The 72,089-nt window shown below is 37.4% G+C and overlaps 2 protein-coding genes across 4 annotated transcripts in view; one reads left to right on the forward strand and one right to left on the reverse strand.

The window, feature by feature from the left end:
* Positions 1–11,250: 11,250 nt before the first annotated feature.
* st8sia1 (ST8 alpha-N-acetyl-neuraminide alpha-2,8-sialyltransferase 1) lies at positions 11,251–29,071 on the reverse strand. Of its 2 annotated transcripts, NM_001327841.2 has the most exon segments (5): positions 11,251–14,039; positions 17,842–17,934; positions 23,555–23,664; positions 27,404–27,548; positions 28,524–29,071. In NM_001327841.2, coding segments are annotated over 5 exon segments (1,020 nt in total). In that variant the 5' UTR covers positions 28,703–29,071; the 3' UTR covers positions 11,251–13,546.
* A 39,030-nt stretch (positions 29,072–68,101) lies between these two features.
* tnni1d (troponin I, skeletal, slow d) overlaps positions 68,102–72,089 on the forward strand; it is a 4,295-nt gene continuing 307 nt past the window's right edge. Inside the window, 9 exon segments of one of the 2 annotated variants that reach the window (NM_001002629.1) lie at positions 68,129–68,138; positions 68,207–68,265; positions 68,547–68,550; positions 68,659–68,694; positions 68,802–68,843; positions 70,056–70,187; positions 70,284–70,373; positions 71,444–71,626; positions 71,734–72,089. The exon segment at positions 71,734–72,089 is cut by the window's right edge and continues 301 nt beyond it. In NM_001002629.1, coding sequence (NP_001002629.1) covers positions 68,258–68,265; positions 68,547–68,550; positions 68,659–68,694; positions 68,802–68,843; positions 70,056–70,187; positions 70,284–70,373; positions 71,444–71,626; positions 71,734–71,835 — 597 coding nt within the window. In that variant the 5' untranslated portion in view covers positions 68,129–68,138; positions 68,207–68,257 and the 3' untranslated portion in view covers positions 71,836–72,089. 2 annotated transcript variants of the gene reach the window in all.

Here is a 72,089-nt window from a genome sequence, read left to right on the forward strand (position 1 = left end):
CTCTTTTTTCCATATGCTTGCAGGGAGAGAGGAAAAACCTGTCATAGCATTTATATACTGCTATTCTCTGATGATTTAAGTATACCTTTTAGACACTGTATGTCTGTGAGAAACACGACTAGTGATGACTGAGAATGCACTAGTTACTAAAGTACCGAGGGGAGAACGGAAATGCTATGTTGAAAACTTCCACTATGGGGAATTTATTCAGAAAGCCAATCATCTGAAAGAGTATGTAAACGGGCAAATGAAATGCCAATGAGTTGGTAGTGTCAGCTTGCACAGCTGATGCTCGTTGGGCAATAAACCATCTCCAAGCTCATGGCCTTGTCTGTTTTTAGAGGTTCGAATCCTTCATCAGACAATGATAGCCCATACTGTGATGCAGCGGTGGACATCTGAGCCTTGGTGTCATCAAGTAAGACGGCGGCCATCTGAGGACTTCTCTTACGCACATGGTTTGCTAGAGCAAACCGCGATCTTAACTGTGCAACAGACATGCCACGATAGTGATGTCATGTACTGCTTGCGAGCACCGCATTAACATGCTGGAACGCCAGACTCCATCATCCGGGGACAGGAAACCACTGCATCCAGAAATGCAGAGTCGGAGTGACGTCTTAAAAAGCTGCTAGATCGTATTGCTCTTTTAGAAAATTTGCAACAATACAAACTGCTCTGGAGGACCGGACCCAAAGAATGCCAGGCAAGGGAGAAACCCAGCTCGACTATCTGCCGCTGGGTGTTACACACTCTGGACCTGAAGACCGCTCTCGTTCACTCTCTCTGTAGTACAGCTGAAGGAACAATCATTGATTCTCTCAGAAGCGAAACTGAAGTGAAAAGGATGCTCAGCTTAGCACGAGCTGTGCTTTTATTGCTAAATTGATTGGAACGTGAATCAGCTGTGGAAGCGAGGAGGAATCCGGGGGTGAGAATCGTGCATTACTTATTTGAGGACTGGGAGGAAGACGCGTGATTTCCGGGAGATTATCCCTCGTTTGCGGGCATTATGAGTCCCGCAAATGCATGAGACTCCCGGAACTTCCGGGAGACTTGGGATGTCTGAATATCAACATCTACTATGCACTGCTTTCTGTGTCTGGAGCTCAGAAGAGCGCGTGGCTGTGTGTGTATGTGTGGCTCTGCAGTGAGTACCACTTGTGGTTCTCTGTGTGTGTGTGTGTGTGCATTGTATTGTCTATTGGCCATTGCCGATGGACGATGGCATCGGGTATCGGCCCAACCCTTTTCCACATAGCACTGAAGTTCCCCTCCCGAAGAGGAACTAGTAATAACTGAGGTCCTGTGATGTTTGCGAGAGATAGTGATGTCCTGTGAGAGACTTGTCATAATTCATAAGAGTGTGATGTTTTTGAGAGACTAGTGATCGCTGTGAGACACAGATGTGATGACTGTGTTGGATGTGCTGAAGCTGTTTAAAGCAAGCGCATATGCACTTCAAACTTATTTTTACTGCTTAACCTTAAGAAATTTTGGTATCACTTTAATGTGATGGTCCCTTTAACACGTTTTGTTTAGATATTTTTTATTGATTTTCAGTTTTTCAAATTGGAAAGAACAACAATACAAACCCCATATCAATCCAACAGCGGTATAGCGCTCACATTAGCCAAAAATGAACAAATATACAATTGTACATGTAGGTTTAAATACAAATACAAAGAAATAAAAAATAAATAATAATAATAATAATAATAATAATAATAATAATAACAATAAACAAACAAACAAACAAATAAATAAATAAATAAATAAATTTAAAAAATAATAAAAATAATAATAATTATAATAAAAATAAAAAATCACATATAATCATACATACAGTACCATATGTTCAGCAAAATCAAATTGTTTGAGATTTTCAACAAAATCAATAAAAGGTTGCCACACCTTTAAAAATTTCCTCTCCGACCCTCTTAATGAAAACCTGATTTTTTCTAAAGAAAGACAAGACATAATTTCTCTAATCCACTGAGCATGAGTGGGAGGATGAGAATCCTTCCATTTTTGCAAAATAGGCCTATGTGCTAATAAAGTCGAAAAAGCAATGATTTTACACTTTAAAGAAGGCAACTGTATTTCCTCTGAAGTAACCCCAAACACTGCCACCTATGGATCTGTATCTAGCTTGTGCTGAAGAATCACAGATAACGTATCAAAGATTAACCTCCAGAAATGCTCTAAGTTGGGGCAAGTCCAAAACAAGTGAAACAATATGCCTTCAGCACAATTACATCTATCACACAAAGGACTAGTACCATGAAACATTTGGGCTAATTTAGTCTTAGAGTTATAAGCTCTGTGCACTACTTTAAATTGAATGAGGGAGTGCCGGGCACACAATGATGATGAGTGAATTTTTTTAAGAATATCATCCTACAGATCATTCGAAATTGAACCACAAAGATCCTCTTCCCAAGCACTCTCAATGTTATCTGTAAAGGAAGATGACTGGTTCAGAAGTAGATTATACAACATAGCCTTTAGCTAATATATTACAGAAAAAATAATCTAAATGATTTCCAGAGGGCAAAACAGGAATGTCAGGTATGAGGGATCTAACATAATCTCTTATTTGCAAGACTAAAGATCTTAACCAACGCATAATGTGATATCAACTGATCAAAAGATGCAAAGACTTTATCTATAAATAGTAAAGAGCATACATTCCCCTTATCGGACCAACTTCTGAAAGAACTGTCTTGCATTGCAGGGGGAAAAAAAAGATTACGAGCTATAGGGCTGAGAAGAGAAGAGCTATCAAAACCAAATGACCTCCTAAATTGAATCCAGATCCTTAGTAAATGTTTCACCACTGGGCAATCTGTAAACTTGTTAGAAATCAATTGCTGCTTGGCCGCAAGTAGAGCCGGAAGAGAAATTTGATTGTGAGCATGCATCTCCATATCTACCCATGATGGTTTAATAGGCTGCAGATGATAATGCCACCAATAAAGTGTATTAATCATATTAGCTGCCCAATAATAAAACTTAAAATTAGGCAAAGACATCCCACCCTCACACCTGGGCTTTTGAAGGTATACTTTCTTCAACCTAGGAGGTTTGCCATTCAAAATGAAATTAGAGATGACTGAATCTAAGTATTTAAAAAAAGAAAAAGGAATAAAAAAAGGCAGACTTTGAAAAAGATAGAGAAATTTTGGAAAGGCCGTCATCTTAATAGAATTAATGCACCCTATAGGTGATTACCTTAAAGATGACCACCTAGAGAGATCTCTGTTAGTTTGTTCCATGAGCAGTCCAAAGTTATGTTTAAACAGCTGTTTATACTGGCGGTAATACAAACACCAAGATAAGTAAAACATTTTTAACTATCTTCAGAGGTATATTAGAGTATTGCAACTGCTTATCTACCATGTTTATTGGGAAAAGTTCACTCTTTTGTAAATTAAGCTTATAGCCTGAGAGCCAACCAAAGTTCTTTAGCAAAATTAGAGCCGGGGGCAGGGAAATCTGTGGATTAGATATATAAAGCAGTAAATCGTCTGCATATAATGTTACCTTGTGCATGGTATCCCTTCGTGTAATCCCGGCAATTTGCTGACATTCACGTAGAGCGATTGCCAGTGGTTCGATGGCAAGAGCAAATAATAATGGACTTAATGGACAATCTTGCCTGGTTCCACACTGTAGATTAAATGAACGGGACTGCAACCCACTGATTAAGACTACAGCAGAAGGTGTATTATATAGTAATTTAATCCATGAGAGAAAGTTAGGGCCAAATCCAAATTTTTCTAAAACTAGAAAAAGGTAATTCCACTCTACTCTATCGAATGCTTTCTCAGCATCTAGAGAAACTACACATTCTGGAATAGAGAGGTGCTGAGAGTAAATTATATAAAGCAAGCTGTGAATATTAAAAAATGAATGGCGGTTTTTAATAAAGCCTGTCTGATCACGAGAGATTATGCTAGGGAACGCATTCTCCAATCTTGAGGCAATCACTTTTTCGAGATATTTAATGTCGCAATTAAGTAAAGATATGGGTCTATAAGACGCACAGTACAAAGGGTCCTTTTCCTTTTTAAGCAGCAAAGAAATACATGCCTGACTCAAAGTAGGAGGAAGAGCCCCTGACTTAAAGGAGTCAGAAAAGACAACTGTTAAGAGGGAGGCGAACTGCTTAGAAATTTTTTTGAAAAACTCTGATGCAAAACCATCAGGACCTGGTGATTTTCCAGATTGCATGACAGAAATAGCAGCTATCCACTCCTCCTGTGTAACTGGTGAAAATCTCACCATTATTTAGACGGATATCACTAATAATTTGCTTTGCCTTGAACCCACGCAGTTCGTTGGCCAATATCTTTCCAGATTTTTCCCCGCTCTCATAAAACACTCTTCTCAAAAGGGACTCTATCTCACAAGTTGAGAATGAATCCAACTCTGTCTTCAGTTTACAGCGTCTCTCATATACATCCAAGGTAGGTGAACTTGTGTATTGCATAGCTAATCGAAAAATTTCATCAGCTAAGGATATTTGTTTTTCTTTCAACTTTCTGTTCTTGGTGGCATTATATGAAATGATTTGGCCTCTGATATATGCTTTAAGAGCATACCAGACTATTATATTAGAAACATCTGGGGAAACAATAACGCTCAAAAAGTAGGAGATTTGGTCAGAAATAAATCCAACAAAATCATCATCTGCTAAATGTGAGTTAATAAACCGCCAGCTCCTTCTTAGAGAGGGCAAGTTTGAAAACTTTAAATCAAGAATAAGGAGGGCGTGATCTGAAATAATAATACTTTGGTATGAACTGTAACAAACCTCAGAGATCAGAGCATTGTCCAAAACAAAATAGTCAATTCGAGAATAAGAATGAAGAACATTTGAAAAAAAAAAAGCAGTATTCTCTTTTTTGCGGGTTTTAGAAAACGCCAAATATCGGAGAGTCCATTATCAGACAAAAAAACTGTTGAAGTATTTAGAAGATCTACTGGGAGTACATAACTTAGAGTGGTCTGAGATTGCGTCCAAACAGCAATTGAAATCACCCCCAAGAATAAGAGAATGAGAATTAAGATTAGGAAGGAGTGCAAGGGCATGTTTAAAAAAAGTGATATCATCAAAATTTGGGGCATAAAAATTTGCTACAATTAAATTCCTTTCACATAAAGTGTCTGTAACAATAATGTAACGTCCTTTTTTATCTGCTATGATGTTGTTTGGGGTAAAAGGCACGTTCTTGTCAATCAAAATTGCCACACCTCTCGCCTTAGCTTGAAATGATGAATGAAAAAAATGCAAATGAGTCTCTTGCAGAAAAGCAATCTCTGCTTTGTGCAGTCGAAGATGTGCAAGAATTTTATTTCTCTTCACTATGTTATTTAGGCCCTTGACGTTCCAGCTTACTAATCTCATCTCCCAACCCATAGTTACAAAAAAGCAGGCTGTAGATGAAATGTAGAAATAAAAAAAATAAAAGTAGAAAAGAAATAAATAAATGAAAACTAAAGACCCACATATAAACACTTAGCATAGAAAAGGCTACATATAAAATTATTAAATTATCATGGCACCATCATGAAACAACGTTCAAAAATCCCCAGTGCAATTTACACTCTTCCTTTATCTCTCCTTACCTTATATAAACTCAACCCTGTATTTCAGAAAGTCCTCCTTAAGGAACATGACATCTTTTATAATTATAACAGTGGCATAACCTTTCCACCCTATAAAAATCAGGTAAAACTATTTAAAAGTGTATAACGTTAATGTCCTCTACGAAGCATTACGGTGAGATCCTTAAAAGTTCTTGGCCACTTTTGCTCACCAGCTTTTGTTGATGGTTTGAAACCCAGATTGTACAGTTCTGCCATAACTCCGCGATACTGTGCGCCTTGCTCCACAACCTCAGGGCTGTAGTCATCGTAGATAGAGATCGGCTTGTCCTGATATTCTAGCGAGCCCCTTCGTTTCCGAGCTTCTCGCATCACAGCCTCTTTACCCTGATAGCGGTGAAGGCGAACTATCAAAACTCTTGGTTTTCCTCCTTGCTTCGTTTCAGCCACAAAAGTGTGGTGCACCCTGACGATCTTCGGTGGGGATGATAGGATTTGCTCGCCCATAACATCCACCAGGAATTGCGGGAAAAACACAGATGGTCGAGGGCCCTCGACGGATTCTGGCACTCCGGTAATTCTAATGTTATTGTGCCAACTTCGACCCTCCAAGTCCGACGTTTTAGCTTTTAGCTTAGCATAGCTCAGAACAGGCCACTTGTTAGCTCAGAACAGGCCACTTCTAGTGAGAGAATTCGCTCACTGAGAAGGTCAGCATTCAATTTTAGAGAAGTAATTTGCGTACCTTGATCGAGTACTGCTGTCTAAACTGAGTCCAGTTTCATTTCCAAAGACATCAAGGCGGCTTTAAACTCAATAGACAGGGCCTATGTTCTTCCAAAAGGCTAGTTAAGGCCGCCATGTTAAACTCTGCGTGTGCTGCGGTTCCATCGTCTTTAGGAGGGTCTTTTTTCCCATATTTGCTGGACTTTAATGTCAATTTTAGTCTTTTTAAGCCGTAAACATGTTCACTGTCAAGCACTAAGTAATAAACAAATAAATAAAGTGGTGGAGGATTGAAGGATTGAATGAAAAAAATGAGTCCACAGGGACCTCGAGACAGGCACGACTACTCCATTCATGCTCGCAACTGGAAGTCCCTTTAACACATTTTGTTGAATTTAAGTTGCATTGCATCTACATTGCTAACTAATTCTCAAAAGATTATAAGTAGACTGTTAGGTTGGGGTTAGTGTTAGTGTAAGTTGACATATACTTGCAAAGTTTCTTATTGTCAGTTAAATGTCTGTTAAAGGAGCAGTATCAGCAGATATAAAAAATAAAAAACACCTGCATACTTACTATGATATACTTTACAAAAAGTGTCATGTGAAAATATCTTTTTGAGATTATTTTACAAAATATAAATGGACCATTCGCTTCTCACATTTAAAAACAGACATGGTATCTTTACTATCAGAGTACTACATTGTCTTTTGTGATGTACTTTTCTTTCAATTTCACAAATTCAAGATCAGTGAGTGTAAACAGTTATTTGTTAATCTCCATGTTTTTGTTAAACAAATAGCCTCTGCCATTACAGCCATTGTAATTTAAACGCTCAGGACATCAGCTGTAATAGAAATGCATATGCAGATTAGAGACAGTATAATGTTTCTGCCTTTATCTGCCAAAGTAGCTCCATTATTACTTGAGAGAGCTCATTAGGAGAAATCCCAAAGGGCAATTTTCAATAGACTGGCCAAAAAGGATGTTTGGATTGTTAGGAGTTAGAATCACCTTTGTGTACTGCAAACATACCATGTTCACGTGCCTTTTAAAATAACTTAGAAAGACATAGGAGTTGGTTTACAGTACAGTTTGGAGGTTGTAGTAGTAGGGAGTAACTGCTGACACAACTGCATTATTATGAGTTGTGACTGTTTGCAATCATGAGACAGGATGTGCAGAGCACATAGCTAACATAATCCAGTTCGTATAGGTTTGTTGATATAATAGGAAACAGCGGTCATTTAGGTAATTAATCATTTTGGTGGCTGAAATTAATTTATGACTAAAAAAAGATAAAAGTATTGAGGAGGCATGATTTGGGAGGTCATCTTGTCAGAATGAAAGGCACACATATTATAATCGTGACTCAAAATGCAGAACATAGGAAAATTTTCTGCATGACTAATAAAGCTCACAATAAAAAAACTCCATGTGGGATAAAAGAAAGAGCAAACAGAGACAACTTCTAAAGCAGAAAAATTACTCTGTTCGGTACAGATTTCTGAAAGCTTCTAGATCAAGAGGCTTTGCCTTAGTCAGCTCCCTTGTTCACTAGTCACTCCACTAATCAGGGAGTCAGCCATTTGAAGGTCTGTCTCAATTGCAAAATTCTACCAATGTACTGAAATGTTCACTTAACGGATGTTCAAATTAGGAGTTACATGAACCAAATCAAACAAACTTAATGAAAAGTATGATACTTAAAAAAAAATAATAATAAAAATTAGTTTACATGATCTACGACTGACTGATTCACGACCTCGAGAGCTAGGGTACTGATTAAGACATACCCAACGTCACATAATATAACTTACAAGTTGATTGGCTGAGACACCATTGCCTGAAATTGAATCAGACCACTACTAACAGGGTGAGTAGCACAAAGTGTGTCATCACCTCCAGTCCTCAAAGGACTGGGCATTTTGAACTGACCCATCCCACACTGCAAAAAAAATGCTTTTCTTACTTATATGTTTTGTGTTTCTTCTAGTCCAAATATCTTAAAATTCCTAAATCTAGAAAAATTCTCTAGACAAGCAAAACATATTGTCTTGTTTTAAGAAATGATATGCTGAAATGAAATGAGTATTTTCCTTAAAACAAGCAAAATAATCTGCCAAATGGGGTGAGGAAAAATAATATTATGTCACCCAAGATGAAAAACAATATTATTTTGCTTACCCCATTGGCGGATTATTTTGCTTATTTCAAATAAAAATCCTTTAATTTTTACATATTATTTCTGAAAACAAGACACTATGATTTGCTTACCCAGTAAATGATTCTGAATTCTATGTTCATTCTGAGTCCAAATATCTAAGAACTTTTAGATATTTGGACTGGAATCAAGACCAAACATTTAGGTAACTCCAGCGCACAAGTTTAAATTATTCTCTTTTGTTGCACAAATTAGAAACAAATAAGTGTTTGCAAAGACTATAACAGTTGCAAAGACTTTAATAGGGGGGCAGTCACTATTGCAGTTCACTTTTGCATTTCAACAGCAATCTACACGTTTCTGTGTCAGATTTAGCAAAATTTTCATTCTGTAGGGCTCACAATCCCCTCAAAAGGTTAACCCTCCAGAGGGAGCTTAGAAGTGAGATAGTAGTGCAGGAGACATGAACACACTTAAGATGGCAGTCATGATTGTAATATGGAGGTGGATTTATGGACTATGAATGCAATAAAAGTTGCTTAGTTTGAAAGTGACTTCTATTTGACCTGTACCTAATAATTTTCTACTTATTGGCTAAAGAGAATGAAATTTTCACAAAATATTGCAGACAGTTGACTACTATGACCACCGCTTAAGGCTTAAATTCTCTTACATTCAGTAACTGATCAGTATTTGTTTTCACGTTGAGGGTCTCGGTATAAGTTATAGACAGGCTCTGTTTTGTAACTAAGCCTGATTCATAATCTTTTCTATAATGAAGCAGGAGTCTAACCTGAAATAATAAATGCTAAAAGGCGCTGTTTATACATTTTCAGTCCAAAATGTTATCCTATTAGGCATTTAGCCGGTTCGTTAACCCAACATTTTTGGGACAGACAATGCATAAATATGAAAATGGTTTACAAAGTGGAACCTTTTGAAAAAACCACCCTTGTCATGTATGTGTAAACACCCCAAAAACATTACTCTTTTAAAAAATATGACATTGTGTGCATACATGGTATGTATTGAGGAAGGTGTAAAAGGCAAACATGAACAAATACACAAGGGCAGACTACATAGTAGTGTTGCTGTTGCAGTGTTTGATAACGCTAAAATGTAAATTTTTTTTCACTTTACAAACAACAGTGGAGATGCATCTTACACACACGGCAAAGTCTACTGTACAGTCACATTACTTCCTTGTTTACTGTGCCAAATACTCGCCTGGCATATGTAATAGTCTTTTAGGTTGAAAATAAATTTTTGTAAACAGTTTTTTTTTTTTTTAATAAAAAAAAAACATTGTAATAAAAAATGAAACATTTTTTAAAACATAAGGGAAAAACATTTCGGATTTTAGCTATATTGTAATGTAAATGTAGCCTCAGATAAAACTCAGATTTACTTCTTACAGTAATTTGCCAATGAAAAAGTGCAATTTGAAAATTGATAAAAAAATGTAGACCTTTCTTTAGATTGTAATGCCACAATGCAGTGCCTACATTCTTTGGCCTGCTAAAATGTGTACTTTGAAAATATTAAATATTAATATTATTAAATATTCTTTTCCAGATGTCAAAAATGTAATTTGAGTAAAGCTACTTGTCTTAAATGCAGGGAATTTTACTTGAGAAGTCTCATAAAATTTTGCCAGTGCAGCTGTTTTTGAATACAAGATAAGTAAATGTGTATGTGCACCTTTTTGCACAGAGCTCACATGAATTGCACGACAGGATGCGGTTCCGAGAACTGAAACATAAATAAATAAGTAAAGCTCTAGTCACACCGCAATTTCCTTTTTTTTTTTTTTTTGAAAGAATAACCCCGCTCTTCACTTACTGATCTCTGCAACCCCCAAGTCCACCCCCTCTCCTGGTTCTTTACTTGCCAATCGCTCAGGTGGCCTGAAGTTCAAAAACTTTCCCAGGCAAAAATACAGTCCCAGTCCTGGCCTCACCTGACTCATTGCAAGCTAAACTTTCTGTGCCTACAACAGGATTCCGTGGCATATGGTGCAAGCCTATCATTCTCAAGCCTATGGCACCTAGACAGCAGCTGTACACAAGAACTTTGACCGGAGGAGAACTAGTCATGCTCAGCTGAGTCTGTTTTTTTCAAGGTTTTTTTCCCTTCACTTTTGTCAGTTGGTAAAGTTTGTTCCTCACCACTGGCTTACATGGTTTGGGACTTGTATAAACATATACGAACCTAAATCAAACCTATATTAAACCTTTATCAAAACCTATATTAAACATATATGTTTATATAGGTTTTTTCCTTGTGGTGCATCGTTGGATTTGCTTTTCAGTGTTTTGGCTTTCAGCAGTGACATTTACATTAAACTGAACTGGACTAAGCTGTCCAATATTTGTGAAACCAGGAATAAAGCACTTTCAATTTACTAAAACTTCATCCATGTTAAGCTGCAGTTAAAATGTTATAAAAATTGTTAATACATGTTAATACAAAAAAAAAAAAAAAATTAATTCAGCTTTTTTATGAATTAAACACCACTATCACAGGTTAAAATCTGTGAAAAATACATTAGGAAATGTAGTGAAGTAAAGTTTACTAGAATAAGCATATTTCAAATACTATATGACCTAGCCGAGGCTCGAACCAGAGACCTTCTTGCTGTAAGGCGAACGTGCTACCCACTGTGCCACCATGCAGCTCTAGAATTAAACAACTCCTTTAATTCAAATACAATTCACACGTTGCAAAAAAAGACTCGACAGAATGTCTTTATTGTTTAAAAGCAGTGTTTTGTTTATTTCTGACAATTTTTTCTTTCAACTTATTGACATAACCCATGTGGCATGTAAAAAATGCTCAAACTCGTTCCTGTTAGAGGATTTTGACATGCTCAAGTACAAACACCATCAACCAACTGCTTGAGCCTAGAAGACTGACATGATAGGACACAATTGCAGCAGAGTGGACTAAAACATACTTAAATACCTAAAATCCAAGCTCCTGTGAGCTTTGTCAATGATTTTAACAGTGACTAGTACAATTGAGGTAAGCTCAGTTTCAGTAGGGCACGCACCCTCATATGGCTCAAAGGGCAAAACATAAAATACATAACAGTTAATGAGTTTTTGCTCAAAAATCTGTTTAAAAAACAATTATATATCACAGTCGTGCATGCCTACTTACACAAATTACAACCTCACTCATCCACAATACTGAACAGCACAAAAAAAGTGCAAAAAAAGAAAGATCAGATCTTTAATCTACGCTAAAGATGTGGTCTTCTGGCAATTAAGCAATGTTAAAAAAATGACAGTAATGTACATTGGTCCTTCTACAACCGCATGCTTTATTGAAACTCCCATCAAGGATTTTAATTTCACATCGTAAATCAAAATAAATGAAAGTCTTTCTGTAGGGTTGCACATCAGTGTTGGTTTGAAAATACTTAATTCTGTGAGGTTACGTTGGCGTTTTGGGGATAAAAAACTGGTTCATGATAAAGTTGTCCATAGCCTTTTTTAATACTGATAAAGGCACTCATTGGCTTAAAGTGTGAAAATATGGTAATAGTATTTTCTGAAGATAATCAAATGAGTCCACACAATTACAGTTAAGATCACCTGGGTCATAGTTCACCCCAAAATGTAAAAAGAAAAATAACAGAACAAAACAAAAAAAGCATTTAACATTTATGCAGCAATATTTCTTGTAAGTTGTGCAATTATAACAATGTAACTGAGGTGAAATGTGACCTGGTTAAGTTTTCTATCAACCATCAACAGTAGGTCTTGCCAATGTTTACTTTAATGCACAAAACAGCTTATACAATTAGTTTTACTCAAAACATACTAGCTAAAAAAATGTCAATAAACTTCATATTAATTTTTGTGTGAACTATCCCTTTAAGTACTGACGTTAATCATCATTATAGTGCACCTTTCCTACCAACTGTACCTATTAAAACTTAGTCAGTAATGGTTTATTACATCTAAACTACAGTGCATGTGTACAGCTAGCACCTACACGATTTCAACCAAGTTCCCTGTGTGCAGTTGAATTAAAAAATAATAATAAATAAACACATAACAAGTCAAAAAAACAAGTTACTTGGCAGCCTATCAAAACGGCTGCCATTACATTCAGAGAAACCATGATTCTTGTGGAAACAGTAACAAATTTGATGATTGATTATTTACATGTCAAGGACAAGGTGTCCAGCACCTTAACCAGGCAAAAAATGTTTACTCTACGATTGGTGCCTCTTCAAAAACATCAGAAGGGCTCCTTCCCACAAACCACTCATTTTCAAACACATACCAATAACACAAATACGAATTAAAATGGAGTCTCCCAGAAGATATAACACATTTTCCATTGGCACACAAACTTCACTCTTCTCTATGAAATGTATGCCTCAAAATTAAATACACTTTCTCAGTGTATGACTGTCCCACTCCTAGCACGATAAAGTCATATCTGGGATATGTTTCATGACAGATCCAGACCCACAAGGCATTTTTAGTAGATACTCCAATTCATCAAATGTTAAAAGTAAAAAAGCAAACAATAATCCATGAACCACAGCCTTCACTTTAAACCAGCATCAAACTCATAAAACAGGCCTTTTTTTCCTTCTTGTAATGTTTACATTCAATGCCCATCTCAGGATTAAACTAACTAAAAACACAAAAAATATTCAAAATGACCAAAGCTAAATTGCTTTGGTTTCCCATTTATAGTTATTAAGACATGATTTAAAGCAGCCCCTCCTTCAATCAACTGACGTTTAAATTTGTCACATGACACCTGAGCCCCCACATCTTCAATAAAAGGACAGAACAAGCTTCCACTGAGTGCATACATGAGGTTGGGAACACATGCAAGTCTTTACAACAGTCCCTTGGCAAACAGAAGAAAGGGTGTGTTGGTAGCAGTTGTGGTTCAAGCATATAGACACCAAAAGAACTAGACACCAAAACCTTGGGGGTTGAGTATCACCTCACAACCTAAAGTATTCTCATGCCTGTTGCAGGATGGCTATTTTTGTTGTTGGGGTTACTCTATTTATTTTTCCCTCTTTAACTCCATCCGCTCTTTTGCACAACTGCCAACCCGCATCCGCAATGTACCGCTTTTATGCAAATGCCAGAGTTGAAGAAACTCCTCAGGCATGGCATGAAATCTTGAGGATGGTAGAATGTTGTCATAGTAGTGGTGGCTGACAGGTCGCTCATCTAGGCCCACTGAAAATGGCCAAAAACCATAAGCTGTCACCTCTTCACATAAGCCAAGGGCTAGGCTCACTAAGAATAACCCTGTGGATAATCGCTTGCCATGAACGCCATGGTTTTTCCAGAATATGCCAACATTTTTAAGGAAATCTGGGTTAGCAAAGAGGACAGTCTGATTGGAGGAGGAGTCTGCGAGTGCGTGGTATGCTCGTAATGACGGGTCAGTGCCAGGCTTCATAGAGAACGCTGGTATGTAGATGTAGCTGGAACCATAGGCCTTCATGCTCTCTACGAAAGATTTGCGGGACCAAAGTAGGTTCTGAAAGCTGATAAAAAGAGCAAAGCAATGGTTAGTCAACAGTAACTTGTTTGATCCCACATTTTTTCTTGCTAATTAAGTATAAACACTTGTGTTAGATGTGTATTTTAGAGTTTTGCTGTATTTTTTTCCCACCTAAGATTAATTTGACTTTAATTAGTTTGTAAGGACAATTGTTGTTCAAGGAAAATGTCTTTGTAAAAGATTTCTTTGTAAAGACAATTATATTGTAATTACATTGTGTGTAATTGCTAAATTAAAGGTAAAATCTTTAAATAAAATGTTTAATGTATTTCATTGTCTGTTCTGTTTCCTAAATTTACTTATACGTAAGTTATTATATTTCAACGAACAAAGTTCTGCTAACTTGATAACTGTTAGGATCACCCGCAATGTAGCAATTTTTACATTTAAAATAGTTAGTTAGGGTTCATTTAACTTGATCACATAAACATTTTAGGTTGAAAAACTTAGAGAATTTTTTTTTTTGATTTATTTTTGGCCCTTTTGCCTTTATTAGATAGGAAGGTATTTAGACAGGAAGTGAAGTTGGAGAGAGAGGTAGGGTAGGGAAAGGTCCTCGGGCCGGGATTCAAACATGGGATACCCTGACGTGCTACTGCACCATGTCGACGCGCTACCACTAGGATATTGCACCGACAAAACTTAGAGAATTAAGTCGAGCTGAGTCAACAAATCATTGCATTACAGAGCACAAGCATATTAAATAATTTTTTTGAGAGATCTCACGTGACAGATCTCCTGAGAGCTAATGCAGGCGATAAAGGGATAATCCACTTAAGGTCAATATCCATCCCTCAAGAGTAAGACATAATTAACTCTGCCATGAGGGTACCGTGTTCTTTTCTGACTATTCTATCATGTTTTTTTTCTGGTTCGGTTGCAAGCTAACAATTTGGTTCACAAAAAAAATGTCATCATTTTTGTGACAAACAAGTTTCTAAGTAAACAAGACTAAAACAAATGTTGATGACGATAACTATAATAAAAAACCTGACATTTATTAAGTATTAAAAACAAAACTAAAATGTGAGTGAGGGATGTTTTTAAAAAATATATATCTAATCGGAATTGGTGTGTGATGCGTGAAGTAACTGATTCATAGTAGATGCGGGATGCGATTACAATGAAATGGCAGCAGTTGATATAAAAAGAACAGAAGATTCTCATGTCAAGACAAAAAAATACCATGTGCAAACAGAGTTGGGAGGAAAGGTAGCTAATATAAACAAATCTAAAGTGACATCATCATGACAGGAATTCCTCACGAAATTCTCACAAAGGTAAACTCAATATTTATTATTTACCTAAGTGTGTGATTTTGCTTAACTGAAATAGTATAGCCTCTTGCTGACCTTATTGACTCTGTTAGATTGTACATTAAAAGTTATTGACATGCTAATATTTTTTGTTGCTTTCCTTAATTTAAACCAGTATGTCTTAAATCATCATGACCATGGTATTGATTTTCATGAGGAGCTGTTTTCTAATGTGTTTCATTTTAGCTACAGCTAAAGTTTATCAATCCCTGAGCTAACTCGCATTAGGTTTACATTTTCTGACTGCATCTGCAATGACAGCAGCCATTTACAGTATACCACAACACAAAAACTGCTTCCTAAGTACCTACAGGACGTCATTTAACGATGTGATTATTTACTATTAGCGCTATAATGTGCTTGTATCAGGGAGTCGCATTCAACATCCATGAAAAATAAAAGGCCCTTGAAGTGAAGCGCACTTTTATTTTTTATGTACAGTCACTTTTGAATTCTTCTTTGCAAGTAAACAGACCCATGGGACTGAGTGCACATTTTACAAAACAAGACATTATCATTTGTCAGTCAAATGTCATTACTCTCCTTATTTAATCAGTGCTATACAGCTGACCACCATGTACTGTAATACCAATGACAGCCTTAAAGCCTGTTATAGACTAACATTGCAAAGTAGACTTAAACTATTTTAAGTCCTTTCAAATTTAATTTAATGTCTTGAAACTGTTCAACAAATTGGTTAAAAAGACTAGGAGTTTTCCATGTTGAAATAAAGAGTGTAAAATAATTGCAAAATCCTGCATTTCATTAACTGACTGTTCTTACAAGTGGATTGATTGCTGACATATAATCTGACATAGTACTTATGATATAAATAAACAATGCATATTTAGCTCTGGTCTTCTATGAAAAAAGTTATATGGCATGTTTATTTCAATGACTGTGATTTATTTAATTTTAAGTTATAATATTTTGTATAAATAAATGCAGATGTATTTACTAGATTTAGTAGGCCTAGCTTCACTAGATTTGGTTCTTGTGTTTGGTTAACAGTCCCAAGGGTATTGTCAAAACTTGGCAAATATGCTTTTTTCCTATTATGCTCCTAAGGCTTGTAATCTACAAAATCTGCTTAATCTTGACATACATCCAACTCTGAGTACCTTTAAACATCTTCTGTATAAGGTCTTAAAGGATACCTATAATATTTTTTCACGAATGGTGATTTTGTTATTTTGTGGTATTGTTTTCTGTGATCTTTTTGTGCTACCGTCTTGACCAGGTCTTACTGGAAGAAGAGACAGAACAGTCTCAATGTGATCTCCTGGCCAAATAAAATAAACAATAATAATAATAATAATACAATATTTTATTTAAATTACACTTAAATAAATCAATCATATTTTAGTCAACTAAATCTAGAGTAGATTTAGTTGGCTGAAATCTTATAAAATTTAGTCGACTAACACTAGACAAAAACTAAAATGATAAAGAAGACTAAAATGTGATCAAAAGACTAAGACTAAACCTAAATCAAAATACCCTGTCATAATTCACACAGCTAACAACCACAGAAACCACAAACAGTTTCCAGCTGTTTCACACAGGATACAACAGAATACATTATGATGTAAACCAATATGAAAGAGACATAGAAATGTTGGAATGGAAAGCAATAATCCATACAAACATGGTACAGGAGTTAGAAAGAAACTAGAGTATTGCAGGAGGACAAAGTAATAAATAAAAAGAAAATAAGTCAATAAGATTAATCTGATGTTTCACTAACACACTGAAAAGATAAATAAACAGATTTCAAATGGAATGTCTAAAGAATGTCTAAATACTCAAATGACACAATTAAAAACTATTAACTATTAAACTAGAATTATCTACTCTAATAGTAGCTTAAAAGTACAGTAGGTGATCTGCCTAAACGCTAACCAGTTAGCATAGTATCTTTTAAATACAATCCCTCCCCTTAGTCCAAAGCCAAGCCTCATGAAATTGCGAATGAAAGAGACCTGCAAGATCATGTCTTTAGTTGGTAAGGGGCCGCGTCACAGATTGTCATTGTTCAAAAATGAACCAAAGTGAATATGGAAACTTCACCGCAGTAAAAAAGCCTTGGCGGAATAACGCTTTTTTCTTCTGTTTTGTTGTTAAACTAAATCTACAAATCTTCATTATCGATGCTGTAAAAGAACCCTATGAAACTGAAAATTTTGGAATTTAAAGGGTAGGATTAAAAAACAAAGCACCAAAACATGCATTCTGAAATCCAAGTTTGCATTTTCAGAATCCTAAAACACTGATCTGTGAGAGAATGACTAAAAGGCATTTAAAGTCAAAGTAATAAAATGCTGTGTCATGCAAATGTATCCCTAATCATTGTTTCCACTGACTTTGGGTACTACTGCTAAAATGTTGGTATTGTGATTTAAATAAAGAGAATGAGTAAATCTATCATAAAAACTCCCAACAACAACAAAAAAGTGAAAAGACACCTACCTCTTTTCTATAATACTTGGATTCGCGCTCACCAGGTGTGTTTTGGTACCAACATCATCAGTATAATCTTTAGACAGAGGAGGAAGGTTACATCTAGAAAAAAAAAAGAGTGAGGACTGTCAGATGATTGTTCATGAGATAGCATTCTTGTTAACGAAGCATCAAAAAGATTAACAATAGTTCTGGGATTTATTTGTTCCACTTAAACAACTTGCTTTTAGAACAGAGGTGTCAAACTCCGCAGCCCTGCACAGTTTAGTTAATCCTGCTTTAATACATTTACCTGGAGGTTTAAAACAACCTGAAGGACTCAATTAGTTTAATTAGGGTAAAAAGCTAAACTGTGCAGAGCTGTGGCCCTCCAGAGGACCAACTTCCGTACGTGGATTGTACTTTGGTAGGGAGTGTAACAATACACATATTGCTACAAGAAAAATAATGGTACAGGAATTTTAAGGGGATTTTTTGGTATGTAATACACAAAATAGAGTTTTTGTAAAGAACACATAATTGAATATTCACAAAATTATATATAGCACACAGTTTGTCTAATTACCAAAGTGCCTTTAAGGCAAGTCCTTTCACTTGGTGGCCATCTTTAATACACCGCTTGGGCAATATGCTCTAGCATTCTGTTTGAATGGGGAAACATTAAATTCTCCAAAATAGCTTGAAAAGCTTACGATTAATTTTTATATTAGGAAACGACAATAGAATAAAACAACAACTGTCTCTTTTTTTAATTTCTAAACGTTTGAGTCACAAAAAATCTGCAGAAATTCACGTCTAGTATGAGCCCCTCCTCTGGAGAATCCTTGGTCTAACGTTCTCTGATTGGCTTCAGTACTAGAAGGCGGGGCTTTATTCACCATATTGACTGTTTCACTTTTCCCAATTCAAAGCTATACGAGTGATATGTCTTGTGTATTCTATACGTTTATTTCACAAGGCCGTCATTTTAAAGAATGAAAGCAAGGCTGTAGTGGGGAGAAACCTAAAAGTATAGGATCAGCACTGAAAACATAGCAACGTCACTTTAATATCTTTCAGTTCAGTTTAATTTAAGCAATTAAAAGCATATTAGGCATAAAAAAATCATAATCTCTATAAAAATAAAATGCTTAAATGTCCTCCTAGGCTCCAGTTTATGACACCAGGTAAACACCGTGGGGGCTTCCCTGCTTCAGCCTACTATATGTAACCCGGTGAGTGATAAAACAATGCAGTCCTCTGTAGCACTGTCTGTAATAGTGTTGTCCCAATACTGAAGTTTTAAAAAAGTCAATTTCCCGCTAACATATAAGAGCCGCTAAGTGCGTTCATAAACCACTGATTTGCCATAGTGTTCACCAGTGCTCAACAGAAATGACTGTGATTGGCTGTGAAGGTGATCAGTTCACAATTCTTCACTGGTTGCAAACACAAATGTACGTACAATGAATTGTTTCAAAGCCACTAAGATCAGTTGATTCATCAAGCGGATCACTCGTCTGTATTTGCACTCGGAGAACATTGTGCGGTGGGTGAATGATCAAACATGTATGCTTAAATGCTTACATATCTCTATCTCTGGATGGTCAGTTCTCCACTACCTTGGTCCCACATTCATTTTAAAGGAGTGCTACCCTGTACTGAAACGGCTGTTCTATTGACGCATTCCTTCCAATAGACACCAATAGTGCAGGCGACATCTAATGTAGTTATCTATGAATAAATGCTGTTTTGAACTTTTCAATGTGCCATGACTGATCTTTGTATAGAGAACGACAACAGAAAAAGCATTAATACTATTGTTTATTCTTTTTTTACTACTGGTTCCAGAAAACACAACTTCAAAACAGAGGCATGAACTGTTATACCCCTAGCTCTACCACTTAATTATAAATCCCTGTCCTCTTCCTTCTCTCTGTCTCACCACTATTACACCTCACAGAATCAATCAGCGACCATTTTTCTATACCACACACCCACAACCAGCCACCGCCTGCAGGAATTCATCTATTCTTATTTTCCCTTCCCCCATCCCCTAGACCAGATCTATTCTGTTCTTCTTCATGAGACTCCAGTGCTCTCGCTCCTGTCATCATCACATCTCTCATGACTTGCAACTTTCCCTGCATAATAAGTAGGCTCAGATTGCCCCACTGCTCAAAACAAAATAGTCAACACTATTTGACGACAGCAGTCAAAAATATTACAGACTCTCTCCTTGTTTTTGTGTCCCTCCCTAGGCATTTAGTGTAAACTAGGGCTGTGCGATTTGAGGAAAATATCTAACTGTGATTTTTTTGACAGAAAATTTTCGATTTCGATTTGATTTTGTAGTCAAGCTTTAGCGCAATAATTTGTATCGTAGCTTTTTACTGCTAAAATGCAGTGAGAGTTAAATAGGGAACTGAAAAGATATAAATAACTTACTCGTTTTTTTCTAGACCAAACAGTAAGCACAAATAAAATGACCTTACCTTTCTGTAAACAATTTAAACTCAATTAGGCACATAGTGTAGCTTATAACACAAACAAAATTATAATAATTATAAAAATACAGAACACTCAGCAAACTAATATGGCTGATAAAAGTCTTTCTGTAGCTTGTATTTTTTTAAAACAAAATAATTATCCAAGATGCAATATAAAATATCATGACGTTAAATGTACAGCTGTAGTACTGTGGTAAAAAGGCAAAAATAGGTGTGAGACGGAAGTGTATATCTCCTATCCTACATTTAGATAATTTTTTTTACACCCTCTTTGGTCACTGCATTAAAAGGCACCTACCTTTAGAGAGGAAGTGTGTTTTGACATGAGTCATTTGCACCAGCTTTTTGTAAGTTTTTTCTTAAACTGGAAGGTAAAGTCCACACTAGGGGCTTTGTAACTACTAGCTATTTTGTGAATAAATTTGTTAACATGTTCTTAAAGCAAACCGTAGTTAATAGGTCCTAAGCTCACATTCAATAGTCACATCGAATGACATAATATCCAATAAGAAGCATTTAAATCGGTAAACTGCTTTAAAATTCTGGAACTAATGCATCTATATATAACTGTACAATGAAGATAAAATAATAAACTATATTTTACATTACAGTCTGTCAGACTGCGATCCGTCAATGCATGCAAAATACACATTAAGTTATCAAAACAATAAACTTACATTTTTCGTGACTTTGAAACCAAAATATTCCCATATTACTGATGTCATGTTTTTCTTTAATACTAAATCGTCTATTAATGCTTCTGAAGTACCAGACGTCATCATCCCACTCGTCCGCTCCTTACTGTTTATTTGTTTTTTTTGTGTTTCTATGTTCCACATAGTTTGGTTACTCAATTCTGATTGCGCAGAACAAAAGTGTGTGCACTTAATTTATCTAGTAAGACTGTCACACAGACAACATGCACGCGTTTGCTCTGGGCGGGGGAAATTAAATAATACATTTTTCAAATCTCAGCTTAATCGCAACGTTTTAAATCACAATTGTGATTTGATTTAGATTAATTGCACAGCCTTAGTCTGAACTATGCTTTTCTGTAACAGCAAAATCTAGTCAGTAATATCATACAGGCAATAAAACAATTGACTGAGACCATCTGCTGGCTGCAAGTGACTTAATGGCTGACAAGTGTAAATTTCTGATGTTCTGTTCTTGTTGTCTTCATGCATTTAACAATGCAAATCTCATATAATCATGTCCATACACCCTGACTTGTTCTGTGGTTTCAGTCTTTTTTCTTGGGCAGATTCTTCAGGATTCTCTGGACACAAGAGCTGTTTGAGTTTATCATGGGGTTTCTCAAGTTTCAGTTCTAGGCCCTCCCTTTCTTGACATGCAAATCTTCACTGAGGGTGCTTTCACACCTGTGGATTGATTCTTATGTTTCCGAAACATGAATTAAAATTGTTACAATTTTGCACTTTGCTCTTGATCTGGTTTACTTTCACATGGCAAATTTTCTAAACGGACCAACAGAGCTAAAGCAAGTCATGTGCGAGTAAACTCTCTCGTCACATTGATCAGAGTTTCATGGTTTATTTTGCAAAGTCCCGTTCATCTGTCATGCATTCTTATTTTAATTTATGACGATGAGCAATAAGACATTAAAAGCTGTGCATTTATTTTGAATGTTGATACAGATAACAGATAAACCAAGACTGCTGATCGGTCAATTTTCCTGATGTATAAACAGCTCTCATTAATAGTTAACATGCTTTCACTTTCGTATTTGATATGAAATGCACATTTACCAGTAGGAATGACATCCCTCCCAACTCATATACTTTCTCTTTATATAGCGATATATATGCTTAATACATATCTATAATACAATGTGATATAGCCTGGTTCAGATCTTTTTGCTTTTTCACTACAATCGATCTGCTCCAGAGTTAGTTTCATTTGAGATGAGACTACCTCATTCAGGCGTTCTCGAACAGATTGTTTTGGCACAGATCTGAGCGTGATTGCTGGATTCACATATGCCAAACGAATCGTGCTAACTGGAGAAACATGCAAGGTTCTGAAACAAATGTCTAGGTGTAAAAGCACCCTAAATGCAACCCGGGCTCATTGTGGAAACGTAGCACCGCGGACGTTTCTGCGGACCACGATTTACGTCCCGGGAAGTACGTTTTCGAGCGGTGTTTGTTTTCGTGGATCCGCGAGAGGCCGCTGTGCTCGCTTTTTCGCGTCTCGGGTGCCTCTCGGGAGCGCGCGCCGTTCTTGCGCGAAAAGCCGCCGGATCGGCCGACTTGGCCGCCCTCCTGTTCCTCCTCCTCCCCCTCCTTCCCTAAACCCGAGCGACGGGTCGCAAAAGCCGTTCAGAAAAAAAAAAAAGCAAAAGCCCTCGTCTTCGATTTTGACCGCGTTTCCGGATCCCGCCGCGTTCTCGCTTTTATTTTTCGGATTCCGTTTTTCGTCTTACCTGATTTCCGGAACCTGCTGTTCCCCGGACTCGATCCCGGTCGCTGTCCCCGCGGCCGGCTCCGGCTCCTCCTCCGGGGCCTCCGCTCCGCCGACGCAGGTAACGTCAGGTAAGCAGACAAACTGGTTGCATCGGGAAAGCCCTCCACACGGAGGCGAGGAAGAGGAGGGGTGGAGCGGCGTCACACCACCCCGCAGTGTTCGCTCGAAAAAAACTAAACGCGGTCTTACGTACCTCCGGCCACGTAAATAGCGGTCTCCAGAAACGTCCGCGGGCCTACGTTTCCAGAATGAGCTTGGGTTGCCTAAAAGCCTTGCTGAACATTGTCCTTGTGTTTCAATTTTCATTATCTGCAAGTGAGTGTAATTCGAAAGCTGCAAAAACTGAAAAAGTACACTTGAGTCTAAGGCTTAATCAAAAGGGCACAGAGGAAGATGATATGAGGTAGTCAACACTGGTTCAAGGAGGTCACTGTAATTGAGACATTTTTCCATCTCAAATCAATCAATCCTAAAGACAAAGGCTATATATTAGGAGTGTTTGATTAACAATGGAGCTGAACTTAGCAAGACAGTGGCCCTTCAGCGTTTACCCACAGTTGCCCATCCCTGGCCAACATCTAACCTGAGAACCCCAAAAATCCCAGCTTCTATTTCTTCTTGCATATCAGAAATATCTGCCTGAAAAGAGAAAAATCACACAGAGCTCATATAAAGATCCCTGTAATCCTAACTGACCAGCCCTTTACTGAACAATTGAATTCATTAACATGAAAAAAAAATCTCACCTCATGATAAAGTCAGCTCGGTCAATTTCATTTCCACAGCCACTATGTTTCAGCACCCCTCCATTACCCACAACAGAACACCTCTTTAGAGGAAGCTGCAATGGTGTATCCTAGCAACACAAAACAGTGGGTTTTACACAAGTGGGTATGACATTGAACAAACAGTAAATTTCCATTTGTTTCTTTTGTTGAATAGATATTCAAATCAAGGTTGCTTTGATATTCAGGTGATTCAGAGTGGTGAACCTCTGAGAAAAAAAACAAACAGATTAAAACACCCTTTTTCTCACTCCTTAGTGATCTAATTGAATCACTTGCCCCCATTTTCATCTATATATAATTAAATTCTTACTATCAGACATTCTTCTTTTGCATTAGTTGAGTATTTTCCTTGGTTTCCTACAAAACAAGACAAGTATTCAAACAGGGTGTTGATACACCATTACTAGGGTGACCTGATTTATATGAGTTTATTTCTTGAGTTTTCGGCATAGTTACAAGCCAAGAGCATGTATAGCCATGTGTATATTTCCTTTTACCCTTCTTTTATAAACCATTTTGAAGGATGTAAACAAAAACAATGGTCCCAAAGTATTTTCTGATTTACATTTTTATTTCTATAGCTTCTGAGAATACAAAAAGAACCACGTATTGATAATGTTATGATAGCTATTTTAACATTAAGTTTTGGTTGAACTGCCTCTTGTTACAGTTATGAAATAGTTTAATAACATGCAGGAATTGTTCATGACATAACCACATTGAAATGGTCTATATAAAAACAGCAGTTAAATATATAAAACTTGCAAAAAAAGATTGTAAGGTTAAAGATTAACAAGTTTGAAATTTCTCTGTTACAACACTGTCTTTAGAGTTGATAAACTAAATAATGTGGTATATGCACAGCTAGTGTTTCTTCCCATACTGATAAACCTCCAAGGAACAGTTATTGTGACTTTTTTTCAATTTTATACGGTTGCTTATAAAGCATTGATGTTATTATATAATTAAAATACAATCAGTTAAATTAAGTGTAAAATCAGTCAAATCAGTTGATCAAGTGTAAAACGAGATGAAATACTATCAGGATCAGCAGGCTAGTGCAGAAACTCCATTAAAAATATTGGGGTAAAATAAATTTTCAAATTTTAAAGACATAAAGATGGAAAAATTTAATTTAATGTAGTGCTTCTTGCATATTCTGAGACCCACTTTATATTGTATATAAATCAGGCAGTGGAGGTCTGTGATTAAAAAAAAACAGAACTTAAACTTTTCGCTTTTGTAACTGCATACATTTCTCTGGAATAGCTTGACCTAGGTTACTGATAAATGAAAAGTCCTTTTGCATTCTTCTGCATATACCGTATAGCTGCAGCTGTTGTCATACACCTGGTTTTAGTTATGCAGTCACAAGGAATATTATAACATAGTGTAACCTATATTCTTCCCCCATTCTATGTGGCTTTTCTAAACCTACAGTTTCATTCATATGTCTGGCACCTAGTTTGAAAAACAGTTACTGTTGCTTATGCTTACGTCCGTCAAAGTGGGATTGCGTCAAATAACATCTGGTAGCCATGAAAAAATCAGCACCAACAACAAAAAAAGCATAACAGGGATTTCTGCAAAGAAATTATGACTATCAAAATCAATTACAGTCAGTATGCCACATGCGTGTCCGTCTGAACATAAATGATGGAATTCTGTATGATTGTCCTTGATAATATGTCTAAATGTAAATCTTTTTAAGGGGGTCATGAACTGAGAAACTACAAATGTATTTAACCTTTAGAAATAAAAGAGGTTATTCTACTATAACAAGACAACAAGAAAGTTTTGAGTTCTGAAACAGGGTTTCTGCTGGTTTCACAGTCAAATTTAAGACTTTTTAAGACCATGAAGAATTACATTTTAGACTTACATAGGGCTAAATGCTAAAGATTTTTAATGGACCAGAAGCAAAAAAAAAAATGTACTTGCCCTATCAAAAAAAAATAAATAAAAATAATTTTAATTAGTTATTTCTTAGCCACATATTTTAAATAATGTGTCAACCCTAGTTATATACATGCATATTATATATATATATATATATATATATATATATATATATGGTGGATCGATTGGGTAGCTTTACATAACAAAGAACACTAAGATCCATTTAAAATGATTTTAGACCTACGAGACAATATTTCAGTCTTTATAAGGCCTAAAAGACATTTTAAAACTTTTTAAGACCCCGTAGATACCGGTGAGATTTTGGTAACAATTTCAAATAATGGTGCATTAGTTAGTTTGTGTATTGAACATAAACAAATAAGTAAAACATTTATTACTGTGTTTATTCATCTTCATTAACTTTAATGTTAAAGTTAAACACTGTTAGTTCATGTTAACTCCCAGTGCATTAACTGTGAGCATTAATAATGCATTAGTTAATAACAATGTATATTTATAACAAATATGTACATACAGTTCAACATCTAGATCTTTTTGATTAACTGCATCTCTGTTAAATGTTTATCAGCTTTTTTTCATATTTATTTTGTGGTGTCACTTGTGACTTTATGTGCACTGAAAGCTTCTGTAGCCAAAACAAATTCCTTGTGTGTGTGAAGCACACTTGGCAATAAAACAGATTATTTTTCTTCTTCTTCATTAATGTTAAAGTATGATTAATAAATGCTTTACACGATTATTCATACTTTAAATACATAACTAAAGGACCATAACTCTAAAGTGTTACCAAAATCTTTTTTGAGGTAAAAGCACAGATTGTGGAATATGGCACTTTATTACGCAATAGTGTTTAAACTCTGTCTCCACTGAAGGTCAACACTTACTACTACATGACTGCCTGTTTAACTCCTCCTACAGCTTCTATACCAATCAATGATGTGGCTTATATAATAAATCTGTGAGCATTTAGTTCTTAGTCGACAATCAAATGAGTGAGGTGGGAGTGTGTAGAGACGCTTAGTTGCACGTCTGTGTGTCCACCAGCAATAAGCGTGGGTAACGAGACAGTGTAGGAGGAACACTGCGACTGAAAGGCGGCATGGTGCCCAGTACAGGACAATCAGGACCCATGCGGGTGTCTCTCCCATGCCTGTTTATTTTTAGAAAACTGTGCTGTGCTAAGCCTCATGGAGAGTGGGGGCGGAAAAAAGAGAAGAAAAAAAACAGGACCAACTGCTTCACTTTACACTTCCACACTCTTATTTATTTTATTTATTCCATTTTTTTCTGCAAACAACTTAATATATATTTACCTGTGTGAATTCAGGTTAGTGTAAAAACCTACATAGGACTTTAACTATTTTATATAAACAATCAGCATTTCAATTTTTAGTGATAACGATATCAGATCACCATCACTAAAAGACCAAAGGAGTTTACTAAGGGAGTTCTGGCTGTTCAAAGAATGTCCTTGTGTTTACAAAAATGCAATGGATTATTATAATTAATGAAAAAAAAAAGGTTGGAATATGTAAACTTCCTACTGACACAGCTAAATATTAGTGGCATTAAAGACAGTACTGTATATTCTGTATATTTTACACTCTCGTAAATAAAGGTTTGGAAGCTGTCACTGTGTGGTACCTTTACGAAGGGTACACATTTGTGCCTAAAAGGTCCATATTAATACCTCAAGGGTACATATTAGTACCTAAAAAGTACAAAAGTGTTCCTCTTAAAATTTGTAGGTACCAATATGTACTTTTGAGGTACCAATATAGACCCTTTAAGTACATAGTGTGTACCTTTTAAAAAGGTACAAACAGGCACAAAAAGTTAATTGAATTTGGCTTCAGAACTTATTCTGACTCCTATGAAAGGCTGTACCTGTACAAAGATGGGGTAGGTCTCATTGGTGACTGTGTGATAGTGGTAGAATTCGCCATCATACCACAAGACTTTGCCTAATGGCGAATTCTCCTTAGTAACCGCAAACATCCTCTTTGGGTTACAGCAATCTGTCAGCAGCTTCCTGGCAAAAAAAAAAGAAAAAAGAAGAAAAAACGCATGAGCAATGAGATAATTCGAAAAGATAAGGACTGCGAAAACAAGAACATTTTTATTCAATGCAAGGTGCAAGTTTCAAATAAAAACGTTTTTTCTTCCTGAAATTGACAATTGGTTAGAATAACATTGTGACTAAAAATCAACATCAGAAAACAAATGGCTTCAGGTATAATTTTTCAACATAATAAAAAAAAATTAATTAATAAATGGCTATGAAAGTATAGTACACAAAACTGGCAAGTTAATTAAACTTAAATATGCAAGTTTTGGGAGACTCAATTACTTAATTAAATTAAGGAAACGAGTTTACTCAATTTAGTTCAGTCAACTTATAAGGGTTTTCAGTGTATATTAGGTAATACATGCCAGAAAGCAGTCGTGGTCACAGCAAATACTACATTACGTATTCGTAATATAACATAAACCTAGCATTTTAATAGGCCTATAATCTTTTCCACCGTGTCGTTACAATCGTATTACTTTGCGTTAAAGTAGCTGGAAGTAAGTGATTGAATGTGTTTACAATTAAATCGCTTCGTTCTATTCGAATAATATAATTTAGCTCACTTTGTAGAACCATCACCATTATGGCACAAACAGCCATTCTGGAGTTCAGAGCGGGGCCAGATAGCGTTTCAAACAATCCTGCGCGCATGCGTGTTTCATTAATCGGTTTTAGGAGATGTCTGTACTCTGCAACACTGGCGAGGGCGAGATTATGTTATTGCTTATTACAGTTTACTCATTACAAATGGATATAATGAACTACTATTTGTTACCACGTCACAGGGTCATCAGTGATTAAATACACGAATGAATGAACGTGATTTTTAAAAACTCAAACAGTAGAAAATACCAAGGTTGTTATGGCTTCGACAGTATAAGAAAGCAAGCGCTGATGAAATATGCACCTGGATAAAATGCCTGCGCACTAAAATACCTGTACAGTTCCACCGCGGTCTGGTTCCTGCTCCATGTCTGTCCTTGCCGCAGAACCTCCTCCACCATTTCCTTGTCGCTGGGTATCCTGTATACGGGGAAGATGTACAGCCACAACAACGCCAGCACCCCCAGAGTGGCCCAAATATACTTGCTCCTGTGGCATCTCAAAGACACCATCCCGCCGATGTATTGCAAGAAAAAAAAGCCACAAACCGACTAGTCAAAAAAAAAAAAAAAAAAAAAAAACACGTGCTCGCAACTGGCCCGTTTATTTTGGTGCCGCTTCCATCAGTAGAAAAAAGCCGCTTGGATCCCGTTATCCTGTTATTTCCATCGCGCGGCGGTGCGGCATCCGATTTTCACGCGTGCATCAAATCCTCCTCTCATTCCCTGTTCTGCAAATGGCTGAGTTTGTTATTGTTATTAATATTGCGGGAATCCTACATATATGTCTGGCCCAACGGGAGAAATCTTAGGGGTTTTTATAGGGGATCCAGAGATCTTGTACCTCCATCACTCTTAACGCACGTCTTCAGCTCCGCCAAGTCTTTGCTGCTGTCTGGCTTCATATTCTTGGCTTTATCACCTCATCACGGCTTGGTTTTCTGCGTCTTCCCGCAATGCAAATGAATTTTGTAAGGCCTTCCCTCTCAATCTGGCCTCTCGGATGTAATCTGGCGAATAAGTGAGAGACAAAGCTCAGTTTGTAAGCGCTTCTGTACGCATCATTGGCCTCAGTCTTTGTTATGGCGCTGCCCTCTACTGGTTAATCAGGTCGCATGAGAGCGGCTGGGTTTTAAAATAAAATAACTGAACAGGACCAGCATTTATAAACATAAATTTAACAATTGCAAATGTTTTTTTTTAAACATTATAATAATAATAATAATAATAATAAGAATAAGAATAAGAATAATAATAATAAGAAGAATAAGAATAAGAATAAGAAAATAAATATAAATAAAATAATAAATATCAAAAATATTTTTTTGCAAGTTCAAACTACTTAATTAAAATGAGCTGAAACAACACAATTCTTAATATTTCATTGAGACAACTTTTTATGTTCAATGCACATAAATTTGTTAAAAACGTTAACTTAATCGATTTGTGTTAGGTAAACACAAATTATTCATGTGGAACCCTGCATTTTTTACAGTGTATTTTCTATTTTCTTTTTTTATAAAATTCCTTTATTAGCTGTGTTTTTATGCTGTCACTGACATTCTGCTTTACTTTGGAAGCTTTGGTCATGAAAACAAATTCCTCGTATGTGTACACATACATGGAATTAAAGCTCTTTAATTCTACATACAATAAAGCTCTTTATGATTTAGATAATAATTAAGTAATTTTGTAATGTATCATCATCATCATGATCATTATCGGGTTGTTGTTATAATATTATTATTATTGTTGCTATAAAAAACTATGGAAACCCAATATAATGCTATAAAATTGTCAAGTACTTAATATTTTCATTATAACAGTAGTCATTATATTGTTGTTGTTGCTCTTGTTTTTATTATTATAATAATTTAATGAAATTATTCAAATAAATATCACCAATGCTATTAAATAATTAATAGAAATCATTTGAATCATTAATTCATTCATTCATTCAATCATTTATTTTTCTTTTCGGCTTAGTCCCTTTATTAATCTGGGGTGACCACAGCAAAATTAACTGCCAACTTGTCCAACATATGTTTTACACAGCGGATACCCTTCCAGCTGCAACCCATACTGGGAAACACCAATACTCTTTTATTCATACACATACACTACAATTACCCAGCCTACTCAATTCACCTACACTCAAAAAAAATGATATGTTGGCTTTAAATAACTTTTTTATGTCAACAGGTTCCACGTAACCGAGTTAAGTTACCTTAAAAAAAGAATACTTATTTGAGTGAATTAAGTTAGTTACGTAAAGGTAATTGGATGTTGTTTAATTCAATCAACACAACATTAATAATTTTGCTTTACTTTATTTACAATGTTAAAAGATTCGTTAAATTTACGGAAAAATACCAGCAGTGATTGCCAAGAGTTTTGTGTAAAAATACGGAAGTTTTATAGGTCTGTTTAAATTTACAGAAAATAACTGCATTTCATCAACTGATACAATGCCCAGTTAACAAAAACCTAGCTTAGCTCTCAAAAACGTAAAGTCATTCAATGCAATGTGTTCATGTATGTACACTTAGCAAACAGATTTTCACTTCATTAGTAACCACAGTTACTTTCAAACAAAATAAGATGCAGCACAACATCAGCTATCCTTATATTGGACTTGAACACAGACGCTACTATCCTCCTCAGTGCACTCAAAAAAAATGATATGTTGGCTCTAGTTAACTTTTTTATGTCAACAGGTTCCACGTAACCGAGTTAAGTTACCTTAAAGAAAGAATATTTATTTGAGTGAACTTAAGTTAGTTATATAAAGGTAATGTTGTTTAGTTCAATCAACACAAAATTTATAATTTAGCTTTAATTTATTTACACTGTTAAAAAAATCTGTTAAATTTACGGAAAAATGGCGACAGCTGTTGCCAGTAATCTACTGTAAATTTGTAAATCCATATACAAATACATCAAATACATTTCACAGTCTGTATTTTTCATCAAACACATTTAACCCCTTAAATCCTAGAGCAAACTCCTCACTAGTGTCCTCACTACAGAGGGTTAAACACTCAGGCAGTGATAAAATTAATCAGATAATTTAGAGTCTAATAAAAGGATGAATTGATGAACAACTGTTAACAGCAGAATCACTGAAGGAAAGAAAAACACAAATTACAGCCAAAACTAAAGATGAAATCAACTGAAATTAAAACTCTAAATAAAATAATAATAATCAAAATAATTACACAATAAAAATGAAGATCTCAGCAGAGATCATTAAACAACTCCACTAACATCAGGAGCTTCACTCATTACTGAGCTCTGACTTTATTTCTGTCATGTGGACAAAAGGTCTTCATGACATTTCTGTTGTTCTTTTGAAGTCACCATGATGTAGGTCAGCATCTGCTTTAGTTGGGCTCTTCAGCTGCTTATTTCAACACTAGTTCATATTTGATTGCTATAATTAGTTGTGTCCTTCCCTTTCTCTGCATAGCATGAAAAGCCAAAACTATATAAGAATCAGTTTGATAAGATTAACTAAGGTATTGAAACTTCCCTCATCTGCTTCTGTGTTTGTTGAATAATTTGTTAGCTTGATGTAAGAAATGAACTATATGGGTAAATGAAATCACCGTTGTTTCAGCTCTAAATACACCATTCACAATAAGAATGTTTGCTGTATGGCAGCACTTAGAAACACACAGACATCAACAATTAGTCTTTGAATCTCAACAATGGTGACAAACAAAAAATAAAATCTAATAAAAATCAACACAGAACTATACAAAACTCTTTACTGAAATATTAAACCCAAAAAACAACATAAACTAAAGGCAGAGAAAACGATTGTAATAATTTTAAGCTACATAATTTATTTATGCTGCAATGCATGCTGGGAGTTGTGTACTATGCTGGCACCCATGAATGATGCAGGTTTTTTTTTTTTTTTTTAGCAACCATGGTTGAGGTTCAAATCCTGATTCTTGATGTCTACGTGTCTGAAGGCATTGTTGAAACTCTCCAGGTTTTGTGCAAGACATTTTAATTATAAATTTTTTATATTTATTTTCTATATTATTTATTAGTTGACCCTCAATGAAAAGCCTGTAATATTGTTCCAAACAGCATTGATATAAATTCACAATTCTTTTTTTTTTATATCTTATATATTTTTAACTTATTAAATTCCAGAAATGATATGTGTAATAATTCAGTACAGAATATTTTCTCATTGCCTTCCTTGCTATATCTGATGAGTTACAGACATTGCTATAACAGTCAGAGAAACATTAAGGTAGAAAAGTGCAGGATCAAGAGCCCAACTGAAGCAGCCTCTGATCTCCATGATGGTGAGGTCAACAGAAAAAAAAGTATAAACCTCTGTTAATTATCAAATATTCCAGCAGATTTGACAGCAATGTGTTCAAACTGTAATCAGTGAAGCTGATAATGCTGTTATTTAATGGAGGTGTTTAATCCTCTGTTTTAATTTAGTTGGATTGGTGTGAGGCGGTGTCTGTACGTGTTTATGTCTTGTTCTTTCCTTCAGTGATTGAGCTTGTCTACAGCAGCTGTTCATCATTGTCTGAATTCACTCATTGTGGTCATTCACTCTGTCTAGTGGAATAAACTAATCGACTAATTTAGGGACTAGTGAATGAGGGTGTATGGCGATTATTGCTAATTATTGAACAGATTTTCACTGTGGACTGTACAGACTTTTACTGTTAAAATCACCCATATTTTTTCAGTGCATTGAACATATTGCACAGCATTTTTCTAAATTTTCACTGTAATCTTTCTCTTTTGATTCCCATATAATGAGAGCGATTGTTGTGGTTTAAATCTTACTTCCTCTGTTGTTTTGAAACAACAACTAACCTGTTGACCAAAGTGTGGTACTGCAGAAGCAACACAACTCCATTTCATTAAAATTAAAAACATACTTTTTCTATTTTTTCCAACACAACTCTTTTGGTTTTAATAGATAAACATAAGTGAATTGTTTAATTTAAACATAGTTACATTTTTTGAACCAACTAAAGCCATGATCCATTTTTGAGAGCATAACGCATATCTTGTGGGGGAAACCGGAGCACCCGAAGAAAACCCACGCTAACACAGGCAGATCATACAAACTCCACGCAGAAATGCCAAATGACCCAGTCGAAGCTCGAACCAGCGACCTTCTTGCTGTGAGGTGACAGTGCTACCCACTGCACCACCGTGCAGCCCTATCATGCACTGTAAAAAATCCAGGGTTCCACACAATTCATTGATGTTTTCCCAACACAAATTAACTTGTTAACACTATTAACAAATTAATGTGGATTGAACATAAAAAATTAAGTTGTCCCAATGAAATATCAAGAATTGTGTTGTTTCAGCTCATTTTAATTAAGTAATTTGAACAATAAAATATATTTTTGATCGTGTAAATTAGTAAAGGTATTACTATTATCATCAATATTATTAACTTTTTTTGTTAATAAGTATGTTTATGTATTATCATAAATATGCTACATTTCTGCCAACAAACTAAATTCTACTTCAAATGGCTCTTGTACAATATATATGACTGGCCTTTTATTGTTTTTATACTATTTTAATATATTTTTGTGTTTACAAACTTGGAAGTTAAAACTAGTCATCACTTCTATTATATATAGTTTAGATAAAACATAAATACATGTAAAAATGAATATAAAACCATGTAAAAAATAAGCATTTTTCAATGCAGTGTTACTACAAAATTTCTCTCAGAATATCTATCTACCTATCTGCCTCTGCCTGTTTGAGAACAAGCACATAAAAATCATAAAAGCATATATAACAGTTGAAATAATTGCACAGTTTAACTGATTCCTGAATAATAATGAATAATACTGTAATTTCAACATGCCACGATAAAACACTATATTTTCTAGCTTCATCTTTATTTTTTAATTCTTAAAATCTTACATTTTAATATTAAAAATATTGAATCAATAATTCCAGGCAATATGACAAAATGTCTGTTATTGATTTAAACAAGGGATAAAGCTTTTCTTACTGTATCAAAACACAGAAATAAATAAATGTATATGTACTGTAATTTCTATGCTTAAACAGCTATTGTTAGGCATTCAGGCATTGAATAAATCCTGATCATTGGTAAACACTTTACTTTGATGGTCCATTTAAGTATTAGTAGACTGTCCGGTTAATATCTGTTGATACTGCTCCTTCAACAGACATTTAACTGACTATAAGAAACTTAGCAAGTACGTGCCATCTCACACTAACCCTAACCAGTGTTGTGGAGTAACTAGTTACATGTAATTTAATTACAAAAAAAGTAACAATTATTCATTACAGTTACTGAGAAAAAAATATGTAATTAAATTCCAGTTACTTTTGAAAATGTTAAAGATTACAAATGGGGTTACAACTAGAAATTTTCTTTAAAAATCTGGGATATGCTGAATATTAATCGGTTTTCCTGATTTTGATATTCAGATATATTTGCTATTCTCATGCTTTTGATTTTTGCGGCGAACTCATGGGTGTAAATCCCGGGAGGAACATGTCCCCTCCCATCCAAGGGTTGTCCCCCCATCAAAAAAAAAAAAAATAAAAAAATAAAAATTCCCTTATTCTGTTCTTAAGTGACTCAATTAATTTGAAAAATAAAGAAATAAAAAAAAAAATAAAAAATAATAATCTGTTATTACTGTGATTATTTTTTTATGATAGTTTTATATTCTTTATGTAAATCACTTTGAATTACCATTGAGTATAAAATGTGCTACCCTAACCCTGAACCCCAACCTAACAGTCTACTTATAATCTAATGAGAATAAGTTTGCATGTAGATGCAACTTAACATGTAACTTAAATTCAACAAACGGACCATCAAAATAAAGTGTGACTGGATCATTTGTTAAATTTTTCTGAATTTATTAGTTGGCTAGTAGCGAGTAGTAGTAAACTTTATTGTCCTTGATAAGAAATTTGTCATGGGCATCACCATATTGCTGCAACATACAACAAAAACAGTACAAAATACAGTAGTTACAATAATAACAAGCAGCGATGATAGGGACCTCGCACCCGGGCTCACCGCCGCCCAGTGGCCTCAGGATGACAGAGAACAGCGAACAATAATAATTTAAGCCGATATATATAAAGAACCTGAGAAAATCGAACATTCATGCCAAACTTCCTCTTGTCAGCAGGTGGCTCTATGACTGTGACTCAAGATTTGCATGTAGATGCCTTCAGTAGAGGAATCTTATCAACCATGTGGATTTTTAGCCAGATCGGACATTGTTTAGCTGAGTTATATGTAATTTCCTGTTGCCAGCAGGTGGCGCTATGACTGTGACTCGATATTGGCATGTAGATGTCTTCAGAAGAGGATTTTAATCAACCATGTAAATTTTCAGGCTGGTCAGACTTTGTGTGACTGAGTTATAAGCCAAACTATCTTCTGCCAGTAGGTGGCGCTATGACAGACTCAATATAATTATGTAGATGTGCTTAGGAGAGGACTTTCATCAACCATGTGAAGTTTCAGGCAGATCGGACATTGTGGGGCCGAGTTACAAGCCAAACTACCTTCTGCCAGCAGGTGGTGCTATGACAGACTCAATATTGTTATGTGGATGTGTTCAGGAGAGGAATATGATCAACCTTGTGAAGTTTCAGGCAGATCGGACATTGTGTGGTTGAGTTATAAGCATTTCCTGTTCCATGGCGAAGCGTTGAGGTTTGTTATGCCGCCACGGACACGCCCTTCTGCAAAATCTCTAGATCTTTACAATATATCATCGCTAGAGCGTTCAAATAACATAACATGTGAAATTCGAGGCAGATCAGATAATGCATGCCTGAGTTATAACGACTTCCTGTTTTGTGGCGAATTGTCAAAGTTTGCAAGGCCGCCACGGACACGCCCATCGATGAAAACTCTAAAGCAGGGGTCTCAAACTCAATTTACCTGGGGGCCGCAGGAGGCAAAGTCTGGTTGAGGCTGGGCCGCATAAGGGATTTCACAAAAAAAAAAGTCCTCAAATGTCATTATTAACAGTTTTAATTATTTCTTCTGAACATGAAGTTTCCTGAAGATTAATAGAACATTGAGTGAAGATTATGAACAGTTCTTCTGAACATGGCATCTTTTGCCTACTCCTTGCTGCCAGAGACTTGACAGCGCTTCTTCTCACAAATCTGAACCACATTTGTCTTTAGAGCGGAAGCAGTTGAGACCCTCAGTATGGCTTGAAGAAGATCATCAAGTCTAGACCTGTCTAGACTCACTCAAAACTTCCATACCCTCACCTAAAAAAAAGGCGTATATATCTATAAATAAAACACCCCCACCCCACTCCAGTCACATCAGTCTGTACCAGTCTGTATCTACCTATAATATATATAAGATGCAGGCTGTAGCTAGGTAGGTGGTAGGCTGCAGATAGGTAGCTAAGTGGCAGGCAGGGAACAGCTTACCTTGGTTCTGGCCGGCGCGAGTTCCCGCCCGTCACATCGTCTAACAAAGGGGCGGGGTGCGTGGTGACGTCGCCGGCATCCCCGCCCCTTTGTTTACTCGGCGGGCGGGGAATGCCAGTGACCGCTGTGTACGGATAGAATCAGCTGCCTCCAGTCCCGCCGGCTCCTGTCCAGTTGCCTCTCCACCCGGCTCTCCTAAGAACTCCTGTCTTGTGTTTCCTGCAGGATCATCCATGGATCATCCCTCCCGCCCCTCCCTGGTGGTCCTCCCCACTCTATGGGACGGATTCCCCGGCCGCACCCTGGCTTCTTGCCGGGGCGCCTGAAGCACAGACTTGCCCTGATCTGGCCCTCCCATCCCTCCCTGTGTTCTTGCTCTGCCCCACCCCCCACCCCCCCCCTCTCTGGGAGTGTCTGGAAGCCGCTCTTTAGAGAGGGGGTAATGTCACATCCGTCAGTGACCACCTGAGGGCGCTGTAGTGCACTAGGACTTGTAGGCACTGCAGCGCTCCAGTGAAGAACTACATTCTCATACATCCTACGCGCATACACCGGAACACTTACACTGACCCGTCATCTCATCTGTTCTGTGTTACTGTTGATTATCTGGACTATATATTCTACCATTACACCTTTGTTTGTCATCACGTCGTTTGTCCTTCTTGTCTTTCCTGCCGCAGTTTTCCCAGTAAGTCTGATATTCGAGTTTTGATTCTTGAGCCTTGTCTCTGTTTTTGTTTCTTGTTTTGTTATTTATTTGTACTTTGAGCACCTTGTTTAACTGTTGATGCGCACTGTAAATAAACCGCACTTGGATCCGCACCTTTCTGTTTTTTTGTTTCTTGTTTTGATCACGCCAAACGTGACAGAACGACGCGATCAATTATGGATCCAGCGGATAACAGTATAATGCGCCTAAAACAAGGTAACCGCTCTTTCGAGCGATATATCAAGGAGTTTTTGGAGCTAGCCCCGAAGAGCTCTCATAGTGACTTGTTATTAATGATTTTTTTTCGGGGAGGACTTTTGGATCCAGTCCGTTCATTAATGCCACCATATGAGGAGGACTGGAACCTTTACCGGTTTATTGAAGCAGCTTTGTTGATCGCTGGCTCCCCTCTCTCTGTTGCCCTGAGGGAGGAGAACCCTCAGGAGGGAGGCCTGAGTGGAGGGCAACAGGGAGGGATATTTTCGGGGCCAGCTGATTTAACCAAGGGAAAGAGGAGAGAGGCAGGACTGGAGTTGCGGCCTTATCCGCGTCGGGCTGTCCGAAGATCACCTTTTTCTGAGCCTCTGGAGAGCCTGCTTGAACTGTGTGGAACCCCAGTGTCTGCTCCAGTCCCACAATGCCCGCCAGTGTCGGCTCCAGCTCCAGAGCAAGCTCCCTCACCTGTTAACTATGCTCTCCCTTCTCAAACCACCAGACGGAGGAGGCGTAGGAACAGGACTGCTCACGCCCCAGAAAGTCCACCAGTGTCGGCTCCAGCCCCAGAGCGCCCGCCAGTGTCGGCTCCAGCCCCAGAGCGCCCGCCAGTGTCGGCTCCAGCCCCAGAGCGCCCGCCAGTGTCGGCTCCAGCCCCACAGCGCCCGCCAGTGTCGGCTCCAGCCCCAGAGCGCCCGCCAGTGTCGGCTCCAGCCCCAGAGCGCCCGCCAGTGTCGGCTCCAGCCCCACAGCGCCCGCCAGTGTCGGCTCCAGCCCCAGAGCGCAGTACAATGCCAGTTCTAATCCGGCTCCTGGCTTTACCGGCGCCACCCAGGCTCCTCGCCCTGCCGGCCCTAGCCCGGCTCCTCGCCCTGCCGGCCCTAGCCCGGCTCCTGGCATTACCAACGCCATCCAGACGTCTTGCCCTGCTGGCACCTCCCAGACGTCTTGCCCTGCCGGCCCCAGTCCGGCTCCATGCCCTGCCGGCTCCAGTCCAGCTGCCTCCTGTCCCGCCGGCTCCAGTCCAGCTGCCTCCAGTTCCGCCGGCTCCAGTCCAGCTGCCTCCAGTTCCGTCGGCTCCAGTCCAGCTGCCTCCAGTCTTGCCGGCTCCAGCCCAGCTGCCTCCAGTCCCGCCGGCTCCAGCCCAGCTGACTCCAGTCCCGCCGGCTCCAGCCCAGCTGCCTCCAGTCCCGCCGGCTCCAGCCCAGCTGCCTCCAGTCCCGCCGGCTCCTGTCCAGTTGCCTCTCCACCCGGCTCTCCTAAGAACTCCTGTCTTGTGTTTCCTGCAGGATCATCCATGGATCATCCCTCCCGCCCCTCCCTGGTGGTCCTCCCCACTCTATGGGACGGATTCCCCGGCCGCACCCTGGCTTCTTGCCGGGGCGCCTGAAGCACAGACTTGCCCTAATCTGGCCCTCCCATCCCTCCCTGTGTTCTTGCTCTGCTCTGCCCCCCCCCCCCCCTCTCTGGGAGTGTCTGGAAGCCGCTCTTTAGAGAGGGGGTAATGTCACATCCGTCAGTGACCACCTGAGGGCGCTGTAGTGCACTAGGACTTGTAGGCACTGCAGCGCTCCAGTGAAGAACTACATTCTCATACATCCTACGCGCATACACCGGAACACTTACACTGACCCGTCATCTCATCTGTTCTGTGTTACTGTTGATTATCTGGACTATATATTCTACCATTACACCTTTGTTTGTCATCACGTCGTTTGTCCTTCTTGTCTTTCCTGCCGCAATTTTCCCAGTAAGTCTGATATTCGAGTTTTGATTCTTGAGCCTTGTCTCTGTTTTTGTTTCTTGTTTTGTTATTTATTTGTACTTTGAGCACCTTGTTTAACTGTTGATGCGCACTGTAAATAAACCGCACTTGGATCCGCACCTTTCTGTTTTTTTGTTTCTTGTTTTGATCACGCCAAACGTGACAACAACATGTTTTTCAAAACATTTCATGATTTCAGATGTCAACGCCACAGGTCTAAAATCATTTAAGTCTAAAGGGCTAGCCAACAAGTACATTTAATGTTTTTTTTCACAAACTGGGATAAAATACCCAAGTCTAAGGATTTTTGAAATATGGGAATCCAAACTGAAGTCAGTGCATCAGCACAACACTTAACAGTATATGTAAAAATTCCATCTGGACGTGCAGATTCAGAGCCAATATGTTTGAAATAAAAATCTGCTTTGGATCAAAAGACTCCATTACATCCGTTCTCAGGAGTATATTCACACTTCTCAAAGCTTAAGAAAAAATCACTTAACTTTCTGTGAGACATCAAAAATATAAATGGAAGGTCTAAAAGACTGCATATTAGACATAGATTTCAAAGAGTCACACAGTTTTTTAAAATTTGATACTGTAGCTCATTCTCCAGTCATTGTTTTACTTTTTTCATAGCATCTCTTAATAGTCCATTTGACTCTTTCTGAATAGCTCTTAATCCTTGATGGTCATGACTGCGAAAAGTCACCATCTCTCTCTTAATACAGTCTTTAATATCAGCCCAAAGTCTTTAATATTCTGAGTTATATAGGGTTTTTTTGGTGGCATAGATGACCATTTCCTTTTTTTGGTAGTTGAGGGTATTATTTATGAGTTTAGTTAAAATTGTTGATATTTTTTAATTTTATAAAGATCAGATAACATTTCTTCCTAATTTCAATTCTAAAATATTGTTATTTAAAGCCTTTACCCCAGAAAATATCAGCTAAACAGCATATTAAATGTTTTAACTTGTTGAAGACTTTTTTTAATAACAATAGTAGTAGTGTTACACTGTAAAAAATAACTTTTTGAAAAATTTTGGAAGATGACAATTAAATATTGACGCAACAAATGACTTCTCGATATTTAGCCCAAAACAACAAAATTCACTGTATTAATTTTAGCTGTTGGTTTAAATATAAATATATCACCAAACACATTAAATTGTGCTTAGCCAAATTATCAAACTTATGTGAAATATCTGTGTTTGGCCACGTGAGAGCTGTCTTTGTGGAGCAGATTCAAATTCCGTTGAGCCAACGGATTTAGCAGAGCTCAGCTGATGCAAAGATCTGATGAAACATCATTTTTAAAAACGAACAGCATAGGTATTACACTAGCCAGCCACCTCCAACATAATGGTACACGTACATTGATCTTTTTTTTTTTTTACATTTTTAAATTAAAGCAACTTCAATCCATTTCAGTTCTGTCTTAGTGATCAATAAAACTGCCAATGAAACATGTGTGGCATAATTGTTAAGTTCAGTTATTGTCCATGTTATGGTCCTGCTTCAGAATAATTCCTGTACAGTCATCATCAAGCACGTTTCTCATGTCAGCCCAATCACTGAATGGCAACGTCGCTGACTTTAGTGAGAGGTGGCAGTTACTTACCAAAAAAAATTTAACAACCGTAAATTACAAAGAAGAATAATTCATCATACTCGCTGTCATATGGATTTACTTTTATTGACCAGACATCGGCTTCACAGCTTTTTGAATGGCGGTGGCTTCACTTAATGATTCACAATGTGTAAATATAGCTTGTGTGGACGTTACTGCGCTACTTGCTTAAAATAATAGCTTCCCTACTAAAAAGCTATTTGATTTAGAAGAAACAACGCTACCACCACACTACTGATAAATGTAGTTAGGTTGCAGCATCACTAATTGTGGCAATGATACTGTCCAACAGGGGTGAGACACAAAAAACGTAACTTACCTGCAATAAAATATTCCTATTTTTTCAGAGTAACCATAACATAAGGCCAAAAAACATAAAAAATAAATAAATAAAAGAAACAAAAGAAAACACTGGGCAGAATCAGAAATACAGGGTCAAACATATATCACTGAAGAACAGTATTGGCGTAACCCTTTAATTAAATCCAGAAAAAAACTTCCATTATGAAATCCTTCAATACTGGAAAAAATGGCAAAAACAGTTGAACACCCAAATGAACCATTAGCACATTAGTCTTCTACCAGTCACACTCTCGTCTTTATTATGAAACTCATTTGTCCACTTAGTCTTTGACCAGTGGGTTGCCTCTCTTGGACTAACTCCAGGCCTTACATTGTAATGACACCTTTGTACTGGACTTTGTAAGAGATCAAGAGTCAGAAGAACCATCATCCTCCCCACTAGCATCTTGCACTATTTGGCAAGAAATATCATTTTTCTCACACTCTCCACAAAGCGACTCAGCTTCCTCCTCAATGCAGGGTGGCTAGCTCAGCCCCAAGTCATCACAGCAAGTCATATCCTGAACACTATGGCAGACACCCCCAAAATCACCCTGTCCATAAACTTCTCTGGTATGTGCCGCAGCCATGTGCTACATAAAAGGGCTGTAGATTCAAAACGTTCATCAACATTCAAGTCCTGATCATCATCAGCATTAGCCAGTCTGTATTTCACCTCAGATAGTTGCTGTGCTATTCAATAGTGGTGCCAGCTTAGCTGCAAAGTATGCAGTAGTATCACACCTAGGGTGTGTTTTCAATCATATGTCCCCAGAAGCATAACTGATCGGTCGTCAACACAAATCATTATAGTGCTTTGTTTCCCATGACTAGCCTTCAGGGCTATCCTTGTGTAATAATGAGTCGTTGACAATGCTCTTTGGAGAACACTGGAATGACTAAGCAGAAAGTCATTCAAATAACTGATAGGAGGTTTAATACGATAATCTAGTAGATTCGCCAATTCATGCCCATAAAGCATTCTTGTGGGGCTAAATCCTGTGCTGTCATAGGGAGTGGTCCTCATAATATATCTGTCCCAAGATGTATGCCTATTACCCACATAGGCTCTGATAGCAGTTTTCAAAGATCTGATGACTAATTCAGTTACATTTGTTTGGGTCTGATAAGCTTGAGTCAGCCTATGATCACACCCCACAAACTCAATAACTTTATTGAACAATGCATTCACAAATGGGTCCCTCTATATGGTGTTTAGGAGACCCCAAATCAGCTTGCAATAGTTTGTGCACTGGCCTTCCTTACAGCACTAGACTCTACCACTTACTGAAATAATTAAAAAAAATGTACTGGTTTTTACAGGCACTATAAGGCAACTGGCCAACAAAACCCACCCTTACAAACTACCAGGGTCCAGAGGCATGCACTGGGGCCAACAAACCCACCGGTTTCTGTCTGTTGGAAGGGTTTGGTGAGATGACAAATTGTGCAGGAAGACATGTAAGTGTGCACATCACCACTCAAAACCACCCAAAAAAAAAAAAAAAAAAAAAAACTCAGTTTAAATCTTGCAAGAGTTTTCTTTATATCAAGATGTCCATTGGTGGGGTAATCATGACAATGCTGTAGGACCGACCGTCTAGGGGCCAAAGGTGACACCAACTTTTACATATTTCCATGGTTGCATACCACACTGGATATTAACATCCTTGCAAAACAACAATCTGTCCTGCACTGTGTATCAACCCTTAAACTTATGATCATCCTCAACTGTCCCTAAATTCTCCAGATTGCAAAGCACCATGCCAGTTTCAGGATCTTCCAAATAAATCTGCCATATTTGCCACCTTTCCCCTAACTAAGTTAGAGGGTGGATACACAAGTCCAAACCAGCTTTAATGATATATACAGGCAATACATCCAACAAAATCCACTAGAATTAGCCAAAGTGTCATGGGACAGAGCATCAGGGACCTGATTCCCCAGGTTTGTTCACAATGGAAAAATCAAAATCTTGCAACCGAAGACACCAGCTTGCCAAGCGACCAGAACGATTGGGCCTTGACATCAGCCACGGAAAACCACACAATGGTCTGTGTACACAGTAACATGCAGACCCTCAATGTTAGGATGGAAGTGTTCAAGAGTTCTACTTGCATACACCACAAAAACTTCTCATTCTTCTTCTTCATGCTGCATCTAAAGCTGCCCCTAGACCTGCATCACAGTCATCAGTGTGAATAAAAAATGTCTTTTCAAAGTCAGGGAATCTCAAACCAGGCCAGGAGGTCAAACACACTTTTAGGTTGTCTATGATTTTTTTCAGACTTCATCCATACACTAAGGGGTTTGCCTCCTGTGTCTGGCAAAAAAAAAAGAGTCTCAGGTTAATATCCAATGAACCTGTGATAATAGCTGATAATAGTTTGGCGCCCTTTTTTAACACTCTTTGGGGTGGCAAACTCAGACACTGCCCATACTTTGTCAACATCTAGCAAGATGCCATCAGGTGTCACCTTGTATACAAAGAACGCAAATTTATCTCACACTGACACCTGCACAACTTCACAGTAAGTCCAGCTGACTGTTAGTGGGCAAACGCCTCACAAAGATTCTCCATGTCCTGCTTGAATGTTGGGTACACAACAACAGTATCTTCTAGGTATACAGCACAACATGTATCAGCCCAGCAAACTGAAATCTCAATTGAAATCTCAGCCAATGTAGTATGTACCAATTGGTTGTCGAACAAAACTGATTTGATTCAAGACCAGCAACGAGATGATCCCAAGGTTTCCATATCCTGGACCAGACTGTATCCTGAGCAGCTGCTGTGGTGGTTATGGAGGAGTGGAGAGCATGAGACTGATTCCTGTGACACTCCAGGGACAGATGAGTCTTTGCTGAGGTTCAGCTTCCAGCCTCTGCTGCTGAGACTGCAGCTCTGCACAAGAAGTTTGGCTAGTGGAGAAATTAAATGATCGTGCCCAACTGAGTCTGGTTTCTCCCAAGGTTTTTATCTTCACTTTCGCCAATTGGTGAAGTTTTTATTTTCCTCGCCACTGTCGCCACTAGCTTGCATGGTTCAGGATCAGTAGAGCTACGCATCGGTAGATTTGCTTTTTTAGTGTTTGGACTCTCAGTAGTGATTATTAAACCACACTGAACTGAGCTAAACTGAAATGAACTTAAACTCTGAAACATGAGCTGAAACTGTTTCAATTTACTAGGATGTTTTGTGTAAAGCTGTTTTGACACAATCTACATTGTAAAAGCACTTTACAAATGAAGGTGAATTGAATTGAATTGAATTGAATATTGTTCTGCTAGGAACATGGATGCAACCTGAGGCTTGAAGCATAAAATTAATTCCTAAAATCACTGGGACAGCTAGAGTGGGCAGAACAACAATCCTGTAAAATAAATAATATCCTCCTGAAACAAAAATGTCAGCCAGGGACTACCCAAAGGTTTGCATGTGTCTGCATCTGCCAAACTGACAGGGGAAAACATCCAAGGGGTTAGGTCAGGTCCAGTATCACAGGCAGCTGCCATTATATCAACGTGTATTGCAGACAGTGAAGCACCTGTGGCTAAAGTGGCCATTATTCAGGCATTCTTCACCTTAACAGATCTATGGAAAGGAATATTCCAAAAGGAAGTTTATACATTTATAAGTAGCACATTATCTATATGACCTAAATTAGGCTCAATAAATGTCTATTTATAAACATGAGGCCTATTTATTGCTCGGGGGGAGAATTGCCTCTTTGAAAAGACCTCCCACTTCACGTTTCCCGAGTCAGGCAATGCCTGAACCAAAACACCCCATATGTTGTTCTGCCACCCAAACCTGAGTCCCCAATGAAGACTTAATAAGACCCCTGTCTCGACAGTTTCTCTTGTTCCTGGCTAATTTACATCTCAGGCATAACCAAACTGTCACCCCTGGCAAATTACATGTATAACAGTACATGAGCACATGACTCTTCATCAGTTCTAATTACAGCATTGCCACGATGGCCTAAGGCAGCACATGTACACAGAGCAGTAGGTCACCCACTGTGGAAATTTGGGTCCTGTATAAAGCAACGGCATATTTTTCCAGTGCATGCTTACTAAAAATTTTCATTTGTTCTGCTTCTGGTAAAGGAGCCCTAAGCTTTTGGAATTGCACTACATGTGGGCTACAAACGTAGACAGAGGCTCATTTATTAATTGAAAGTGTTTAAGAACGCCTCTCCAGATTCGCTCATGGTTATCTGGGGGCAAGTAAACTTTTCAAACCAAGCTGCATCAGATCCCAAGTTACAACTCGAGTTTTGCAGTACCTGATACCAACAAGCAGGCTCCCCTGCCAGAAAATGACAGATTTTATTAAGACTTTGGATATCTGTCATATGAAACTGTGCTCTGTAATCATGAACTGCATCCAACAATTCTTCAGGGCTGGTCATCCCATGGTCATGGAACACAGGTAGTTTAAGTCTGGACTAAAGAGGGAAGTCAATGATCTAAACATGCAATTTAGAATGGTTGCATATGGGAAATGGAAATCACCACCTGTGGTACGCACATAAGGGGATTGCGTTTTCAAAACTATTTCTAAATTCAGTTCTAATTTCCAGCAAACGAATAAATGATTAATAATAACAAAGTTCGGTCAAAATACTGAGTTATTTTCAAATACACCTGCTATGCCCCAAATGGTCTAAAACCTGACAGGTGGACAAATCTAAGCTTGTTTTTAATAAAACAAATATAAATATGGATATAATAAATAATACTGCTAATAATAATAACATTATACAAAAGCAAATTGAATGAACTGAAAAAGCCTCCCGACATGAAGAAAGTATGAAGGCAGTGGTTTTTAAATTCATGTATAGGCTAGAAATTAATATGTTTTGAAATATTTTAATCATTTATATTTATATCCTATAAATATCCTTATTATATTATATCTTTTTCATATGTAAAGATATTTGTGTATTGCATCTTGTGTGTAGTGTGTAAGCCAGGCGCACTTTGCGCCAGACAATAGACCGACTTTGTTCTGGTCTAAAGATCAGACTATTTACAGTTTCTCAAAATAGCAACGCGCCAAAACACGCCTGCTTTTTTTAGACCAGAACGCCTATGGGCGCACATTTGAGCGCAAATGCATTTGCTATTTAAAAAGCGTGGCGCCAAGCTTAAAGTAGTAAAAGACTATTGCGCTGCGCCTTGCGCCACATTGCGCCGGATGTATGATAGGGCCCTAAAAGTCTAAAAAGTCTTAAAGCGGCCCAACAATAATATACGCCAATTAAACAAATTTTCTGGTTGAAATTTTTTTTAAAAACAATAAAAAAACATTTTGCTCATTTGCTTTTCAATTTTAAATGAAATAAAAGAAACAAAGAAAATGGCTGTTGTTCTTGTTTGCTCACAAAAAACAAACAAGCAAACAACAAAACAAGATTTTGGCTTGATTTTATTTTTTTGGTTAAGTGTAGGAAAATGGATAAACGACTTTAAAATCATTATACACATGTAGGCAGTGCTAAACGCCTATTTTCCTCTGATTGGTCAAGCAATTCTGAGCTCACAACGTCAACCTCAAAATACTAGTCGGATCAGCACCCAGGCTTTTAATTATTATTTATTTACATATATAAATTAAGTTTAAATGTGAATGGCAGGAAAGGATGTATATTAATTGGAATTTTGCAATCATTACTTTCTTTTTATTTGAATTATCCATCATAATGGGAATTGAAGATCAATTCAACCATGTTGTGTTGCTGCACAGTTTTTCTTTATTGTAAACTGCACATTTGTACTTAACATTCTCTGCCAGCAGAGGGAGGGGTTGGCTAAAACATGGCACAATAAGAAACGTGGGCCTTTATATAATGCCTGGTATTTCACCCCATTAGAAAAAAAATGGTTTAAACTTACAAAATGTATGACCAGCTGGCATGTGTTTACAGATGGTCAGTGATGTAATACATTCTTACAAATGCCCTAGTAAATCTAAAAGTTCTGATGCATACACACACACACACACACACACACACACAGACACAGACACACACACACAGTTTAGGTGATAAAAAATCATAATAACATGATAATACAACATTGTGTTTTATGAGTCTTGAGTTATATATTAATAATGTTAGAGATAAAGTCACATTGTGTCACATATAAATGTTGCAAATGTGACAGTCACAGAGTGAGAAATTGCCATTTCAAAATACACTCATTGGTTAATATGGGAAGATTAAACAAATGATTGTTTTTAAAAATGTCTATTTATAAAATTCTAATTCTAATTCTGTTTTAAGGTTATATGCAAATTATTCTATTTATATAATTATTACCTAATCCGTAATTTTTTTCATTAACTCATTAACACTTATTGGATGTTACCTGTAACACTGTAGTTACCTGGGGCCTCATGTACGAAGACTTGCGTGGAAATCATACTAAAACATTGCGTACGCACAAAGCTGTAAATGTGCTTCCGCAGAAAAAAATTCAGATGTATGAAACACTGCGTACGCCAAATCCCACGCATATTCTTTGTGTATCCGAATGAACGTGAAACTGTGCGCAACATGCATGAGCACAAAACCCAAAAAATCCCTGCCTCCTCCCCCGTATAAATATGCTAATGACTCTACTTTGGCAAAACCCAACGAAAAAGCAATGGCAAAACTTAAAAGCAAGCAAATGAGAAACTTTTAACAGAATGTGAATTGGAGGTGCTCCTTTCGGAGGTAGACCGGAGAAAAACTGTGTTATTTGCAAGTTTGTCCTCCGAAATTAATAACAAATGAAAAAAATAGAGTGGGGAGAGTTTAGCTGATGTGGTTAACACAGTTAAATCTGAACATCGCACTGAGTGGATTAAAAAAAGGAATAGTGATATGTATAACTGCAAAATGTTGTAGTGCCCTTAACAGTCTGGGTGGCGTAGCTCGTTAAGCGCATGTCATCATGTTTTTGAGGCCATGAAGTTGGCATGGAGCTGCGCACATTCCCACGTTCATTTCATCCTTAGTAAATCCAAACGTGTGCGATTCTGAGCGTGAAACCTGGAGTACGCAAAGTTTTTGTGCGTACGCAGCATTGATACATTAGGCCCCTGTTGAACTGTGTCAGTGTCACAACTCATTTTAATGATGTTTGCTTTAATTGACTTTAGTCAAACTTGAGTAATCCCCAATAAGTGCCATAATTACTAAGCACAGATTTTTACCGCGTTTTACCATATTCTCACCCTGTTATTTACTTGTTTATTGTATTTTATTTAGTGGATTCTATTTGTGCCTTTCCTGTTTTCTGGAATCGTTCTTTACCAGACTAAAACTCCGTCATCATGGTTATTTCCTCTCTGCTTCTCAAGTTAACTGACATACAGGGCGAGCCAACTTGACAAACTGGTAACAAAGGAAAGCCGTCCATATGGAGGTAAGCGTTCAGCTGGTCAGCGCAAAAGGAATGCCGTCATACCCCCCTGTAGCATTTATTTTAAAAATGAAATGCAGCCATAGGTAGTTCTTGCTACGTAATTTTTGATCTCCAGAAACGTATATAAAGTTATGTTTTCAGAATGAGCCTATGTTGCATTAAAATGCACATATTTAGGACATGAGTTTAAACAGTTTATTACACTATTTTAGCCACATATAATTGCAAACCAGCAATAATTAAATATAATTACTAGCTTGTTGTTCAGTTTACTTAAACCAGTGCTTTTCAATTATATTCTGTTTTTCCCCCATGGAAAGAAGTAAACATTTTGTGCATCCAATTTTCTGATTCAACTGTAAATAGTATCATCTGCTCATAAAATAGTTATAAGGACACCCCTGCACAACAAACTTATTAATATTTAAGAAAAAAGAAAAGAAAAAAGAACTATAGATCAACTTACTAAAGAATAACCTAATTATTATTGCATTGTAGTCTGCAACAGAAAAGACTTAAAGTGTATCAATTTGCCTGAATTAAAAAAATTCAATCCTTATTTAAACTATAAATATGTTTTGACCATTTGATACTGAAGAATAAAATTAAATATAATCAATGAATAATAATACATTCAAATTGATCAGTAAATATATATTGAGCAAATATATGTAACACTTTGACCAACAAAACAAAAATTAATAAATTACTTTTTTTTCATCAAAATGAGGAAGTCGGGATTAATGGCTATAATAAGCATGTTTTGCAGTGCACAGCTTTGTAAAGTGGGGTTTGAAGCATGACACTGCAGCTCTCAGCTCCTGCTCAATATTAAGCTGAGACCTGTACTTAGTCTTCAGTGCAGCAACAGCAGAAAAGCCAGTCTCACAAAGATAAGATGTTGCAAAAGTAAGAAGAATGCCCATGTCACTCTGCCCAAAGAGTGAAGACCCTCTTTCCACACTTCAATTCAATTCAATTAAATTAAATTCAATTCAATTCAATGCGTCTTTATTTCTATAGCGCTTTTACAATGTAGATTGTGTCAAAGCAGCTTCACATAGAAGATTATAGTAAATTGAAACAGTGTCAGTTCAGTTTTGGGTTGAAGTTCAGTTTAGTTCAGTTTGGTTTCATTTTTACTGTTGAGAGTTTAAACACTGAAGAGCAAATGCATCATTGCGCAGCTCCTTGGGACCCGAACCATCCAAGCCAGTGCCGACAGCGGCGTGTAAAAAATTTTACCAATTGGCGAAAGTGAAGAATTAAAAAAACCTCGAGACAAACCAGGTCAAAAAACCTCGAGACAAACCATTCACCGGCTGGTGAATAGGCTGGCCCTTCAGGATAAGTATCCGCATTTCCACTGTCGGGCAAATGCGAGCCAGGGCTTTTATCAGGCCGGGCTGAGCTAATCGCCCAGGAGGTTAAGCAGTGAGGCCATAATTATGTCACGTTTCCACTGTCGGGCTAGTAGTTCGCAGCGCGTCACGCAAACCCTGCCCCCAGAACATCCCCCGTATCAAATGTCACACAACCCGCCCACTTCAGCGGGAATCAGGCTGATAAAGCACACCATCGCATCATCATCACCAAACCATTAAAATGAAGACAACTAACACAAACAAATGACACGTTACAGTACAGCATTACATTTTCTGTCTATCATATCAGATGTATAGTAACGAATAGAACTACTTCACTGCTGTACTTAAGTACAAAAAGGCTGTATCTGTACTCTACTGGTGTATTGTTTTTTTCTCCTACTTCCACTTTTACTTAAGTATGATGAGTTTAATACTTTAACTCTGATAGATTTTTTATGTGCTGCATCGTTACTCGTTACTAGGGGTCTCAAAATGATCGATATCCGTCCAGTAATAGATCATAAACGGTTATTGCGTACTGACGTCATTTATCTCCTATGTGCGATGTCGCAATACTATGGTGAAGGACAGATGCGAGGGCGAGTGAAGGCGGCACAGCACACAAGCCGCTATTTCACTACTTGGAAGAAATACTGTAAAACTTCATCTCTGCCTCTCTCTCTCTCGCTCTCTCTCTCTCCCACTTTGGACATTTCCACGCTGGCCTGTTTGTGAGGTAACTTTTCCTCTCCTCTATTAAGGCGAAACTTATGGATCCAGACACAAGCGTGCCTGTTGTGCAAGTTTTCTCCACAGTGTCTGTTATGGATTAACTTGTGAAAACCGCGTACCATGCACATATAACTTTAGACATTAACCGCGGCTGTTCTTTCCACCATCGGTGAACAGCGTTTTCATTTCTAAAGCCCTTTCTGTTGAGAAGGTGAAGACAATAACCAATCATAGGGGTGTAAGACCTCATCTGTCAGCGCGCAAAAAGCAAGTGGGATAATATTTACATTAGTTTGCTTGCTGTAAATGCTTATGCTGTCTTCTGTGCATGAGTTTTGTTTCATACATTCAGAAAGAGAGTTTTCTTTGAGCAGGTCAAATTAAGGGTACATTTCAAATATCTTACTGCTGTATTAAAGAGCAAAATTGCATTACAAATAATCCTGTCACACCAAGACAAAAGCAATATACATTTTTGTCATTGCATTTTTTAACTCCTAATGTCACTAGTTAACACAATCAATGCATGTTTTACCAACACATCTCGAAATTTCTAAAATATCAACCTCTACCAAATGGTTGAGATGTTGGTTTATGGTAAAAGTACCAGAATGAATAAATATACTATAAAAATAAGAAACTATGAAGTGTAAGACCAATTTAATTTAAAACACAATCAAAACTTTTTTGAATACTTAATCATAGCCATAAGCCATAAAATATTTCAGATTTTCATTTAAGACAGTAATATACACGTTTTACAGTTTTTTTTTTTCACAATAAAATCATAATCAAGTGAATTAGAGCAACTGGATTTAGTTTGCTTGTTTAGTTTAGTTTCACGAGTGCTTCCAGAAGATGGAACTCCTGTTTATTGTGGTATAAACCAATCAAGCACTAAAGTGTTTAGAGCTGACTCCAGACCTGTGAAATGGATCCAAAATCAAATAGAACACACACATTTAAAAGTACAGTCTGTTTCTTACCTAAGAAAGAGTGTACTCCTGGCCATTTTTATCAAAACTGGTTAGAAACCGGGATAATTTGCATTCAGGCAGTTATATCCTTACCACACAAAAACTATCTTGAATAAAAAGTAGAAACACTTTAAAAGAATTAATCGTAAAAGTAGCAAAATCACTTTAGACATTTTAGATAGTATTAACTCATAGAAATAACAAAAGAAATAGTTGCTTCCAGTCTTCAACCCTTCAGTTTCCATTCAAGGTCTCCGTGACCTCTGACCTAGTTAGGTGGCTCCTGAAAATATTTACAAAGAGACAGGCAAATGCACTGAACATTCTTATATTAAACAACGAGTTAACTTTATTCATTATTCAATAATCATCTTTAATGAAATAATGAGAAACAGGATAAAGAGAAAAGGATAAACGTTGGTCTATGCTGAGATGGATTGGAAGGTAGAAATCCAAATCCTCCACAGCAGTTAAAGGAACAGCTTTTCCCCAGAGCTGTCTCCCTTTTGAACTCTGCCCCCACTGACTGTTTGCACTCTTTTGTCCTCCTAATACACCCCCACTCTCCTCATAATCACTGCACTATTTATCATTTGCACATTTAAAAATTGCACATATTCATTGCACTACATTGCACTGATTCATTTATTTGAACTGTACATACCCAGTGCACATAGACATTAGTAATTATGTACACACCCACTGTACATATACATTTGTAATTATGTTTATCTATCTGCACATTTCTAATTATTAATAGCAACCTGTACATATTTTCATACATCTATTGTAAATCTCTGTTAATGGCTAATACAACCTGTATATAATGTTCGTAGTACATCCATCTGTAAATATGACCATAGTTGTTCTATAACTGCACTTTATAACTTATACCTGTATCCTGTACTGGCTGCTCTTGCACTCCTGGTTAGACCTAAACTGCATTTCGTTGCCTTGTACTTGTACATGCATAATGACAATAAAGTTAAATCTAATCTAAAACATATCAATGAACTGGTCCTTCTCTGCAGAGCTGAAACCAGTTGGAGCTGGTGAACTGGTGCTCTCACCCAGTCATACTAGGAACTGTTTTTAGGATTTTTTTTTTAAAGAATCCCATCAGTGATGAAATATGCTCCTTAATACATGGAATCACTGAGGTGGCATCATAGTCAGTAGAGGTAACAAAATTCATGTAGGTTATCAAATCAATCAGTCTTTCCTCCATCAAGTCACCTGCTCCACACTGCAACATTTCGAGTGAAAGAGCTGATCTTATCTATGACCTGAAAGAGGTGTTTACCTTTTCCTTGAAGCTGTAGATTTAGCTTAATTAGCTTTCCAAACATGTCACTCGAGTAGGCTGTTTTTTCCAGGAAGTTCTCATCACAAAAGTATTCTGCGAGGTCATGTTTGTGCTCCTGTTCCAAAAACATTTTTATCTGCTCTCTGAGCCCAAAAACTCGGGACAAGACTTTCCCTCACGACAGCCACCTGCTTCACTGTAAAACAACACAGCTTTATGTTCAGCTCACAGATAGCAGAGAAGACTCTTGTTTTTAGTGGTCAGGGGCCTCATGTATCAACGCTGCGTACGCACAAAAACTTTGCGTACGCCAGGTTTCACGCTCAGAATCGCTCACGTTTGGAATTACTAACAATGAACTGAACGTGGGAATGTGCGCAGCTTCACGGCAGCTTTCTGGCAGGCGTACGCACATTTTTTGTGCGTGTCTGTTTTATTTCCATTGGCGACTCCTAGAGGCAGTTGTGTTAAATTCCTCTCTACAAAGTGTCTGAGCCTTGCAATGGCAGCTGTATGAGACGGGTTCAGCAGGTATATAAGGTTTCCATACCATACATTTGACCAGCTAAACATTAAAGCACAATTTGCAGCAGTCGCCTGTTTTCCCAATGTAATCTGAGCTATCTAGCGCACGCACATTGCTATAAAGACACTATCTGAAGATGAATTTGCATGCGTGAATCAGAAACATTTCCATTCAATAAATGTGCAAATAAAATATGATGCACAAACTTATTGATGATTCCTACTTGTTTTTCTCGTGATAAATAGTTGGCAAAATCTGATATGTAGCGGGGGAAAAAACAAGAAAGACATCATCAGACGCTGGATTCGAGCCGAGTTTATGCTCGAACGTATCAATTCATGATCACATGCGTCTTACGAGTATGCCACTGAGACTGTCAAGCGTCCTGCAACATTTTACATAAATAAACCACACTATTTCTTTTGTTATTGCACTCAGTGCGATGTTCAGACCCAACTGTGTTGACCGCATCAGCTGAACTCTCCCACTCTATTTTTTTCTTTTGTTATTAATTCCGGAGAACAAACTTGCAAATAACACCGCTTTTCTCCGGTCTACCTCCGAAAGCAGCACCTCCAATTCACATTCTGTTCAAAGTTTCACTTTTTGCTTGCTTTTGACATTGCTTTTTCATTGAGTTTTTCCATTAGCATAGTCATTAGCATATTCATACGGGGGAGGAGGCAGGGAGGGGTTTTGTGCTCGTGCATGTTGCGCTCAGTTTCACGTTCATTCAGATGTACAAAAGAATATGCGTGAGATTCGGCGTACGCAGTGTTTCATACATCTGAATTTTTTTCTGCGTACGCACATTTACAGCTTTGTGCGTACGCAATGTTTTAGTAAGATTTCCACGCAAGTCTTCGTACATGAGGCCCCTGGGGCCTCATGTATCAACGCTGCGTACGCACAAAAACTTTGCGTACGGCAGGTTTCACGCTCAGAATCGCTCACGTTTGGATTTACTAACAATGAACTGAACGTGGGAATGTGCGCAGGTTCACAGCAGCTTTTTGGCAGGCGTACGCACATTTTTTGTGCGTGTCTGTTTTATTTCCATTGGCGACTCCTAGAGGCAGTTGTGTTAAATTCTTCTCTACAAAGTGTCTGATCCTTGCAATGGCAGCTGTATGAGACAGGTTCATCTTGTAGGTATGTAAGATTTCCATACCATACAGTTGACCAGCTAAACATTAAAGCACAATTTGCAGCAGTCGCCTGTTTTCCCAATGTAATCTGAGCGATCTACTGCACACACATTGCTGTAAAGACACTATCTGAAGATGAATTTGCATGCGTAAATCAGAAACATTTCCATTCAATAAATGTGCAAATAAAATATGATGCACAAACTTATTAATGATTCCAACTAGTCTTTCTCGTGATAAATAGTAGGCAAAATATGATATGTAGCGGAGGAAAAAAAAGAAGAAAGAGTTCATCAGATGCTGGATTCGAGCCGAGTTCATGCTCGAACGTGTCAAAACATGATCACATGCGTCTTACGAGCCCGCCACTGAGACTGTTGAGCGTCATGCAACATTTTACAGATATAAACCACACTATTTCTTTTTTAATTCACTCAGTGCGATGTTCAGACCCAACTGTGTTAACCGGATCAGCTAAACTCTCCCACTCTATTTTTTTTCTTTTGTTGTTAATTCCGAAAAACAAACTTGCAAATAACACCGCTTTTCTCCGATCTACCTCCGAAAGCAGCACCTCCAATTCACATTCTGTTCAAAGTTTCTCTTTTTGCTTGCTATTGCCTTTGCTTTTTCGTTGGGTTTTACCATTAGCATAGTCATTAGCATATTCATACGGGGGAGGAGGCAGGGAGGGGTTTTGTGCTCGTGCATGTTGCGCTCAGTTTCACGTTCATTCGGATGTACAAAAGAATATGCGTGAGATTCGGCGTACGCAGTGTTTCATACATCTGAATTTTTTTCTGCATACGCACATTTACAGCTTTGTGCGTACGCAATGTTTTAGTAAGATTTCCACGCAAGTCTTCGTACATGAGGCCCCTGGGCCACGCATATTCTTTTGTACATCCGAATGAACGTGAAACTGAGCGCAACATGCACGAGCGCAAAACCCCTCCCTGCCTCCTCCCTCGTATGAATATGCTAATGACTATGCTAATGGAAAAACCCAACGAAAAAGCAAAGGCAAAATCAAACAAAAAGAGAAACTTTGAACAGAATGTGAATTGGAGGTGCTGCTTTCGGAGGTAGAACGGAGAAAAGCGGTGTTATTTGCAAGTTTGTTCTCCGGAATTAACAACAAAAGAAAAAAATAGAGTGGGAGAGTTTAGCTGATACGGTTAACACAGTTGGGTCTGAACATCGCACTGAGTGCATTTAAAAAAGAAATAGTGTGGTTTATATTTGTAAAATGTTGCAGTAACCTTAGCAGTCTCAGTGGCGCACCTCATAAGAAGCATGTGATCATGTACTGACACGCTCGAGCACAAACTCGGTTCGAATCCAGCGTCTGATGAATTCTTTCTTCTTTTTTTTCCCGCTACATATCAGATTTTGCCCACTATTTATCACGAGAAAGACAAGTAGGAATCATTAATAAGTTTGTGCATCATATTTTATTTGCACATTTATTGAATGGAAATGTTTCTGATTCACGCATGCAAATTTATCTTCAGATAGTGTCTTTATAGCAATGTGCGTGCAGTAGATAGCTCAGATTACATTGGGAAAACAGGCGACCGCTGCAAATTGTGCTTTAATGTTTAGCTGGTCAACTGTATGGTATGGAAATCTTACATACCTACTATATGAACCCGTCTCATACAGCTGCCATTGCAAGGATCAGACACTTTGTAGAGAAGAATTTAACACAACTGCCTCTAGGAGTCGCCAATGGAAATAAAACAGACACGCACAAAAAATGTGCGTACGCCTGCCAGAAAGCTGCCGTGAAGGTGCGCACATTCCCACGTTCAGTTCATTGTTAGTAAATCCAAACGTGAGCGATTCTGAGCGTGAAACCTGGCGTACGCAAAGTTTTTGTGAGTACGCAGCGTTGATACATGAGGCCCCTGGGGCCTCATGTACAAAGACTTGCGTGGAAATCTTACTAAAACATTGCGTACGCACAAAGCTGTAAATGTGCGTACGCAGAAAAAATTTCAGATGTATGAAACACTGCGTACGCCGAATCTCACGCATATTCTTTTGTACATCCGAATGAACGTGAAACTGAGCGCAACATGCACGAGCGCAAAACCCCTCCTTGCCTCCTCCCCCGTATGAATATGCTAATGACTATGCTAATGGAAAAACCCAACGAAAAAGCAATGGCAAAATCAAACAAAAAGAGAAACTTTGAACAGAATGTGAATTGGAGGTGCTGCTTTCGGAGGTAGAACGGAGAAAAGCGGTGTTATTTGCAAGTTTGTTCTCCGGAATTAACAACAAAAGAAAAAAATAGAGTGGGAGAGTTTAGCTGATACGGTTAACACAGTTGGGTCTGAACATTGCACTGAGTGCATTTAAAAAAAGAAATAGTGTGGTTTATATCTGCAAAATGTTGCAGTTCCCTTAGCAGTCTCAGTGGCGCACCTCATAAGAAGCATGTGATCATGTACTGACACGTTCGAGCACAAACTCGGTTCGAATCCAGCATCTGATGAATTCTTTCTTCTTTTTTTCCCGCTACATATCAGATTTTGCCCACTATTTATCACGAGAAAGACAAGTAGGAATCATTAATAAGTTTGTGCATCATATTTTATTTGCACATTTATTGAATGGAAATGTTTCTGATTCACGCATGCAAATTTATCTTCAGATAGTGTCTTTATAGCAATGTGCGTGCAGTAGATAGCTCAGATTACATTGGGAAAACAGGCGACCGCTGCAAATTGTGCTTTAATGTTTAGCTGGTCAACTGTATGGTATGGAAATCTTACATACCTACTATATGAACCCGTCTCATACAGCTGCCATTGCAAGGCTCAGACACTTTGTAGAGAGGAATTTAACACAACTGCCTCTAGGAGTCGCCAATGGAAATAAAACAGACACGCACAAAAAATGTGCGTACGCCTGCCAGAAAGCTGCCGTGAAGCTGCGCACATTCCCACGTTCAGTTCATTGTTAGTAAATCCAACAATGGGGCCTCATGTATCAACGCTGCGTACGCACAAAAACTTTGCGTACGCCAGGTTTCACGCTCAGAATCGCTCACGTTTGGATTTACTAACAATGAACTGAACGTGGGAATGTGCGCACCTTCACGGCAGCTTTCTGGCAGGCGTACGCACATTTTTTGTGCGTGTCTGTTTTATTTCCATTGGCGACTCCTAGAGGCAGTTGTGTTAAATTCTTCTCTACAAAGTGTCTGATCCTTGCAATGGCAGCTGTATGAGACGGGTTCATATAGTAGGTATGTAAGATTTCCATACCATACAGTTGACCAGCTAAACATTAAAGCACAATTTGCAGCGGTCGCCTGTTTTCCCAATGTAATCTGAGCTATCTACTGCACGCACATTGCTATAAAGACACTATCTGAAGATAAATTTGCATGCGTGAATCAGAAACATTTCCATTCAATAAATGTGCAAATAAAATATGATGCACAAACTTATTAATGATTCCTACTTGTCTTTCTCGTGATAAATAGTGGGCAAAATCTGATATGTAGCGGGAAAAAAAGAAGAAAGAATTCATCAGACGCTGGATTCGAACCGAGTTTGTGCTCGAACGTGTCAGTACATGATCATATGCTTCTTATGAGGTGCGCCACTGAGACTGCTAAACTCAGTTTACAGATGTAAACCACACTATGTCTTTTTTAAATGCACTCAGTGCGATGTTCAGACCCAACTGTGTTAACCGTATCAGCTAAACTCTCCCACTCTATTTTTTTCTTTTGTTGTTAATTCCGGAGAACAAACTTGCAAATAACACCGCTTTTCTCCGTTCTACCTCCGAAAGCAGCACCTCCAATTCACATTCTGTTCAAAGTTTCTCTTTTTGTTTGATTTTGCCGTTGCTTTTTCGTTGGGTTTTGCCATTAGCATAGTCATTAGCATATTCATACGGGGGAGGAGGCAGGGAGGGGTTTTGCGCTCGTGCATGTTGCGCTCAGTTTCACGTTCATTCGGATGTACAAAAGAATATGCGTGAGATTCGGCGTACGCAGTGTTTCATACATCTGAATTTTGTTCTGCGTACGCACATTTACAGCTTTGTGCGTACGCAATGTTTTAGTAAGATTTCCACGCAAGTCTTCGTACATGAGGCCCCTGGTCTTTATAAAATTGACTACACCTTCTTGGTGAATGCCTGAAATCCTTTTCTCATCCCCGCCATGGTCTGCGCACCATCACTGCAAACACCAATGCAGTTCTCCCACTTTTTGAATAGCTTATCAGCTAGGGCTCTGTTTCATACATATTTACAAAAAAGTAGATCCTCACACAGAGTGTTGTAAGCAATAAACAAACAGTCACATTTCACATTTTAGGTGCTTTATTGGCATGACAAATAACTGTACATTCGTATTGCCAAAGCAGTGCAGCGTTGCTGGGTACAGACAAGACAGTGCAAAAAGGGCAGTAGTGCAAACAAATATGAACATAAAATATAATATAGTAATAAAGAAAAGAAAATTAAAAATAAAATAGATTAATAAAAATAAAATATATAACTAAAACTAAAAAGATTAATAAAAATAAAAATAGATTAATGGTAATTTGTAAAACAGGATAAAAGTGATGACAATAATATCAACAGCAAGTCCATAAGTAAAGAGTTCCTGTGTTGTGTGTTGGAGACAGTGGAGCGGATCATTGTGTGTTCCTCAGACGGTGGCAGGAGTGCACAAACTGAGCTGCTAACACACAGCAGCACACACACTCCCCCAGTAAGATGGGCAGTTTCTGACTGTTTGACAGGGACTCAAAGTTTTTGTGTTTGTGTGTGAGTTTCGGGTAGAACTTCTCCCGGAACTCTGAGTATTTTGTGCACTCATTAAGGAAGAGCAGTTCTGTTTCAATCAGCTGCTGAGGGCAGTGTGGGCACAGCCGCTCCTCCACCGGCAGCCATGTTTGTTTGTGCCGGCCCATCTCAATGGCCAGCTGGTGTCCGCTGAGTCTGTATCTGCTCAGGGTGTTCCTCAGACCTTTATCTGTCACTGTGTGAAGATAGTCTGCCAGAGTATATTATCTCTTCAGGGCCAGTTAACACTGCATTTTGCTTTGCAGTTGTGTTTGAGTTTCCCAGTGGTGTGTGTAGCTTTGGTGTGTAACAGTCTTTATTGCTATCAGTTGTTTCATCGAACTGTAAGGCAAAATGTTTGACTTTAAATTCATCTACCAGCTGTTCTTTAAGATTGTTAGCAATTTCATTTATACATCTGACGATAGTGTTATTGGACAGAGGGGTAGTTTTTTTTTGCAGCACATGCGTTATTCATCATGACAAAGACCATGGGCCCTATCATACACCTGGCGCAATGTGGCGCAAGGCGCGGCGCAATAGTCTTTCGCTAGTTTCAGCTTGGCACAAGAGTTGTTTTGAGGCGTTGCGCCACGCTGTTTAAATAGCAAATGCATTAGCGCTCATATGTGCTTCCATAGGCGTTCTGGTCTAAAAAGAAAGGCGTTCTGAGGCGCACTGCTGGTGTTGCTATTTTGAGAAATTAAAACAAACCCGGTCTAAACTCCGGCGCAGAGTTGCGCCTCGCTTACACACTGCTTAATACGCACAAGAGAGCAATAGGCAAATATCTTTACATATGAAAAAATTTAAATATTAAGGATATATATAGGATATAATAAGAATAGATATAGGATATAAATATAAAGGATTAAAATATTAGAAAACATATTATTTTCTAGCCTACATAAATATGAAAAATCACTGCTTTCATGTCTTCTTCATCTCGGGAGGCTTTTTCAGTTCATTCGTAACAATTTGCTTTTGTATAATGTTATTATTATTAGCAGTATTATTTATTATATCCATATTTATATTTGTTTTATTTAAAACTAGCTTAGATTTGCCCACCTGTCAGATTTTAGACCATATGGGGCACAGCATAGGATATATTTAGGATATAACTCAGGTTTTTGAGCACACTTCGTCATTGTTGTTCATTTATTCGTTTGCTGGAAATTAGAACTGAATTTTTATAAACAGTTTTGAAACGAATACTTGCGCTTAACAAAGGTAATTAATTATTTATAGACTAATTAATGTCTGTGTGTAAAGGTTTCCCTATCCAAGAGCGAAAGTGAAAGTAGATCGATTATTTCTCATTCTCACGCAGTAGATGCTCTGTTTAACAGTCTTCTGTCAAAAAACTGTTAACTGTTGGCTAGTGAAATGCTCAGTTTTTCCACTAAGAATTACTTTACGTCCTGTAAATAACGAATGCGCTTTTGGAGCGACGCAGCTGGTTTTTAAAGGGAATGGGAGATGAGACTCTAATTGGTTTATTCTCAAAACACACCTATAACTCATTAAGAAAATACTCTCAACCCTTTTAGACCATGTGCCACAGCGCAAAGCGGATTTTCCCGTCCTTAAATTAGCAAAAATGCGTTCTGACACGCCCTGAAAGCGTTTGCACCCTGTATTTTGTGCTCTGCACATGGACCGTCAAAATAGAGCCCCATGTCTTTACTGCAGGCAGTATCAGCTCCTCTACTATGGTGTGGGTTTTTTTGCTCTGAGCATGGTACGCCACCTTATATGATGCTAACAGTGCTCACTGGTTTACTGAAGTAGCATTTACAAAGTGGGACGATTGTTAATATTCAGCAAATTTTTTCTGAAAAAATTCGAGCGGCTTATTTGCGTGTTTGGGGAATAACACCTCTGTGTCTTTATTTGTCTGGCTTCATGCTGTCTGCTGCCAGCATTTTTAGACACAGTAAACATAGCAGTCAAAGTGAATCCAATGGAACAGCTTCAAAGCCAATTGTCCAATTACTTTTGGACCTTTAACAAGTAGGAGGCACATATGCAAACTGTTGTAATTCCTGCAATGTTCACCTGTTTTAGATGTTAATTAAAGCTGACAGTCTGCCGTTAAAGCACATCTTGTTTGTGTCAATTCAAATTCATTGGTGTATAGAGTCAAAAATGTCAGAATCGCGTTGATGTCCAAATATGAATGTCTGATGGTAAAGATGGCAAAAGATGAAGAGGATGTTATATATTTGACATGATTGCTTCTGCTCTTGATAATGTCCATTGCCAGTTCAAGATTAGAGACATAAATATTTGGTTAAGAGCCAAAATGCTTGAAATAATTACTAAATACCAATCCAAATCAAAAAATGTTTGGAAAGTATGGAAAACGCAAATAAAAAAGAAAGTAGTGATTTACAAATTTATTTTGACTTGTATTTCATTGCAGACAATTTGAACACAAAATGTTTTTTTTTCTGGTCAACTTAATGTCATTTGTAAATATACATCATTTCCTGTCATTCAAACCTGTAACGCATTGCAAAAAAAGTTGAGACAGGAGCAGTTTAGGGCCAGTAATTTAGGTAAATTGATAAAATAAGGGTGTAATTTGAAACAAGTGATTATAATGATTTGGTACAAAAGTAGCATGCAAGAAAGGTCTAGTCCTTTAGGAGCAAAAATGGGCCATGTATTGCCAGTTTGCCAACCAATAAGTAAGAACATCATTGAAATGTTTAAAAACAATGTCCCTCAAAAAAAGATAGGAAGACATTTGGATATTTCATATTCAACTGTGCATAACATCATTAAAAGATTAAAGGAATCTGGAGGAATTTTAGTGCGTAACGGACAATTGTGCAAAACTAAGCTGAACAATCATGATCTCCAGTCCCTCAGGCAGCACTGCATCAAGAATCATTATTCATCTATAAGTGATATTACCACATGGACTCAGGACTACTTTGGCAAACCATTGTCAATTACCACAATATGTAGTTACATCCACAAATGCCAATTAAAACTGTACTGTGCCAAAAGGAAGCCATATGTTAACAGTGTCCAGAAGCCCACTTAAGAGTTGTTTTTAGGTTGATTAGGACAAAATTACACCTGAACACTTCATCACTCGTGTCTTTAGTCTCTAAACATCTTTTAATTGTTGTGAAAAGAATTAGCAAAATTACAAAGTGGTGAATGCTTTACTGTTCTAACTTTTTTTAAATGTCTTGCAAGAGCCAAAATTGGAAAAGGTGTTTATTAAAAAAACTGTAAAAATCACAAACACATTAAATTATGTTTTTTTATTGTCTGCAATGAAATACAAATAAAAATAAATGACTTCTTTCCTTTTTTATTTGCGTTTTTCATACTGTCTCAATTTTTTCTAATTTGGGGTTGTATGTGAGGCTTGCCTAACAATCAGTGTACTCTAGCAACTCCCTAAAGACTACCCAGACTACCCTAGCAATTGCCTTGCAACCACATAGCAACAGCATTGTATTGTCTTAGCAATTGTCAGTGACCTAACATTTTTCAATTCAGTTTATTTTTGTTTCTATAGCACTTTTTCAATGTAGATGTAAATGTAGTTCAGTTTACTTCTTTCAATGTAGCTTAATTTCCACTGCTGTAAGCCCAAATACTGAAGACCAAATGCATCGATGCACCTCCACAAGTCTCAAAATTAAGCAAGCCATTGGCGACAGTGGTGAGGAACAAACTTCATCAATGAACGCAAGTAAAGGAAATAAAACCTCAAGAGAAACCAGGCTCAGCTGGGCACAACATTTCTCCTCTGGCCAAACTTCCTGTGCAGAGCTGCTGTCTGGGCACCAGAGGCAGAAGAATGCTGGATGTCCAGCACAGTTGTATTCAGACAAAGTCCCTTTAAGTATTTTATAGTTTTTTTTTTTATTCAGAATAAAGTGTCATTAAGTCTTAATCAGTTAACTATGAAAGTTAAAATAATTAGTCAAATTATTTTGTAACTGATTTGTTGTGTAAATCAAAAATATACAGTAAATATTTCTTAAGGAAGCTAATAATACTGACCTTATTTTAATTTTAATTAAAAAAACAGCTTATATTCATATAATAAACAATAAGAAATAGGACTTATTATGACTCCAGAATAATTATTTTTTATAAATGAATGGGATGGCAAAATAATTTGACTTCAACTGTAGGCCTGTTAAAGTTTACAGGTGCAGCAATGTGCCTTGATGTACTTGAATGTTAGAAATGTGTTATCCTACACCAGTATAACGTTACTTGTCAAATAAATGAACATGGAAGATTATTTTGAATTTAAGTTATTTAATTATCTTGTTTATGAAGACTGCAGAGTGATGCATGAAAGCAAATCACTTCAAATAATGTTAAGTATTTTGTGATGTATATGTTAAAATGTGCTCCTAAAATTTTGTGGCCCCTGCAAGCCCTCCACAGGTTAATCGTAAGCTAATTTAATTTCATAATGCAAATCTTAAATTCATGGTAACCAACAAATGATCAAAGGAAATGTATTAATGCAATACAATATGAATTGATGTTTACTTTAAACTGTAATTATATTGTTCTATTAAAATGATTTTTTCAAATATTTTGTCCAATAAAATATTTTTGTAGAGTCATCCACCATCATTTTTGGGCTAAAAAATATCGGTTCAGGCACCGTTTTGGCACCGGTATCGTTTTAAAAGTATCGCTTTAGCACCGGTATCGAAAAACAACCAAACAATACCCAACCCTACTCTTTACTTTGCTAATTAAAATAAGAAATTGATCTTTTACATCTTCTCCAGGGAACAGCCAGGCTTCGGGAAACTCCACTGAGTTGGTGGGTTTGCCTACTGGTTTTGTACATAAATGTGTGTTTTTATGTGCCTCCAGATCAACAAAAATTACAGACTGCCATTTGTGGTGAGAGATTCAGTGTCACAAGAACTAAAGATATGGAACTCTGAAGGCATCATAGCAAAAAGTGGACACATCTCCCTGGGTGTCACCATTGGTGATCATTCAAAAGGAAGGATTAAAAAATTCAGAATGCCTGCCACCACATCAGGAGGGTAGAGATCTGACAGCTTGTTACTCATGACAGACTTTATTACTTTACACAGCTACCTTATGGTCTAGCCTCAGCACCTAGGGCATTTCGGCAAGAATGATGTCTCAAGTTTTTGATGGATAGGATGGTGCTACTTAAATGACATAATTGTGTAACGGGCTAGACAGGATACCAGAATTGCGGGAAAATGAGGACAGTTTATTAGGTACAGTTCAACAAAGGCAGACTGCCGCACGTAATACCCAGGCTGTGCGCAGTGCTGGATTACTCAAAAGTTCAATCAGATGCAAACAGAAGGATCCGCCACGAGAGGGCTGAGAAGGAATAGAGGTAAAGAGCTGGCGTCATCTGACGAACCCCGGCTCGGGACCAAATACAGACAGACACTTGAAGGCTGGTTAAGCAGAGCGTAGGTGAGAGTACACACACACAATGATAGCACGCAGGACTGGACTTACTTGACTGGACAAACGTGTAGTGATCCACAAACAGTGAGGTGAACCACAGAAGCGATATACAATAATCTGACACAGAAACAGAGAACAAAGAGGCTTAAGTAGGGGCGTTAACAGGCAATGTGTGGCGACAGGTGCTGATGCCATGATAGTTAATGGGGAGAACCTGCAGCTGCAAGCCCAAAGAGGCAATACTGAGTGATATAATAAACAAGATCAGACCTGGCTCATGACAAATTGTCTATGGCAACAACTCAGATGAACATGACAGACAGCTCCAGTCTGTACTGTAAAATCGTGGGGTAAAGCTCAATGAAGAAAGTGCTGCTTTAGGAAAACTGATCTACCATTTCTTGGCCATGTCATTTTTGCTTTGGGCTTGAATCCAAATTCAGACCATGTCCTAGCCACACAATTTTTTTGCTTTCTTTTCTCTGACTTGCTGGCTGGTATTCCAAATTCATTGAGACTTGCCCAATGATCTGCATGCCTCTGTTTTAATTACAGCATTCAATACAAGCCTGGCCAAGACAATGTGACAGCTGATTGTCCAGACTTCCTCTCACTGTCACTGAGCACAGCTCAGAGCAAAAGTCTGAGATGGTGGCTGTTGTTTCTCCTGAGTTTGCAGCTGTTATGTAAAGTTAATGCTTGCATTGAAAAGGTCTGGCCCCATTGTGTGAAAAGCTCAGCTATTGCTCCTTATTACTATCTTAGGAATCTGGACATGATGGGTATGTAATTCGGGGCAAGCATCATTTGATCAATTCTACAGCAATTTGGTCACAATTTGTTTTTGCTGAGTTTGAGGCATTCCCTGCAGACATTAAACATTGTTGTTGCTCTCTCTATTTTCCCCAAAGACATTGTGAGATTAAACACTTTAATAAGTGTTCAAAAGTGTTTACAGATTGCTAATATTGAAGGCAAAGTGTGGACAGCTTTTTGACTAAGTTTTTACATGTCTTACCTTCTGAGCTTTTGCACGGCGGTCAAATTAAGACAAAACTGCATGTGATTGGACCATGATTGGCCACACCAAATGATAAACATAATTTGAAACAAACCATCCAACAATCACAAAATAAACCATAATGTCAAGTAACAGAGGTGGCCTGTTTCTTGAGAATTTGTATCTGTCATTGTCTGTTTGCATGCATAAGTGAGAAATGGACTGCAGTTGACCTTGACGAACACAAATGTTACTTGAATGTAACAAACGTGAACTGTTGTGGCGTGAAACACTCGAGGAAACTATCGTTGAATGGTTACGTAATGACGTTTATTGAACTTTGTACTATACCATGTAAAACAGGAACATTCAAAAAGCAACTCATATAAACACCTTAATCATATTATTGTCTTATTTAGACTAAAGCAAATAATTAGATTAAAGATGTCCATGTAAAAGCAGTCATTGATGCATTAAGCCATCAGTGGTGACTGAGAGGATACTATAATATCAGTGGTGAGCAAGCTCTTCATGACTGTGCTAGCATCATGTTTCAGAATAAATAGCTTAAGCACCTGTCACGGATTGTGGAAGCATGTCAGTAAGGTCATTTGTCTGCTTCCTTCCATTGTTTTCTTTCCTTTGTTTTATAATCCTTAATGAATGTGTGTGTTTGAGGTGTAACAATAAACCATATTGAAATCGGCATCAAATATTTATTCATACTGAAGACTTTACATTGAAATAATGTCAAGTGTTAGTTAGCACAGTTAATACTTTTTTGCTTATTAATTATACAGATTTGACCTTTAAGTTGACCATATGCAGTGAAAAAGTTGCACATAACAGGCATGTTACTGATGTTGCATAGCATTTCGCTAGCTAATTTCCCAATCTTATAGAAGGTGAAAAGGTTTTTTTTTAATTGTAGTAAATCCATGATCCATTTTCATCAGTGTTGTTAGCGGATCATACAAAAAACTATGGATTGAAAGTATATATATGACTATTAAAGGAAAAACTTCCTTCCTAAACTTCCTTCCTCACTGCTTCCTCACATTCAAGTGGTTCCAAAACTTTGAGTTTTAAAAATTATTCTGCTGATATTTTGAAGAAAGCTGAAAAATATTCCATAGTAGAAAAAACAAATATGATGGAAGTCAATGGTTACAGGTTTCCATCTTTTTTCAAAATATCGTTATTTGTGTTCAACAGAAGGAAAATAAGACAAGCTTACATTTTGGGTGAACAATCCCTTTTGTTTCACTAAAATTGTCTACAATCTTTTCATATTACTTAAGGAAAAATACCTTTTCATGCAAGAATCAGGAGAAGGATTGAATTTTTTATTAAATAAATTATGAAAAAAATGGTCACACTTTATTATGATGGTCCGTTTGTTGAATTTAAGTTACTTTGCATCTACATGCCAACTTCTCATTAGATTATAAGTAGACTGTTAGGTTAGGGTTAGTATACATTGACATGTACTTGCAAAGTTTTTTATAGTCAGTTAAATGTCTGTTGAAGGAGCAGAATCAACAGATATTTAGCAGACGGTCTACTAATACTCAAATGGGCCATCAAAATAAAGTGTTACCTTATAAAACGTTTTTAGTGTGTCTACAAATTAAATAGAAAATTGACTCATTTTATGCACAATAATTTAGTGTTAGATTTGATCGTTTCTATTTTGCATTGCTTTTCCCCAGCTGCTCAACTTCAAAAAACAGAAGTATGTTTTGTTTTGCTTACAACCCATCACAAAATATTGTAAGAGGTGATCAGCATGAGGATGATAAATATTGATGGTGTCAAATTTGTGTTTGTTTATGTGTGTGTTTATAAACTCGGTTCCAGTCCAAAGAAAAGTCTCTGTATATTTTTGTGTATTGTTGTATTGTCACAGCTTTGCGGCTGCTGATATTTCATCTCTAGAACAGTGCCAAGGCATTTTTGGCAACAGACACTATATCTGCCAGCCAGTGGTGGCTGGGCTATAAAATCCTTTGTCTCACCCTGTTGTTCTGCCTCCTGTCCATGACCATCAACCGGACAAAACACAGGTACAGCATCTATGCTTACAGTAGGTTAAACAACTGACATTGTCTTGAGAATCTTTGTTATTTTGTAGGTTACATCTGACATCTCAAGTTGAATATCTATTTAAGTCGGCGAGTTAACAATGGGCGAGTAAGTAAATGTTTTTTTTTTCCATTTATAATGCACATAGCAGTTTAATATTGTTTTTTGTAAGTTCTCTAAGTTACTACTGAGCTTAACCTTCGTTATACCCTATAATCAAAGAGACATATTGATAATTTGGGGTAATGTGCATCAATTGATCAAACTAAAAATGCATTATTTACTGAAACAGATGCTTAATATAACTTTAGTCTTTATTTCACATAATAAAATATATGCTTTAATGATGGCTGTTTCCATTTTTGTTGTTAACAAAATGATACCGACAGTCCGGTAAGCATTAATTTTCATTCTGTTTTCCATATTTATAAAAAGAAGTGGACATTGCTTTTAGTATTTATATAATTTTTTTAATTATTATTTATACTTTTTATATGGCAGATACGAAGGCCTGGAAATCCAAAAGTGGACAACAAAGTATGTCTTGGTTTGTAGAGCAACATTATGGTAATTTTATACCAGTATCTCATACCAAAATCTCTCTCTCTTCCCAACCCCCCACCCCCCCTCCCTTTCTCTTTCAGCCAAAGTCCAAGATTTCAGCATCACGGAAGCTTTCTCTGAAGGTTTGTTTTGCTTTCATAATTAAGATTTCTTTTCGCTACCTCTTTGACATTTGTATCAGTTCTTACATTGAACTTGTTGCTCCTTAGTTTGCATAAAAAGTATTTATTATTACTGTACTTATACATTTTATACAAATGCCTTATTCTGTAGGACCATACTCTACATCTCTTAATTCTATCCTGTACTTACGTATTTAACCACTATAACAACTACATCAATACTTGTTAATATGCAGCAAATCAGGCATTTATTGAGGCAAATGTTAATATTAAGGCTAAATGGCCTAGATCCTATAGAATATCTATGGAGAGATCTGAAAATGGCTGTACACGGTCACTTTCCATCCAATCTAAAAGAGCTTGAGAGGTACTGCAAAGAGGATGCAAAAAGAGGCAAAAAAAATCCCACAGACAGGTGTGCCAAGTTTGTGGCATTATATTCAAAAAGACTTGAGGCTGTAATTGCTACCAAAGGTGCATTGACAAAGTATTAAGCAAACACTGTGAATACTTATGTACATGAGAGTTTTCAGGTTTTTTATTTTTTATAAATTGGCAACATTTCATTTCATTTTCTTGTCGGCTTAGTCCCTTTATTAATCTGGGGTCGCCAAAGCGGAATGAACCGCCAACTTATCCAGCAAGTTTTTGCGCATCGGATGCTCTCCAGCTGAACCCATCTCTGGGAAACATCCACACACACATTCACACACACACACACACACACACACACACACACACACACACACACACACACACACACACACACACTATGGACAATTTAGCCTACCCAATTCACCTGTACCGCATGTCTTTGGACTGTGGGGGAAATCAGAGCACCCGGAGGTAACCCACGCGAAGGCAGGGAGAACATGCAAACTACACACAGAAACGCCAACTGAGCCGAAGTTCGAACCAGCGACCCAGCGACCTTCTTGCTGTAAGGCGACAGCTCTACTTACTGCGCCACTACCTCGCCTAAATTGGCAACAATTAAAAAAAAAATTCACATTGTTTTTATGCGATATTGTGTGTAGAATTTTGAGGAACTAAATTAATTTCATCCATTTTGGAATAAGGCTGTAACATAAAAAAATGTGGAAAAAGTGAAACTCCATGAATACTTTCCAGATGCACTGCATGTGTTTCCCATTCTAGAGTGTTACATGTTTGTTGTGAAATCGGTAATAAAGTTCTTCTATTTTCAATTAGATAATGCTTCTTAACAGAGCGATGGAAGATTTGGAGAGAGAGAAACAGGAGAGGCTTGAAGAGAAAAATTGCTACCTTAAAGAAAAACACCCTCCTTTACAGCTATCTGGACTCTCACTAGAGGAGTTACAGGTGATAAATTCAAGAAGAGGATATCTGAATTAAAAGCTGTTAGCTAAACATGCTCTTAAACAGCTGTGTTTATTAATGTTGCATTTTCATCTTTAGAATCTGTGTAAGCAACTTTATTCCAAAATTGACACAGTAGATGAGGAGAGGTACGACTATGAGGATAAAGTCAAAAAACACAACAAAGATGTAAGTATAAAGCAAATAAATAAGGAGTATTCAGTATATACCAGGGGTTTTAAATTTGGGTACATTTACATAATAATTAAATAAAACACTTTCCTTTGTGCTTTTGTACAGTTTTCCACACATATTGCAGTGGTATCAAATTGATCTCCATTTATGATGTATAACACATGTCAGGCCAGTAGTGGACATGAATTTGCTGAATTTTAAACTACATGCAAACTTAATCTTATTGTCCACATGTCTATACACAGATGAAGTAATATGTACATATAACAGTTTTCACAAAATCATGTTTTTTGTAGTTTTCAAAGACATGAAAACAGTATAGATTTTCTAAAAATTGCACTTTCGATTTGTTTTTATTTAACTGTGCATTTTTGGCCACCGAAAAGAGAAAAACAATCAGTTTTTTTCAAATTTTAGTTGAAAAAATTGTTATGGTAATGTTCTCCCAGTTATAGATGTTAGTTTATTGATAAGGCAACACAAAAGTCAAATAACATTGGAGTTATTTCCATCTCGAATAGCCACCTTTACACAAAAATATACAAAATTTGTACAAATCACCTTGTGCTTGGCAACTTGTCATTGAGGCAGTAACCTTAAAATGACAACTCTGTACCTCATTAACTTTTATTTTAATACTTTAGAGTCGCAATGAATAACCTTAAGGTACTTTTATGAATATTTATATTTTAATATAGTAGAACTTTCCCTATCAAAACACTGTGCCTGTGAAAAACTATTGTATCCTGTAAAGTACAGTTTTTGCTAAATGATTAATGGAAGTTCTTACAGTCAGCATTTCCTCAGGTATTATGGGTTTATTCTTCATGCTTGCATAGTTCAGAACTTGTGGAGCTGCTCATCGATGGATTTGTTTTTTCAGTATTTGGACTTTGGACTAAACTGAACTTAAACTGAAAACTGGACTGACACAGTTTCAATTTACTATATCTTCTATGTTAAGCTGTTTTGACTTTAAATCTGCTATAAAAATACAAATTTATTGAATTGAATTGAATTATGCACTCCCTGTAAATGAAAATGTTGCATACTCTTGATTTTAGATAAATGAGCTTAAGTTGAAAGTTCAGGATCTTGGAGGGAAGTTCAAGAAACCTGCCTTAAGGAAGGTGCGTGTATCTGCTGATGAGATGATGCGGGCCCTGCTTGGATCCAAACACAAAGGCTCTATGGACCTTCGTGCAAATCTAAAGTCAGTCAAAAAGGAGGATATCAAACAAGAAAAGGTAAGGCAAAACACAAAACCGAAAAGCTAATAACTAAAAAAATAAAACTCCACATTAAAGCAATAGGTGGCATCAAGCACTACGCATTGCTCTTTTGTCTCAAACAGGTTTTGACCAGTGAGGTTGGTGACTGGCGTAAGAACGTGGAAGCTATGTCTGGAATGGAGGGCAGAAAGAAGATGTTTGATGCTGCTGGTGGAGGCCAGTGATCCTCTTCTTGAAAGCAAACTGACCTTCAGAATGGCCCGGGTCTTGACAGAGGAGATCTAAATGAGATTAAAAAGTTTTCTGGCTTTGTTGATCATTCTGAGCTTCTAAATTTTTTGCCAGTTCATATTACTTGCAGATGCATTATGTTTTTCCTTTAAAGTATTAGTTGACCTGACTATTTATGCCACTAACATGCATGTTAATCCAAATGAGAATTATGTTCTCATTTTAAATAAAAAAAGCACAAAGTTTG

The sequence above is a fragment of the Danio rerio genome, chromosome 4 (genome assembly GCF_052040795.2).
Source record: "Danio rerio strain M-AB ecotype USA chromosome 4, GRCz13ab, whole genome shotgun sequence".
NCBI classification, from domain to species: domain Eukaryota; kingdom Metazoa; phylum Chordata; class Actinopteri; order Cypriniformes; family Danionidae; genus Danio; species Danio rerio.